The 72,089-nt window shown below is 33.9% G+C and overlaps 2 protein-coding genes and 1 pseudogene across 2 annotated transcripts; all 3 read right to left on the bottom strand.

Moving 5' to 3' along the window:
- Positions 1-41,494: 41,494 nt before the first annotated feature.
- Positions 41,495-42,602, bottom strand: LOC121222066 (adenosylhomocysteinase-like; annotated as a pseudogene).
- A 5,418-nt stretch (positions 42,603-48,020) lies between these two features.
- LOC107915435 (receptor-like protein 7) lies at positions 48,021-51,148 on the bottom strand. The gene is made up of 4 exons (XM_016844595.1): positions 49,644-51,148; positions 48,937-49,311; positions 48,656-48,813; positions 48,021-48,442 (listed from the first exon to the last, which is right to left on the bottom strand). Exons 1-4 carry the CDS (start codon positions 51,146-51,148, stop codon positions 48,021-48,023), a joined length of 2,460 nt encoding a protein of 819 aa, XP_016700084.1.
- Positions 51,149-60,739: 9,591 nt separating this feature from the next.
- LOC107914787 (adenosylhomocysteinase-like) lies at positions 60,740-62,891 on the bottom strand. Its single transcript, NM_001327114.3, has 2 exons — positions 62,093-62,891; positions 60,740-61,808 (listed from the first exon to the last, which is right to left on the bottom strand). The coding sequence occupies exons 1-2, from the start codon at positions 62,801-62,803 to the stop codon at positions 61,062-61,064; spliced, it is 1,458 nt and encodes a 485-aa protein (NP_001314043.2). The 5' UTR covers positions 62,804-62,891; the 3' UTR covers positions 60,740-61,061.
- Positions 62,892-72,089: the final 9,198 nt, after the last annotated feature.

The raw sequence follows: 72,089 nt of genomic DNA, 5'->3' as shown, positions 1-72,089 counted from the left end.
CATAATTCATCACCGTATCGTCCGAAAATGAATGGTGCAGTAGAGGCGGCCAACAAAAATATCAAGAAAATTGTGGCGAAAATGGTTGAAACTTACAAGGATTGGCATGAGAAGTTACCATTCGCTCTTCTTGCTTACCGAACATCTATCAGGACTTCTACTGGAGCAACACCTTTTTCTTTGGTTTATAGGATGGAAGCGGTCCTACCCATCGAAGTCGAAATTCCTTCTCTCCTAGTTTTGGCTGAATTAAAATTGGATGAGGCCGAATGGATCCAATCTCGGTATGATCAGTTAAACTTGATAGGAAAGAAAAGACTAAAAGCTATTCGTCATGGTCAAATGTATCAGAGGCGAATTGTGACAGCCCAAAGTTGACCCTAGTCGGGAAGTGGTTTCGGGACCGCTAAACCGAGTCACCAAAATGTTTGAATGTGATACTTATTGTCTAGAATATGTAATTATGAATGTGTGAAAATTTCAAGCTTCAATTTGGTTGATTTCATGTGAATTTAGTTAATAGGACTTATGTGAGAAAATTCTAAAATGTGATAGGTCAATGTGTGAGGACCTATTAGTGCATGTGGACAAAGGGGGGGACTTGCATGTCAAATTTCCCCCCCTACTAGTAGTGGCCGGCCATGATGGGCATGATGCACAAGTGTGCAATTTATTTTATGGAAATTATGGCATGAGTATGGCACAAATAAGATATGTTAATTTGTGTCATAAAATGTTGGGATAAAACAAATAAAATAATAAAAAGGAGTATGGAGAATACAAAAAAAAAATGTGTGTGTAGTTGTTTGTCCCCCCCATTGCCGTGAGCTAAAGAAGAGAAAGGAGAGAATTTTGTTCATCCTTTTCTCATCTTCATGCTTGCCGAAACTAGAAAGAAAAAAACAAAGAAAAATTTTCTCATCCTTTGGTTCATCCTTGGCCAAAAATTTTAAGGAGGAAAGAAGAAGAAAGGTGAAGAGATTCGGCCATGCATGTAGCTAGGCTAAGGTATGTTTGATGATGTTCCATGAGATGCATGCATGTTTTAGTTGTTAGCTTGAGTTCTACTTGGCCCATGGTCTAAATCTTGCTATGTGATGGAATTGGCACTTGACCATGGATGCATCATTCTTGGTTGGTGTTTGATGTTATGGTGATGAGGCATGAGGATGAGTTAAGATTCGGCCTAGGTGGAGGTTGTGTTAATGCCATTGCATGCAAAATATGAGGCTTGTTAATGATGCATGTGATGATGGCTTGATGATTCTTGAACCTCCTTTTTAGCATTTTTGTGTGAGCACATATGTGCATTGGTTGCTAAATGGAGAAGAATCGGCTAGCAAGATGTGTGCTAAGGCCGAATGTAACTTTGCATGTTGATGAGCAATGCATGTGTTAAATCGATGAAAAGGGGGAGGATGCTTTACTAGTGTGTGTATATGTGTGTATTAAGTGTTGAGATCGACCCCAAAAATAGACATGCATATTCGGCCAAGGGGAAAGAAATTAGCTAATATGTTGTGTTGATGCATGATTTTTGCATGTATGAGACTTTAATGTCTAATGTATAAATATGGGCTAAGTGCCTTGTGTTCATCTTTTTGATGCCTAAATGATGAAATCAATTTATTTGTTTGATTAAGCTCAAGAGCAAAGGGGAAATAAATCCGATAAAGGGAAGGAAAAAGTGGTTGAATAGCTAGCGGAATCGTTCGACAACACCCGAGGTAAGTTCTTGAGTAAGAGAGCTTAAATTACAATGTGATTAAATCATGCTCTATGTGTGGCTATTGAGCCGAATGTGCAAGGACGATATGTGCCTTGTGTTTGAGTTTCGCAAATGAAAATGAAATATGAATGTGCATGATTAATTGAATGCTGTCCGGGCTAAGTCCCGAAGGCTTTGTGCTAAGTGAATATATCCGGACTAAGATCCGAAGGCCTTTGTGCGAGATACTAAATCCGGGTTAAGTCCCGAAGGCATTCGTGCGAGTTATTAAATCCGGGTTAAGTCCCAAAGGCATTCGTGCGAGTTGTTAAATCCGGGTTATGTCCCGAAGGCATTGTGTGAGTTACTAAAACCGGGCTATGTCCCGAAGGCATTTGAACGAGGAGCTATATCCGGTTAAATCCCGAAGGTACGTGATTTGGTAATGAATGAGCTTGCTGTAAAATTCCAGCGAATACTCGAAAAACATCCCAATATGGGGATATGTTACGTATGTGTTGAATTTAATCGAGCCCTTACAAATAAATGTTCGCTCAGTTGATAAACGAGCTACCGGCCTTCGGCTAAGTTAGTCTATTGTGTATGTACATAAGGGTTGTGAATGTTGTGAAGCAAGTTTGATATCGGTAAATTGCGTATTATGAAATATTCCATTTAGCTAAATGTGTGTTATTCTTTGTTTATGCTGGAATTTCTTGCTCAAAACTTACTAAGCATAAATTGCTTACTTCGTTCCATTGCTCCTCTGTTTTATAGATTTTTTTGGTTCTCCAGCTATCGGACTCGGGATCTTGACGTCGAAGTCGCCCACACTATCAAAGGCTCTTATGGGTACTCTTTTGGTTGAATTTTGATATGGCATGTATAGGACGACCCATTGTTGTTTTTCGAGTACTTTATGTGATGTATAAGTTTTGGATAGCCATGTGAAAATGGCTTATATGTGTTTAAGTATAATGTTATAATCATTTAGTGTGGATATGCTTGACAAGGATTGGCCACGGGGATGGTTAATCACTTTCATAAATTGTGCTATGTATGCAAAAAGGGCTAGTTGAACCATGAAATAGGTAAAGCCTACCTTAAAGGTAGATGCTGACAGCAGCAGTGACGTAGATTTGGAAAATCACTAAAAATAGTAGGAATGGAATTAAATAGTGAATAAATTATGTAAACAAACCTTGAAGAATCTACTTTCATAGGAAAGTAACGAAACAATCATATGGACAGTACAGTAAGAGATATTCGGGTTCTTGTGGAACAGGGCCAGAACAGTTTCTGGATTCCCTGTTCCGCCTTTGGAAATTCACTATAAATTGACCAGAGATAATTAGGGGTCATACCATATATGTATGGATTCCTCTCTGAGTCTAGTTTCCATAGAAACAAACGGCATCAGTATTGAAGCTCTGTGCAGAGAGATATCCAAGTCGTAATGGGAAAAGGTCAGTGTAGTCGACCCCTGTAACATGGGAGACTTTGACTAATAAAATGTACTAATTGGCCCGACCAAAAATTCTAGAAAAAAATACATAGGTGGGGAAATGAGTCTAGTTTCAGGGAAAAATCACGAAACTGATTTTTGAGTTGTGAAACTCAAGATATGATTTTTGAAGCGACTAGTACTCAGACTGGGCAGTGTCTGGAAGGAAATTTTTCAAAGTTTGTTAACATCTCGTGTCCGACTCCGGTGTCGGTCTCGGGTTCGGGGTGTTACACGAATGATGCGAGCCTATAATAAGAAGGTTCGTCCCAGAGAATTTCATGAGGGGGATTTGGTGTTGAAAAAGATCCTCCGTTTACAAAAGGATTTTAGAGGGAAATGGATGCCAAATTGGGAGAGACCTTATGTTGTAAAAAAGGCTTTCTCTAGAGGTGCTTTGATTTTGAGTGAAATGGATGGCAAAAATTTATCGAATCCTATAAATTCAGATTTAGTCAAGAAATATTTCACTTGAAGGAAAAGGAGGAATCAAAGTGAAAACCCGCAAAGGGCGCTTCAAAAAAAAATGAGAGGCCAAGGTGAAAACCCGCAAAGGGCGCCTTGAGACCAAAGGGGATTTGAGTTGAAAACCCGAAAAGGGCAGCTTAAACATTAGGGCACGTGGTGATTCGACTACACCTAAATCAACAGGAAAATGATATACGACGTCTTGAGGCATTGACAAAGTACTGTAGATCCCCTAAACACATGTTAAATTCAAAATGGTTCTTAGTTTTCACGGAGAAGTTCAAGCTGCGATATCCAACGCACCTAGTCTTCATACTACTTGTATTGAATTTGTTTGTTCTTGTAATACTTCATTCTTTGCTATTCTTGAATACTTTTTCTTTTCAAGACACTTGCTATCAATAAATTCCTTTTCTATTTTTTGAGTTATGCCCTAGTCATTATTTTTGAAAACATGTCGCATTAGAATAATGATTGATGGACTAATAAACTTTCACAAAAGAAGTTTTGCATATTATTTCGGGAATTTCTAAATAATTAGTAACCTGAAACAGGACTATTGTTTAGAATGACCGGGCTTAAAATTGAAATATCTAAGAAGAGAAAGTCTGAATTAGGACTGTTCTTTCGAATTTTGTTGAGATGACAAGAAGTCTGGCTTGGCTACAAAACTTAATCACCAAGGAATAAGAAGAAGTTCCCTCGGAGAAAAGAGCCTTCATTTGTGCGTGAGCCTTTTGGTACGACACCCTGGGAATAGTATAAAGGACCAGAAAGATTTAGATCCTTGAAATTTTATAGGAGAGGATTGAGGAAAAGCCATATATTCCTACCCTTGCGTTACAATAGTAAAAAACAAATCCTACACTCATGCAAACACCATTCATACATGTCTGGTTAGGATCATTTGATGCATTTTTTATCATGCCATCTTCATCTTAGGCATAATTGGGTTCATCATACAGGTCATGTTTCACAAAAAACAGATCAGTGAAATCATAAAGCCTTATCTCCCTGGGAAACAGTGGAGCAGGCTAAAAAATAGCAGATCTTGTCTTCATGTATTGGCGTGAAGTAGATCGAAGATAGCAGATCCTGTCTTCCTATATTGGTAGGAAGTGGATCGAAGACTAGATCTTGTCTTCCCATATTGGTGGCGAAGTAGATCAAAGAAAGCAGATCTTTTCTTCATGTATTGGCGTGAAGTAGATCGAAGATAGCAGATCCTGTCTTCCTATATTGGTAGGAAATGGATCGAAGATGCAGATCTTGTCTTCCCATACTGGTGGCAAAGTAGATCGAAGAAAGTAGATCTTGTCTTCATGTATTGGTGTGAAGTAGATCGAAGATAGCAGATCTTGTCTTCCTATATTGGTAGGAAGTGGATCGAAGAAGCAGATCTTGCCTTCCTGCATTGATAGCGAAGCAGATCGAAGACACCAGCCTTGCCTCCCTAGGTTGCAGCGGAGCAGGTTAAAAATAGCAGATCTTGCCTTCCTGCACCGACAGCGAAGCAGATTGAAGACATCAGTCTTATCGCCTTGACGTTGCAATGAAAAAGAATGAAGTCGCAACAATGAATCTTATTTCCTTGGCATTGTAGCGGAGCAGATTAAAGCCACGACGGTGAATCTTATCTCCCGGGCGTTAAGACTTGGATTAGCTGAAGTGGAGCGGATTGAAACTGTGGGCAGTGAATCCTATCTCTTTGGCATTACAGTGGAGTGGATTGAAACCACGACGATGAATCTTACTCCTCTGGCGGTGTAATGGAGCAGATTAAAGCCAATAATCCTATCTCCCTGAAGTTGCAGTGGAGCAGACTCAAGAAAGCAAGTCTTATCCCCCTGAAATTGCAGTGGGGTAGACCCAAGAAATCAAATCCTACCTCCCTGACATTACAGTGGAGTAGATTGAAGCACTAGTTCCTATACCTATAAAGATGCAGTAGGAAGGAATGAGGCTACTTAAAGAAGAAGAGTACCAAAATCCAGCACAGCCGGGCAAAATCGGGCATTTTTAAAGTCTTTACTCCGTTCCCATTACACGGTAACGAGCAACGAGGGGCAGTTGTACTACCTAAATTTTACCCGGCCCTTTAAAAATTAAAAGTAAAATAAAAAGTCCAAGTTGTTTTTATAAAGTGAATCTAAAACAAATGTTTGGCCCAGAATCCATGGCCCAAATTGAAGTAAAGCAGAGGCCCAAAACTCGGTGGCCCAAAACAAGATGAAGAAACCCTAGGGTTTCTAAGGATCAACAGCGCCGCAAGCCAAGCCTCGCACGAGCCGCATCCCCGATCTTCACCTGCAAGGAATAAACGCAAGAAAGGAAACAAAATCAAAGATTCGAAAAATCAAATCAACATGAATAGATTTACTTCTTTATAGTTTTCTTATTATGGCTATAAAATAGCCATTGATATACTGTAACAAGGATGGGAAATCAATAAAAAACAACTATTTCCACAACCGAAAACAGAAAACTCCATCCTAAAAGCAATACAACCGATCCAAAGGTTAAGATTTACAGTTTTTTAATTTTATTTTATTTACTTTTATTTTTTTTACATACTTATAAAACAAATAAACAGGAAAGAAGTAACCTTTAGAGGTGCCCAGATCGCCGTGGATGGTTGAGGGTGTCCTCTCCGATGACAGACGACCAGAAGCCGAAGGGTTTCTCGGGCTTTCGAGGCATTTTTGTCGATATTTTGAGGGATTTGAACCCAGATTTGGGCTTAGGCGAGTCTAAAAGGCAAAACAGGGGATTTTCCCTTTTTCCGGCCACCACATACAGCGGTGCCGGCGTCGAAGATCGGTGGCCGGTGTGGTGGCCGACGACTGGCCAATGACCAGACCCCTGGCCGGACGAGCTGGGAAGGGAGAGTTTTTTTGAAAGTTTTTTTTTTTCAAAAAGAATGAAAATTTAAAATTTTTTGAAGTATTTTTGGCTTAAATAGCCTATCGAAACGGCGTCGTTTCACTAAGACTCCCCAGGCGCTAAAACGACGTCGTTTTGGGGAGGGCAACCCGAATCCGACCCGACCCAGCCTAGGATCTGCGTGTTTTTGAGCGGGGGGTAAATTGCGTTTTTAGCCCCTCCGCCTTTTATTGTCTTTACAATTAAGTTTTTTTTTTATTTTTTAATTCTCCCTTTTAATTTATTTTAAATTACTATTTGGTCCAATTTGAACGACGTCGTTTTAGAGGAGAAGGGATAATTTCCTCTCTAGCCCCTCTGCATTATTGGCGCGTTCAATATGGTCCTTTGGAATTTATTTATTTGCGAATTTGCCCTAGATTTTTCATCTTCAGTTCAATTTAGTCATTTTTTATATATATATTTTTAAATTAGTTAATTTCCATGGTGAATTTTTTTTTATAATTTATATATGTATAATTTTTTTTTCATATATATGTACATGTAAATATATTTATATTTTTTTGGTTATTTTATATATACGAGTATATCTATGTTTTTTATTTATTTTCAAAAACGCTTAAATCCGTATATATATGTTTTTAAACACATATTTTAATTTATATGCATATATTTTTCTTTATTTTCATAAATGCATTATGTATTTTATGTATATGGATTTTATAACCCAAAAGCTTTATGTATAAATTACCTTTATGTCTTTTATTTCTTCATAATTTCAAATGTATGTATATTTTGTACCTTTTATTCTATATTTTTGTTTATTTTCTTTATTGATTTATGTTTACATTTATATTTTGTGCATTTGACACTTTACATATCGTTGTTGTTTTTATGTACATTAATTTCGTTTATTTCCATGTCATTGTTGTATTTATTATTGTATTTTACACTTAATGTAGATTACATCATTTTTTTACTCGATTTTAAAATTTTCAAAATTGAGATAATACTCGTATTTAGTATTTTCAAGGAAATTGAGCCCTAACGTATTGGGTTCTAGTTTTCTTCGATAAATCTAACAATCGAGAATTGCTCATTAATCAAAAAAAATGAAAAGCTTGTTGTCGGGAATTTAGTATGTTGTATCCTAACGTATTGGATGTGACGTATTGATTTCTCGAGACAAAGAATTTTTTTTTAAATATAGTAACAAAGGAAATGTTCCAAGTTTAGGATTTTGAGAGATTGTGCCCTAACGTATTGGGCCGCGATTTCTTAAATCTTAAACAAATGAATATTCTTTTGAATTTTTATTACACGAGTATTTTGGACTAATTCATTTTTGAGGAATTAGAATGTTGTGCCCTAACGCATTGGGTGTGACATTTGCTTTCTCTGAAATGATAAGAGTCTTAATAAGTAATGTTTTTTTAAAGTTTTTATTAAGGATCATATTTTTAAATTTTGAAATTAAGACACTAATTAATTAACTAGGTACCAATTTTAGGCGTTACGAGGGTGCTAACCCTTCCTCGTACGTAACTGACTCCCGAATCCATTTTTCTAAAACTCATAGACCAAAGCTATTCTTTTAGGTGATCCAATCACACCTCAATAAAAGATTGGTGGCGACTCCAATTTTCATTGACAACTAATTTTTGTTTTTTCAAAATAAAAGTTGGTTTCGACAGAAGTGTGGGAAATTGATTATTTGATTGTGATTATATTGTGAAACCTAAATTTTTACAGGGGATTTTACGTAAATTAGACAGAAATTTTGCCGAAATTTTTATAAAATAATTTTACCACTACGTTTCTTTTTCAAAAAAAATTATGGAAAAGTGAGTTGTTTCAGTAACGAAATGTGACATTTTATATTCGGATCCAACAACTGAGTTGGGTATAGGTGTCACAAATAATATTATTTTCATAATTTGAATTTGAGTTATTTTGTTTAGAGTGTAATATTCTTTTATTATTGCATTTAAAATTTATTAGTTTAAGAAAGACATTTTTAACAAAATAAATTTATTAAAACATTATAATTGTTTATATAATGTATAAAAAAGAGAGGAGATAGAGTAAGAATAAGGAGTATATAATAGTGTTAAGGATATAGGTTCACCGTAAGAGTCAGAGAGTCGAAAATGGACAAAATGATAAGCTAGTTATTAGAATGAGATATTGCTCAAGGCAAGTTTAGGGTTTAAGAAGGTGATATTTTTTCAATCATTGAGAGATTATTTATAGGAAGGTCCTTTTCCCTGTAGTGAAAAGTAACAGGCATTATGGACCGTGGACATATTAGCATGATATATATAAGTAGTGGATGTATTAGTCTCAAATGCTTGAAATTACATGCAACACGTGTGCATTAGAAACTAATTAAGAGAATAAGAGTGAATTTTCATGCATTCGAAAAAATGGGTAAAAGCCCAAAGCCTAAATGTAGATTTTTTTGGGTAAAGTGTCTGTTTTAATCACTCTAGTATTAGGTCATTCTTAATTTAGTCACCCAAAAAAATATTTATTAATTTGGTCACTTTAGTTAAAGAAATTTACTAAAATAGTCATTCTATCGTTAAATTTAACATAATATTATCATTTTCTTTTTTCTTTTTTACTTCTCTATTTCTCTAATATTTTTTCATCCTCTTCCTTTAAACCCAAAAACCTTATCCCCCACTTCCCTTAAAGATGTTACTGCTTCCTTTGTCGAACCACTGCGGGTGAGCATCATCTTGTTAATGAACGATGCTAAAGAACACTTTTTCTTTGTCCCTAATTTCCCTGCTTTTCTTTCCCTTACCCATGGCCACTGCTTCTCATTGTCATTGTTGTGATTATCCGACCTCTTCTTTGATAACAGACTGTCAATCCAAAAACCATCAATGTAAAGTCAAAAGCTTCCTCTTCATATTTATAGAGTTAGATTTCTCTAAAGCCCCCTAAAAAATTGTGTGGTCACTTCTAAAGCTTTAGAATTTTTTTGGTTTGATCTATTAATCTTGTTATCGCTATGGTTTGATTTTAAGATGCCTTTCTATTTTTGAGCTTATTGGTAGTGGTTCGACAAAAGCAGTGACAATATCTTTAAAGGAGGCGGCAACTAGAGTTCTTAGGTTAGAAGGGAAAAGATAAAGAAAATGAAAGGAGAGAAAAAAAATAAAAGAAATGGAAAAGGAAAAAGAAATAAAAAATAAAAAATGAATTTAACAGTGGAAGAGTTGGATTTAACGATTGAGGGCATCAACATGTTCATCTACATCATTACGTGATTAAGCTGCTTAATCGAAAGTTATCAAAATAACAGAAAAGGTGTTAATTGAGGTAAGCATGTTTGATTGGCTTCCTTCATCCCATCCTTTATAGATATCAAAACACAAATAATTGATTTAATGGAGTTTATGTACGCAATTTCTGATTTCTAAGTTTTGTTCTTAATATTTTAAATTTAATAGGGATAGATCTTAATGCACCATATCAATGAGAATGATGACCTAAAGTCTTTCAACACTCGTAGTTAATTTTTTGTTTCATCACTATCAGGTGAGCTTGATAGATAACTTTACCAACAAGATAGGAATGACAAGCCATTGTTATCGGATTGCAAATCACGGATGAGGAGATTAACAACCTGCAGGTGCCGCTATGCCTTACTTGTGTCGTTATTATTACTGATGTTACTATAGTTTTAATGCTGAAGTGTTGTTTCATGGTAAACTATGTTGGTTTTAATCTTGAGATTGATTTTAAATAATTTAGATTTGAGAAAAGAAAAGGGATTGTATGAATCTGTGATTCCATATCATCCTTATCATTTTTCAATAGGAGAATAACTATAGAAGCAGAGAATTTGTGGAATTATGTCTTTCTTAATTGATTGAGATTACAGTGAGCTAAATACATACTGTACACAACTAATTCCTAAACTCTAGGAGATAAAAACAATAATTTAAATCTACCTATTTACATGCTTAATAATACAAGTGGAGTTTATCTATATTAACAGAAGAATCAGTCAACAGCAGCATGTGTATAGCACGGGGTTACACTGATACGCCCCCTCAAGCGAAGAGTGCGAAGCAACTCCATGCTTGGAAAGATGAAGGTGAAACAGAGCTTTGGCCAACGGCTTTGTAAGGGTGTCTGCAAGCTGGTCTTTAGCATGAACATGAACAATGCGTAGCTAATTGCATTGCACCTTGTCTCGAACATAATGAAAATCGACGGCAACGTGCTTCATTCGGGTTTGAATGGCATAATTTTTACTGAGATAAATCACACCAAAATTATCACAATAAACCGTAGGTGGAACCGGTTGAGGAACAAGTAACTCATGTAGTAGATTAGTAACCCAGCAAATATCAAAAATGGAATTAGCAACCGCCTTAAACTCCGCCTCAGTGGATGATCGAGCAATTGTTTGCTGCTTCTTGGAGACCCAACTGATCGGATTAGTTTCAAGAAACAAAATATGACCCGATGTCAAATTGCGGCTGTCAAGATCGCCGGCCCAGTCAGCATCTGCATACATGGATAGAGCAAATTGTTACATACACCGAAGATGTAACCCAAGTGTCGAAGTACCACGCAAGTATCGTAGAACACGCTTCAAAGCTTTCCAATGTTGTTCGGATGGATTGTGCATGAACTGAGAAAGTTTATTGACAGAGTAGTTTATATCCGGCCTTGTAAAAGATAAGTATTGCAATTTTCCCAATACCGTACGATAACGAGTGGCATCGAAGGAGGGAGAGCCATCATGCAATGATAATGATTCGGTGCTGCTCATCGGGGTGGGTGTCGAATTACAATCCTGCATGTTCTCGGCACTCAGTAGATTGGCAATGTAGTTTGTTTGAGTGAGATACAAGCCAGCAGTCGTGCGAGTGACTTCAACACCTAGAAAATAGTGTAGATGTCCAAGGTCTTTGATGGAAAAACGATTAGCAAGTGAATCAATAATACGATCAACTATTGCAACATGAGTCCCAGTGACAATAATATCATCGACGTAGACCAAAACAATAACTTGGACCACACCATTGCACAAAGTAAAGAGAGAGCTATCAGACTTGGACTTGTGAAAACCAAGATCATGCAGATAGGAGGTGAGAACATTGTACCATGCTAGTGGAGCCTGTTTAAGACCATAAATTGCTTTGCGAAGGCGACAAACATGATTCGGATAGGCAGAGGACTCAAAACCGGGAGGCTGCAGCATGTAGACTTCTTCATCTAATTCTCCTTGCAAGAAGGCATTGTTTACATCAAGTTGTCGAAGCACCCAATTGTTCGAAACTGCCAGAGACAAAACCACTCGAACAGTCGTTTGTTTGACTACCGGACTGAAAGTTGAGTGATAATCAATACCGGGGCGTTGAGTGAAACCTTTGGCAACCAGCCGAGCTTTATAGCTATCAATCGTACCATCTGACTTACGCTTTATCCTGAAAATCCACTTACAGGAAACAATATTTTTAGTATTATCTTTGGGAACCAATTCCCATGTCACGGTTTTATCTAAATCATCGAGTTCAAGTTTCATAGCATCCCGCCACTCTTTTTTTTTGCTTGGGTAACGGTGTTGGGTATGGTTTTAGGATACACGGTGGCAAGACAGTTAAATTTTTTCTTTGGTTTGAAGACGTTATTTTGTGATCTAGTGGTGACTCGAGGCTGAGTGGAAACTACCGTGGGCTTAGCTAAAGATGTCGAGGTGGTTTGGGGAGTAGATGTTGTCGTGGACTGAGTAGTGGCAGGGTCAGGTATGGGGGGGTATCGGATCAGAATGATGGCTGGGATGACCGGGATGACTAGGTTGATCGGGTCGGGAGGTATCGGCTGGAAGTGGTGCTTGGGTTGGTGCATTGTTTGGTGACCGAGAGGATGGAGAGGAAGGAGAGGTTAACGTACCTTGAATGCTCGAAGTCGCCAATGATGTCGGGCATGAATTGATGGTCCTGGCATTAAGTGTTGGGGCTGGGCAAGTAGCTGGTGGGATTGGGCTCGGCACAACGGGCATTGGAGTGGGCTCGGCAGTATGATGTTCTCGGCTGGTGATAGGAGACATGTCCCATTCAAGAGATTTGGTTTACAGCAACATATTACGGAACCGTTTTTCATATGGAAATTCGGTTTCAATAAAGGTAACATCCCTGGATAGGTATACTTTAGAGGTCAACGGATCATAGCAAATGTGAAAGTGATGGGTAATAGACACACCAAGGTACACACACGGGTTGGATTTGGGATCAAGTTTATGGGTGGCATAGGGTTTAAGCCATGGGTAGCATTGGCAACCAAAACTTTTAAGAGCATCATAAGACGGTGTTTTGTGGTGAAGTTGCTCATACGGGGACTTATACTGCAACAATGGGGTGGGTAATCGATTTATTAAGTACACGGCATGATGACAAGCAAAGGACCAAAACATGGGAGGAAGTGAGGCTTGGTGAAGTAAGGATTTAGCCGTCTCAACAATGTGTCGATGACAATGTTCAATTATGGCTACTCTTTGTGGGGTATATGGAGGGCTTACTAAGTGTTCAATGCCATTGGTTTGAAGGTAGGAATCGAGACTCTTGTATTCTGTTCCGCCATCGGTGTAAAGGGTTAGAATGGTTGCGGAAAAATGCTTTTCAAGTAATGGTTTCAAAGCTTGGAAAATTGTTTGGACTTCGCTTTTGTTTTTCAAAGTATATAGCCAAGTGTACTTGGTATATTGATCAACAAAGATACAGTAGTATAGTTTTTTATCAATAGAAAGTACTGGCGAAGGTCCCCATAAATCACTAAAAAGAGTTTGAAGAGGTTTTGTACTTGTGATTGAAAATTCTTTAAAGGGTAAACGATGGGATTTATTGCATTAACATGAGTTACAAGTCGTAAAACTGTCTTTATTGGATAACGGTAAATGAAACTTATTACAGAGATAACGAAAAATCTATAAATGAGGATGACTTAGCCTATGATGCCATATATCAGAGGGAACGGTGTGTTGGGCGGTGAAAACAGTAGGACTGGGATTTGGTTGACAAGGCCACTCGTACAGACCATCTCTACTCCGTCCTTGCACCAGTGGTTTCTTTGAGATGAGATCCTTCACACAAAAATAAGACGAAAAAAATTCAATAGATGTTTGATTATCTTGAAAAAACTGGGAAACAGAAATTAAATTGCGTGTAATGTCAGGTGCACAAAGAGTATTAGGAAGCTTAAAAACAGAATTCGATGCTTGTAGATTTTTTATGCCTGTATGAGAGATTAGAATTTTCATACCATTACCAGCAGTAATACCATCATTGCCAAATTATTCAGATAGATCACCGGAGTCAGAAGTCATGTGATGAGATGCACCGGAGTCAACTAGCCACGTGTTTTGACTTTGTGTGCATCCTGAAGAAAAATTTTCTTTGGCCTCGTAATGATTGTGTGACGCGGAGCGGCAAACATCGGCCTCATGACCGGTCTTATGACATAATTGACATTTGACATCTAGACTGAAGCCATTTTTCCGCACATTCAAGGAACGATTTGGATCTCGCAATTGATTATTCGAGCGATCTGTTGCACGCCATGACTGGGAATACCGACGAGTGTTCCGAGAATTTTTGTTTGTTGGAGGCTTGGATCGTTGAGCAACTGCGGCAGTGATCAGAGTGATCGATTTCTTTGATTCCTCATGCACCAAGAACACCTCATGATCCATTAATTTATCACAGAGATCTTCATAAGAGATTATCGTATCGCGAGCTCGAATAGCAGCCGAGATTTCACGATAATTTGATCCAAGGCCTCGGAGGATGTGAACAACCAAGTCACCATCGGTAAGAGGGGCACCAACCTCAGCAAGTTCATCGGCAATGGCTCGTGCTCGATTGAGATGCTCGGTCATGGACTGAGTGTCTTTGGTGATGCAAGCGAGTTGATCGCGGAGACTAAAGAGTCGAGATTGAGATTTATTTGCATAGGTCGAGTGAAGGGCTTCCCAGGCACGTTGGGCAGAGACGGCGTTGGCCACTGTGGGCGCAATAGTTGGTTCGACTGATGCCATCATCGCACTCTGAATGAGCTTATCTTGTCGAATCTAGAGACTGTATACTGGATTTGGGGGGTTGGTGTCATCGATGATACGAGTAGGAGTGGTTTTGGAGCCATCGAGGTGGCCAAAAAGATCGTGGCCGATCATAAGCATGGAGAATTGAGCCTTCCATATGGAGAAATTGATGCTCCCAGTCAGTTTAATCGGAAGCTGAGATGTTGCATTGAACTGGATTACCGAAGTTGTGGTGGTGCCGGCGTTATCACCGTTAGCTGTAAGGGCCATGAGGGACGAGTGGGAGATGAGGGAAAAAACTGATTGGTTAGGATTTGTTGGCTCTGATTACCATATAGTAGCAGAGAATTTGTGGAATTATATCTTTCTTAATTGATTGAGATTACAGTGAGCTAAATACATACGGTACACAACTAATTCCTAAACTCTAGGAAATAAAAACAATAATTTAAATCTACCTATTTACATGCTTAATAATACAAGTGGAGTTTATCTATATTAACAGAAGAATCAGTCAACAGCAGCATGTGCATAGCACGGGGTTCCACTGATAATAACAAATCAGATTTTTACTCCTGATTTTTAGCATTTTTAGTTGGATTTGAATTTTTTCAGGAGAAAAAAATTGAAAGAGTAAAAATCTGATTTGTCATCCTCCTATTGAAAAGGGATAAGGACAATTTCGTACAATCCTTTCTCGAAAAGAAAAATAGTAATTAAAGATTAATTTTTAAATAAAATTTGATTTTGTTTTCAAATTATTTTTAATTATTATTATTTTAAACCCAATTTTAAGGTTTAATTTATTTTTGGTTCAAAGTCATTTTTTTGTCTAAATTAGGGTCCAAACTGAGTTTAAAGTTGAAGTATAAGGCCTAGTTTGGATGGGCGGTGTGTTTACCTCTGTTGAGGTTAAAAACAACGGTGGCGGTGAGATTAGTTATTGTAGCGATGAGATTGGATGATGTAACACTAAGGTTAGAAACCACGGTAGGGTGTGTGTTTGGATTCAAACGCGGTTGTAGCGGTGATGTGAGAATAGAAAGTGACTATTAAGGACATTAGATTAGAAATAATATATAATAGAAGTTTTTTAATTATTTAACATTTAAAAAAATATTAAATTATTAAATATTATTTCAACTATATTTATTTTTAATAATTATTTTATTAATAAATAATTTAAAATGAATTAAAAACTTGATAAAAATTCAAATAGTTATTTTATTTAATATTTCAAAATTAATCATATATTTAATTATAGGGGCCGAAATCATTATTGAAAGATTATTAAAATTATTAAGCCCTTAGAATAACAAAACATTAATGAAATATAAAATAATGAAACAACTCTAAAATGAGAAAGAAAAGAAATAATATGTGTAAAAGAGGAAAAGAAAAAGCAACTGGAGTTGCTAAATTTTATTGGATCTAAAGACTTTAGTCTTTATTTAAGCCTCTAATGAGGTGAAATGCATTCTCAACGCATTAAAGAATGCTTTCTAAATAATCTTGTGTTTACCAACATTTCAGTTGCAATGTTTTTAACCTAAAAGAGCCAACTTACTAAAGTCCAATTGCATCCAAGGGAAGCCTAAATGAAAACTAACTTATTGAAGTCCAATTGCATTCAAAGGAAGCCTAAATGAAACTCAATGTATGGAGCACAAGTTACTTTAGGGTTTTTTTAGGGTTTTAAAATCTTAGCTTTTAACTTCTAAGGAAAAAATTATACGAAATCAGGTTATTAAAATAAATACTTTAGCTTCAAGAAAAAAAAAATTATGAAGATGACAAAAAGTCACTATCTCTTTTATGAAAATAAAATATAAAAAATGTTATATGTAATTTGAGGAGTATAATGTTAATATGTAACATTTGCATACTAACTTTAATTTCTATTTATCTTATCTTTAATTAAAAATTAGTGACTTGAGTATTTATACATATTTGACTTATATTTCGTTTATAACTAAAGCTCAATAAGCTTTAATTGCATTAGATTGATTTTAATTTGGACTCACCTTTTATTATAATAAATAATTAGATGTAATTATTATTATATATATGCGAGGTTGATATTATCTAACAATCTACCTCTTGAATTATATATATTTTACTCAGACAATGCATCAGTTTGGATGTATGTATTAACTAAGCTATATTATGTCTTTTGTTCAAACTCTGTATTAATTAAATTAAGATTTCTCTATTTATTTCAGTATAAATTTGATAAAAAAACCTATTTTTATATTAAATAAGTAAAAAAAATATAAACCATATATTTAAATTAAACAATAGCCAAAAATAGTACTAATTGGTGGTATAATTCTTTGGCAAAAAAATATTTATATAAAAAATTTAAGAACGTTAGTAGAATCTTTTGGACAAAAAAATTTAGATAAAAAAATTGAAGAATGTTAATAGAAAGATAAAATGATTTAATTGTTTTGGGTTATTAAATTGGATTAAAAAATCAGTAATACATGTTAAAGTTTATTCTAAAATACTTATTTTTTAATTAATTTATTAAAATTTTATTTTAAAAATGGGTCCACTTTCTATAATGGTTAGAAAATGTTCAGCTTGCATGTAGTTAACACTAACGCTGAACTCATCATTAAATAATGTTAAAAGTTAAATTTTGCTATTAATCCCTGTAATTAGCAAAAGTTATAGATTTAATTCTTATATTTTATTTAGTTACTTTTAGTCTCTGTACTTTTCAAAATCTAGAATTTTAGTTATCACCAAAGAAAGACTGTTAAATTCATTAAGTAAAGTTCTACTATTTCCAAAACTTGATGCCCCAAACATATTAACATATGTGTAATGTCATGTCAACGTATTATTTTCACGTATTACTCACTAAAAATCCAGTTAATGGATTACCAACAATCATTTGCGTTAAGACTAAAATTTTAAATTTTGAAAAGTATAGAGACTTAAAATAATCCAATTGGAGAAATGAACTAAATTTATAACTGTGCACATAGTACTGGACTAGAAATTGAATTTGACCAAATGAATTTAAATGCTACTGCTTGGGCTAGGAATAAAATTTCAAAATTTGAAAAGTACAGAAATTAAAAATTACCAATTTAAAAAGTACAGGGGCTAAAATTGATCAAATAAAAGTATATAGATTAAATTCACCCAGCCCAGTAAGATAATGTCCACTTTGGGTGCGCGCCCATACACCCCCAAAAGGCCTATTACCACATAAGTATTGCTACTCCTTTATATAGCTTAGGTCTCTCCCATGCTTTGCAATGTGGGATTCGCCTAGGGTGTTACACTAAAAATGCAAGCGAGGAGAGTCGAACTCGGGTCTTATAGATAATTGCATTATCTTTTTACTTTTCCTTAACCATTAAGCCAATAATAAATGTAGCGCCCCAAACTCAGTCAGGACGGTCCGGCCCAAATTTTGAACATCACATTAGCCACCGAAGTGACTCTCCGTTTAAACCACACAAAACACACCAATGAACCAATCACACCACACAATTAATCATGAAATATTTAATAAAAACATAATATCATGCTTTCGTTTCGCTACTCTGATCAACAATCAACAATCAACAACAAGGCTAATTAACAATTTAATATTTAACAGACAATTACCTTGAAAACTTTAGTTAAACATACATGCATGCAATAGGGTATTTTTTTAAAAAGGCTATATTTGTAGGGACTTGAAAAACCGTTTAGTTTAAAAACATATAATTAGATTTAAAACGTAATATCTAGTAATATGTTGGGAAAAACTTCATTTCACAAAGTTTAACAATAGTATGTATGATTTAACGTATAAGTCTTTTTTTGGAAAATTTATTAAAGCATCTTACACAACCTAACAACATTATTAATTAGTTAGTTAGTAGACATTTAACAATTTACATGACTTGACCAAATTTTGTGTTACATCTCATGCATACCAACCACTTGTATCCAAATCACACATAAAACATCTAAGGCTTACCTTGATGACCAGTGACTCTTCAACCTACAGTTACAAGTTAGTCGAACTATTGGAAATCATCCATATTTATAGAAAGTCAAATATATAGGTATCAGAAAGATATGGGTATCAAAATCTGAGATTTAAGGCACCAAAAGTGGGATTGAGATTTGGCATAAGATAATTGCAATTTTGATCCCTGAACCTCAACTATAAATAGGCCTAACCATTTCTCTTCTTCATCATACCAAATTTGTCATTCTCCATCTTTGTAAATTCTCACTTGTATTTTGGAGTAAAAAATATTTGGTAGTGCCCGAGGACGTAGGCAAAATTTGCTGAACCTCGTTAAATTCTTGTGTTATTTATTGTATTATTCTACATGAATTGTGAATGTGATTGTTGTGATTTATTGTGCTATTAAATTACGATTGAAGGATATTCTGGCTAGGAAAGACTTGGTACTTAAGCGATCCTTGTGATCCACCTCTCTTTCCTGGGAATTGAACTTAGTGTGATTTTTTAGTACAATAATTTTACTCTTTTACAAGCTTCCGCACAACAATTGGTATCAGAGCCAGATTCGTACTTGGGGAATACGATCGTTCACGGCACTGTTCACGTACAATAGTTGGGATTGAGGAGAAAAATGGAAAAGGCATCATCATCAGCAAAGACCACTGTGACCAATGCAAAATTTGAAGTAGAGAAATTTGATGGTACCAATAATTTTGGTATGTGGCAATGTGAGATCCTGGATGTCTTATGTCAGCAAGAGCTGGATATAGCTCTTGAAGAAAAACCTGACAAGATGGATGACAAGGAGTGGGCCAAGATCAATAGACAGGCATGTGGAACAATTCGCCTATGTTTGGCTAAAGAGCAGAAGTACTCTGTCATCAGAGAGACATCAGCGAAGAAGTTGTGGGATACACTGGGAGAAAAATTTCTAACAAAAAGTCTTGAAAATAGGCTTTATATGAAAAAGAAACTTTATCGATTCACATATGCACCCAGTATGTCGATGAACGACCATGTGAACTCATTCAATAAAATTTTAGCAGACTTGCTAAATTTGGATAAGAAATTTGAAGATGAAGACAAGGCATTACTATTGTTGAATTCTCTTCCTGATGAATATGATCATCTTACCATCACATTGCTTCATGGGAAGGATACAATCACATTTGATGCAGTCTGTAGTGCGTTGTATAGATCTGAGACTCGAAAGAAAGATAAAAAAGATCACAGAGATACAACTACAGAAGTCTTAACAGTAAGAGGTCGTTCACACAGCAACAAATCTGGTAGAAGGAGTAAGTCCAAAGGGAGATCTGCGAAAGATGAATGTGCTTTTTGTCGTGAGAAAGGGCATTGGAAAAAGAATTGTCCTAAGTTACAAAAGGGCAAGGCTATTTCTGATGCATATGTAGCGGAGCATGATGAGGAGTCAGACTTTAGCTTGGTTGGTATGGCAATGGCATGTCATACAGATGAGTGGATTTTGAATTCGGGATGTACTTACCATATGTGTCTTAATAAGGATTGGTTTTCTAGTCTTAAAGAACTGGAAGGTGGAGTTGTTTTTATGGGCAATGACAGCGCTTGTAAGACAATGGGAGTAGGTACAATCCAATTGAAGAATCACGACGACTCAATTCAAGTCTTGACAGATGTTCGCTACATACCTAGCTTGAAGAAAAATCTCATCTCATTAGGGGTCCTAGAATCTAAAGGGCTCACAATCACTTTGAGAGATGGATTACTAAAGGTAGTAGTTGGGGTATTGACGGTGATGAAAGGCACAAGAAGGAATAACCTGTACTATTTAAATGGAAGTACAGTTATTGGATCAACATCAACAGCATCTGCGAAAGATGCAGATTCAAAGGCTACCAGGTTATGGCATATGCGATTGGGACATGCTGGTGAAAAAGCTTTGTAGAGTTTGGCGAAGCAAGGCTTGTTGAAAAGTGAAAATTCTTTCAAATTGGAATTTTGTGAACATTGTGCTCTGGGAAATCAGACGAGGATAAAATTTGGTTCAGCAATTCACAATACAAAAGGAATTCTGGACTACATTCACAGTGATGTGTGGGGACTTACTAAAGTGGCTTCTTTGGGAGGTATCCACTATTTTGTTACTTTTGTTGATGATTATTCAAGAAAGTATAGGTGTATCTAATGAAAAGGAAAATTGAATTTTTGGATGTATTTCTGAAATGAAAGAAGATGGTGGAGATCCAGACTAGTCGAAAGGTCAAACGACTTCGATCAGACAATGGTACTGAGTACAAGAATGATCCATTTCTACAAGTATGTCAAGATAAGCGCATTGTGTGACACTTCACTGTTCGAGATACACCACAACAGAATGGGGTGGCAGAACGTATGAATCAGACTATACTGGAGAAAGTTCAATGTATGTTGTCCAATGCTGGATTGGACAAAGAATTTTGGGCTGAAACAGTTACATATGCGTGCCATCTAATTAACCGGTTGCCATCAGTTGCAATAAATAGAAAAACTCCTATGCAGAGGTGGGCTGGTAAACCTACTACTGATTATGATTCTTTACATGTTTTTGGTTCCACTGCATATTATCATGTAAAAGAATCTAAGTTAGATCCAAGAGCAAAGAAAACATTATTCATGGGTATAACTAGTGGAGTAAAAGGATATCGTCTCTAGTGTCCTGATGCAAGGAAGATTGTTTTCAGTAGAGATGTGACTTTTGATGAATCAACCATGATGAAGAACAAGGATTCACAAAAGGATAACAAAACCAGTGGCACTTTGCAACCGGTGGAGCTTGAAAAGGTTAATGATGATCCAGCTAATATTGAAGGAACAAATGATGAAGAAGTTTCGACCCAAGAACTTCTACAGCAACATGATTTGATTGCATATAGGAGGCCAAGAAAAGAGATTCGTATGCCTGCTCTTGCTTTGATGATATGGTGGCCTATGCACTTCCAATTATAGATGATGATATTCCTTCTACTTACACAGAAGCAAGAAGTAACCCTGATGGTGTAAAGTGGAAACAAGCTATGAATGAATAAATGTAGTCTCTTCATAAAAATAGGACTTGGGAGTTGGTGACTCTACCCAAAAGAAAGAAGGAAATTGGATGCAAATGGGTATATGCAAAGAAGGAATTTCCTGGTAAAAATGAAGTTCGATACAAGGCTAGATTGGTAGCAAATAGTTACGCTCAGAAAGAAGGAATAGATTATAATGAAGGGTTTTCTCTAGTTGTGAAGTATTCGTCTATTCGAATTTTGCTAGCCTTGGTTGCACAATATGATCTTGAACTAGTTCAGCTCGATGTAAAGACCGCATTTTTACACGGTGATTTGGAAGAGGAAATCTATATGACTCAGCCAGATGCATTCAAGGTTGCTGATAAAGAAAATTGGGTTTGCATACTGACAAAGTCGCTTTATGGATTGAAACAATCTCCGAGGCAGTGGTACAAGCGATTTGATTAGTTCATGAAAGGGCAAAGGTACACAAGAAGTAAATTTGATCATTGCGTGTATTTTCAGAAGATACAAGAAGGTTTTTTCATATACTTGCTCTTACATGTTGATGATATGTTGATAGCATCTAAGAGTAAAGTTGAAATTGAGAGATTGAAGACTCAACTCAACCTTGAGTTAGAGATGAAAGACCTAGGTGAAGCTAAGAAGATTCTTGGCATGGAAATATGTAGGGATAGAGCTCATGGCAGAGTTAGTTTGTCTCCGAAGCAATATTTGAAGAAGGTACTACAAAAGTTTGGCATGAACGAGCAGACAAAAGCTATAAGTACACCGTTGGCTTCTCATTTCAAGCTTTCTGCACAACTATCTCCTTCGACGAATACGAAACAAGAATACATGTTACAAGTTTCGTATTTTAATTCAGTAGGTAGCTTGATGAATGCAATAGTGTGTACAAGACCCGACATTTCACAGGCAGTTAGTATAGTGAGCAGATATATGCATAATCCTGGAAAAGGACATTGGCAAGCTGTGAAATGGATTCTACGGTATATTCAGAATACCATGGATATTGGATTACTGTTCAAGCAGGATACTACACTTGGTAAAGATGTTATTGGGTACGTTGATTCTGATTATGCCAATGATTTGGACAAACGAAGATCAACCACTAGTTATGTGTTTACACTTACTGGAGGACCAATAAGTTGGAAGTCCACACTGCAGTCTACATTGCGTTATCAACCATTGAAGCTGAATACATGGTTGTAACAGAGGCTGTAAAGGAAGCTATTTGGTTACAAGGTATGGTTAAAACCTTGGGATTGGTTCAGAAGCATATTAACGTGTATTGTGATAGTCAAAGTGCTATTCATTTAGCAAAGAATCAAGTCTATCATGCACATACAAAGCATATCGACGTACGTTTCCATTTTGTGCGGGAAATTATTAATGAGGGGAAAATTCACCTTCAGAAGATTAAGACTGCAGATAATCCCGCAGATATGATGACCAAGGTGGTAACAACAATCAAGTTCAAACATTGTTCGAACTTGATCAATATTCTGCATGTTTAACAGTTGAAGAAGGCACGACCAAGTGTTGTTGACAAAGGCAGAGAGAATTGTGTTAAGATAAGATTATTCGAATCAAATCTTCAAGGTGGAGATTATTGGAAATCATCCATATTTATAGAAAGTCAAAGATATGGGTATCAGAAATATATGGGTATCAAAATCTGAGATTTAAGGCACCAAAAGTGGGATTGAGATTTGGCATAAGATAATTGCAATTTTGATCCCTGAACCTCAACTATAAATAGGCCTAACCATTTCTCTTCTTCATCATCCCAAATTTGCCATTCTCTACTTAAGGCATTATTTTCTCTCTCTCTCTCTCTCTCTCTCTCTCTCTCTCTCTCTCTTTGTAAATTCTCACTTGTATTTTGGAGTGAAATATATTTGGTAGTGCCCGAGGACGTTAACAAAATTTGCTGAACCTCGTTAAATTCTTGTGTTATTTATTGTATTATTCTGCATGAATTGTGAGTGTGATTGTAGTGATTTATTGTGCTATTAAATTACGATTGAGGGATATTCTGGCTAGAAAAGACCTGGTACTTAAGCGATCCTTGTGATCCACCTCTCTTTCCTGAGAATTGAACTTAGTGTGGTTTTTTAGTACAATAATTTTACTCTTTTACACGCTTCCGCACAACACGAACAATTATTCAAACCATTTATCAAACAATCATAATCCATCATTCAATCATCTATCTAACTCAATGATAAAAGTTTTAAACAAAAAAATTAAATAGTCCATAGTGTCCAATTACAACCTAAAAATTATAAGTCTAATACTAAATCCTATAACTTGGTCCTACATTGCTTTCCTCATTGGGTTTGGGAACACAAAAACATACCTATATATAGCCTCGATTTGGATCACTTGGATGGCTCACTCCCACACCTCCTCACAAGCTAAGTCACTGCAATATTATAAAAGAGTGGGTGAGCTTATAAAAAAATTAGTGAGTGCTCAAACATACTACAAATAAACACATCAGTTAGGTTAAAAGGGTGACAAACAATACCAATTCACATAGTATTGCAATCTACACAAAATAGTAACTCACACAACACAATAGTTTTCATACAATAAGCAGTGCACATATAATAAGTAATTTGCATAAAATGGGAGATCACATAAATTATCAATTTGAACAAAACATTTGTTCATATGAAGTAACAGTTCTTACCAAATGAAAGCTCATGCAAAATAATAGTTCATTTGAAATATTAGTTCATACTGAATAACAATTCATGCAAAATAACAGTTCATGCTCCATCATAACTCACATATCTCAAATAATGATAAATTGACATTTTTGTGATTATGAAACATATGCAAAATAAAAATTCATGCCAGATATTAAAATTTGTGATTCGTCGAAATTCTCGATATCAAAAATCATTGTTGTGTCACAAAACAAGTCGATCTATGGATGTTGAACTAGGCTCTGATACTAGTTTGCTGGGGATCGACTCGTATAAATAACGAGATAGTAAAAGTAAAGAAAAACAAACACAAATTTTTTACGTGAAAGACTCTCAAAGAGGGAAAAACCAAAGGCAAAAGAGGCTTTAGCTTTTCACTAAATGAGTAAACAAATAAGAGTACAATATGGAGAAAATAAACCTAAATGTACTAAACGTACATTACCCAAACCCTGAAAATAAAGCTTAAAATCTCAAAAAGTAAACCGATAAAACAAATTTCTAAATCTCATAGGGCACTCACAAAAGGGGTATAAAATACTCTCCATAATTACCACGAACTCTCACGAAAACTCAAATACAACTACATCTTGTCTCCCCCTAAAAAAACCTTTTATGATTGACTTTTCAAAACAATGATACAATGGCCCCTTTAAATAGGCTAAGATTATAGTTCTAATCATACTAAAATATCCCTAGAATAATCAAAGTCTAACTGGAAGAATAAGTCATGTTTCAAGTCTAAAATGCGACTGTGAAATAGGAGAACATGTCATGACATCCCAAGTTGCGTTATCACGACGTGGTGATCCTCTTCGTCGCGACATCGCCATCTGCTTCTCCAAAAATATGAGGCACACCCCCACACTAAGCACCCAAAACACTTTATAGAGGTTGCTAATGTGTTGCTTCACAAATACGCTTTAGACTAGCATGTCATCTTGTAATAGCCCTCACTCATCCCGACGTCCTATACGAATGAGAGATGCCACTAGAGCGCATACGTAGCAAATATCTTAAAATTATTTAATAAAACAAATTTTGAAACAATTAAAGAAATATATATTTTTTATATAAATAATTTTGAAGACTTTAAGTCCATTTTAAAATCATTTAAAAGCTTTTTTTAAAACCATTAAAAACATCTTTGTGTTTGAATTTTTATGACCTTAGTATAGCAATTTATCAAATTTGATTGAAATGACCAAACTAATTATTTCTAAAAATAAATAGATGTTATTTATTATTTCTATGGCATACTATCCCTAATGTTTTTTATAAGTAAAACAAAATGTGTAAGCAAATATTGGTTCATTGATTACCTAAGGTTTAATTAATATTAAGTTGTATTATATGGATGGATTGTAATTCAAGAAGATAAATTATTTTAGTAGGTAATCTAAATTGACCATAGTTTGTAGAATCAAATTGAGCAAATGGTTCAAATAATAGGAACTATTATGTCATCTATAAGTCCAGTTGGGGAGATAGCTTGCCTTCGCTATCGGAGTAGGATGGACTCTCATAAATAGAGACATAGATATGATTGTCTCAATTGATAATACATTAGACATGACCCTAGTTGAATTTATTCTAAATTCATTCATGAATTTATTCACTAATTTGTTTTGCCTTAATTTTTGCATTTTTCTAATCTAAGTCCTCTCTAAGTTTTCATTGTGTATACATAAGGTTGTCTAAGGTGTTGTTCTCAAGGCCAAAACCTCTCCTGGTAAGGCTTTCATCATGCTGTCAATAAATTAAAATGTGCATTTTGTTTTAAGCATTGATTATCTGTTATATTTTTTGTGATACATCCAAGTAATTAGTGGAATTAATTAGGATCAAGCTATGGTCATCATATGAAGATCCATGGAAGACCAAATGATCGCCTTTCTTCTCTTTTTGAATATTTGAAAAATATGGGTTCATTAGTATTAGAGTATGCCCAAAGACCAATCATGAGATGATTGTAATAGCATACATGTTTTACCTTGTTTATTAATATAAGGCATTGCAATTATTATTTCAGCTTCTTTTCTGTGTATATAAATAAACTTTTTTATAATAATGTCTTGAGAATAATATGATTATTCTTAAAAGGTCCTTAGTCGAGTATTATTGTGGGCTTGGACAACAATAATGCATTAATACTAACATGTAGTTGATTGATGACAAAGTGTTGTCATTAACATAGGATGTCAAAATCAATACATGAGTATATGTTAGAGAATGACATATTGGACTGACCCGTTATGAGTATATTTCTTGGATTATTATGTAACAGCCGCAACATTACTCATAGAGATAACTATGTATACGATCCTTACACTTGAGATCATCATTATCTCAACATAGTGAGTCATATATTTTGATACAGTCAAACGTCTACTGTAACAGGTTGTACCATAAAGACTGGTGTTGGGTATGCCACAATCTATGTAGTGGGATATGATTGATCAACATAGTGAGTCATATATCTTAGGTCACTTGGTGAAGTGAGACTAGAACTGCATGGCCATACTCAAATAAGCTAATATGAGATATTACACTTTTTTGTTTATTGTAGTTTACTTCGGGTATCAAGAAACATGAGATTGGACTTTGCAAGTGTGACTATTCCATGACTTGTGTCCAATCAAGATATAAAGGATAAAAGGATATAATACATGAAAATTTATCATAGAAATGTTATGTTAAACCACAACTTCTTGTAACCTGGGTAGCGATGATGCATTGCTAGATGCCACTCATTGCTTGTAACGTTAGAAGTGTTCCAGTATTACTACCAATGTTACAAGAGCCTATAGGGTCACACCCTATGGTTGAAATGAACAAAATCTAAGCACAGTTGGTATTAAATTTAACTGTCATGAGAATTATATTAATTATTTAATTAATTTAATTTGACAGTTAAATAATAAATACAATATATGTACAAATTCGTTGTACAAGAATATAGAGCATAATTAAAATAAATGTATGAATTTAATTCATATAAATTATTAATTATGATTTGTTTACCGAAATTATCAATATAAAGTATTATAATAATTAATTTCGGTCAAACATAAAAAAATATGGAAATTAATATCCTTTTGGAAAGGATATTAAAGTATAATATTTTCATATATATTCTTGCACCAAAAAGGGGATTCCATTTTTGTTATTTTAAGGAATATTAAATAAAAGGAAATGAATCATAAAATAAAATCCTAGGGTGCAGAAAAGTATTAACCAACATTAACCACAAAAGAAAAAGAACTTAGGTCTAGCAGTCGCATTTCTTTTCGGAAAAACTCTCTAAAATGTTCAGTAAGAGTTTTTGTTCATTCATTAGCAACAAGGTGAACTACGTAAAGGCCGGAATGACTCTGTTGTGGCTTTGGATCGGCAACACGCGAATGGGATTAAAATAGCAATGGTTCCTTCCTCGTGCATGGATTCTTAGTTTGGATCATCGGAATAATTTTTACCACTGCGCCACAGAGGGTCCCATTGACCCAACAATTAGAGCTTTAGTCAATTGGGAACTCTGTAATTTGGAAAGGGCGGTAGATTATGTCCTTCACTCCTTTCCATCAAATGAAAGCTAAATCATCTTATTCCTAGATCTGGAAAGGCATTATAAAAGAAAAATATGTTTACAATAGAGGTAAAGATGTTCAAATGTAGAGTTGGAAGAACCACAGGATTGACACTTTTCATCCAAGTAACATGTTGCATATGGCGAGTTTCAATCTTCTCAAATTCAATATTAAGCAAATTAATCACTCCCAAAAAAAATCTGAGCAATTTAATTCTTGTCATTTTTTAAAATGGGCATCTAAGGACAATTAATCACAACACTAATGTTTTTCATCCATTTTAAATAATTTGATTGCTACAATAACAAATTTATCCCTTCAAGTTTACACATTCTATCTATTTATATGCATATGGAGCTAAATTTTTTTTACATATATTTTTTTGAATTTTTAGACTTTTTAAAATTTTATACATTTTTTTCAAGTAACTATTTTTAGAATCAAAACCAAATTGAAAGAATACGTAAACATTGAGGCCTTAATTTGTTATTATATTAATAAAAATTATGTACAATTTATAGGAAACATTAATTATTGTGATTAATTATCCTTGGTTGCTCACTTTTGAATTTGATAGGGATTAAATCGCTCTGATTTTTTTAGAGAGACTAATTTAATCAATATCGAAATTAAGAAGGACTGAAATGTGTTTTAAAAAAAAACTAATATACATATTTCGTGGTTTACACTAAAGGTGTCCATGGTCGAGCCGAGGCCAAGTTCAAAAATTTTTTCAAGCCCTGGCCCGTTTTCAAATCAGCTCGACCCACCCAAAAAGCCCATTTCACTATTCATAAAATAATAAAAAATTAAAAATTTTAATTTTAATTAATATTATATATACTTTTTCATTTAAATTAAAATTACAAATAATTTTATTATTTAAATTTAATTAAGGCCAAGCTGACTCGATGTGCGAAAATTCTTGCCCAAACTCGACCCTAATCAAGTTGAGCCTATTAGGCCAAACGGTGGGGCTCTTAGACAGGTTTAGCTTCTAGTCGGCTAAAGGACAAACAAAGAGAGTGGTATGCCATTTTAGCCCTTTGATGGCAATTTGCCAACTCATCATTTGCTTCAAAGTTATAAGGAAGTGTTGGGAATAAACCCGGTTAAGCAACGAACAAGTAAAATAAAGAAGAAATTGAAACCATTGAACACAAATATTTTATGTGGAAAAACCCCTTCGAAAAGGATAAAAAAACCACAGGCAAAGATAGTTTCACTATAATGGAAAAAAAAGAAAAGTACAAAGATGGAGATAAAATTAAACCTCAAAATCTGAAATAAGAACCCTCAAAACATAAATACAAAATTCTCTAAAAGCTTGCAAAAGCTAATACCTAAATGTGTAATGGGTTATCTTTCTAGAGTGGAAAAAAAGCCTATTTATAGACTAAATATGTAGGTCAAATAATATTAAAATAGCATACACTAATCAGAGTTTAAGTGAGAAACTAAAAATAGAATTTAACTAGGAGAAGAAAAGTCAAAATATATAAGGTATAACTCCACGAATCTCCACATTGACTTGTATTTCCACAATGTCTTGTTTTCCAAAGCTCACCACTTACTTATCTCAAACTATGCAAGATATTAACTAAGTTGAAGCTATGCTTAAAAGCTGGAAGTCTTTTAGTCTTTGACTTATGAACTACCAAATCTAAATTGACCTGGGCCTAGTTTCCACGAACGCAGTGCCCTATTATTTCAAAACATGAATACAAAAGAGAACCTCTCTTGTACGAAATGGCCATACCTTTTTCTTTCCTATGACTAAGTCGTCTCCACTTCAGAATAGTCACCTTCGACTCCTTAATAGATGGGGGATGTCATGTTTCACCGATCATCGTTGATCTTTCCAAAACATAAAGACTGTCAACATGTTTACCTTTCATCAAAACGAGAGCCCCACAGGATACGTTAATGTTGCTTGACTCGATGTTAATTCTAAAACCCTTTGAGTCCGAAATTCCCAAGGAGATGAGATTTTTCTTTAATTCAGACACATGTCTAACATCTAACAGTGTCTTAATTGTCCCATCATACATCCTGATTTGAACAGTACCAATATTGATAACCTTACTAGGTGAACCATTCCTCATGTACACAACTCCACCTTCAACTGAACTATATGTGGAGAACCAATCCCTGTTGGGACACATGTAGAAAAAACACCCCAAATCCAAGATTCACTCGGACGCAAGCTTAGAGGTTTCACTTGTTGATACTAACAAAAAATCATCACCCTTGTTATTGGCCAAATTAGCACCAGCTAAATCTTTCTTGTTGCTCTCAGCAGCCCTTTTATTTCACAGTTTGCAACAATCTGCCTTGCCGTGACCTAACTTCTTACAATAGCGACATCTCTTGTCTTGTTTCCTTGATACTACCAAAATCAAGGCTTGCTTATCTAACTTTCTATCCGAACCAAACTTATTACCGAGTTTGTTTTACTCAATAGATGACCTTTCACATCCTCGAATGAGGGATTATATCTATCATAAATAAGGGTCTCCCTGAAAGACTTATATGAAGAGGATAAAGAGGACAATAATAGTAGAGCCTAATATGCATCGTTAATCTGAACCTCAATATTTTTTAAATCATTCAAAAGAGTAATAAATTGACTAATGTGACCTCTAAGGTGCTCACTTTCTTCCATGCGAAATATGTATAGACGTTGTTTCAACATTAATCAGTTAGCTAGAGACTTTGTAGCGTAGAGGGGTTCTAACTTTTTCCATAAAGTGAATGTTATTTTATCCTTCAAAACCTCTTACAACACATTATTTGTTAAACATAATTAAATCATGGATAGATCTTTTTTATCTAACCTATCCCATTCTGGTTTATCCATGTCTGCAGGCTTCTTCTTTGTAAGGACATTCTTAAGATTGCTCTAAATTAGAATTGTCGTCATCCAAACTTGCCACAAATTAAAATTTGTGATGTTATCAAACTTATCTGTAACGCCCCACTTAATTTATTTCTATTTCTGTAAATATCTGACACAAGTGTGTATCTGCTTCAGTGGTTAAGTGTTCTGAGTATGTGTATGAGGTCTTGGGTTCAAGTTTCACCTTTTCCAAATTCTGTTATTTTTCTAATTCTAGTCTTACCCTTGTTGAGTGGGCTTATATAGGGTTGTATGGTATTTTATATCAGAATGACCTTACTGGTTTGAGTGGTAAGGGAGTTGGTGTGTTGGGGGTCCTGTGTTCGACTCCTGGCACAAGCGTGATTGATATTTTTACTCTGTTGTCTAATAGATTTTCGGTTGAGTTAAAATTCTATGGGAGTTATGAGTAGTGGGTTAATGAGAGATAATTAAAAGATTATATTGGCATATCTTCTTATTTTCTTTTCTTTTTTTTTTGAATTTTAATTAGTTTTCTCTCTTCTTCCAAAATTAACATCAGTTTCTGTTCCCTCTCTGTTAATTTTATTTTTGTTCTTCCTCTTTCTGGCGTAATCCATGTTCCTCCATTCCTTTCAATTTTCATGTTCACTATTATTTTTCTTCACGCGATTTCGTTAAGCTTCTCAATTCCCTTCGTTGTAGTAGCGTACGGTTGTTGTAGGAAATCTGAACTCTACGATCGGTTGTGTAGGTGAAGGCGGTGAATTTGTAGTTTGCGCTCTAACAGTTTAACTTTCGTGTGTAGTCATTTTACGGCGGTAAGTATGGAACATTGCTCGATTTAGTTTTGGTTGCTTTTGTAAATCAGATATTAATAGGACTTTGGGATTCTGTTTTTAGGTGCTGGTGGTCTCGGAGCTACTTTCACAGAAAAACTGTAATAGATGTGTTCTCAAATTATAAAAAACGAGGCTTTAATGAAAGACAAAATTGCCTACTGTCGATGCCACATTAGCGTGTGGCCGACCGTGTGGGTGGTCGTGTGCGAGACATGGCCGTGTGTTTGACAAGGGCATGGCTGTACGCAAGACACAATCGTGTGGTGATGTGGGTGTGGTCGTATGGGCTACACAGGCTAGAACAAATTGGGTGTGTGGGCCACACGAGCGTGTAGATTTTGGGCCAGACCGTGTGGGCCACACAGGCAAGGCTAATATGGGCGTGTGGGCCTACATGGGCATATGGGCCCATATTTTTGAAATTTTCCCTAGGGTTGTATGGATCGTTCCAATCAACTGTGGGTCTACCATAGGGTCAGTAATGGCTAACCAAACCCTAGATTATGTTATCTAATATTCTAATAGTATGCTCTGAGTAGGACACTTTTATGCATGACTGACTATTCTGCTATATGTATATCTGGTATCTATACACAAGCATGATAAGCATGTTATATATGTATCTATATATGTATTCTGTATCTGTTTTTGGGGTGGGATTGTATATATGGAGGAAATGTTCTAAAAGGCAACCTTCGCCTATATTCTGGCAGCTTTGCTGCACTTTATCTGATATGTTTCGTAATGACACGATAGCGTGTGTAGGGATGGGTGGGTGTTTTTAACCCCACATGGTGTGATGGGATGGTCGGAGCTGGTGTGTAGAGGATGGGGGTAGGATTTTATATATCTTATTTGTATATCTGTAGCTTTTATATGTATCTGAAATGGACATGAGTCCGAATCTAAATCTGAATCTAAATCTAAATCTGAATCTGACTGTGCATGTGATTTCTGTATGTATAGCATGTCTATGTTTGTTGGGTTACACACTGAGTTTACAAAAACACATATCTGTTTGTCTATTTTGTTCAGGTAATCCTCAGACTCAGGCGGATTGGTGCGACAGAGACTCAGCGGTGACCACTCATCCGGGAACTGATTATACTTAGTAATTATGGTTTTTATTTAAATTTCAGACTTAATTGAGAGTTTGTAATTTCTTGGACTCTCTGGACTGGACGATTTTTTAAACTTTTGGTTTTGGTTTTGTTTGCTTGTTTATTCACATGGTTTAACAAAACATTTATGGAAACGACAATTTTACTCAAAGAAAAGGTTTTTTTCTAAAAATTACGAATTGGATTTCCAAAATATAACGGTTTTATTAGACTTTCGCTGTAATTTGTGTTTTGGCAAAAGAAATAACTCAGAACGTTTTTGACAACATACATAAGCAAACATGAGTTATAAGCTGGTATGATTTATCGTAACAACTCTGTTCTCAAAACCCTTTATCGTAACATTACCGGATTCGGCCATAACGTCTAGGCTGTGTTTGGGGTGTTACATTATCAATATCAAAACTTGTTGTTGCCATCTTTGAAGGGGTTGAATTAGAAAATCGAACTAGCTCTGGTACCAATTTGTTAGGGGATAAACCCGATTAAGCAACAAACAAGTAAAATAAAGAAGAAATTGAAAAGATTAAACACAAATATTTTACGTGGAAAAACCCCTCCGAAGAAAATTAAAAAATCACGAGTGAAGATGATTTTATTATAACGACAAAAACAAATAGTACAAAAATGGAGATAAAACTAAACCTCGAAACTCAACATAAAAATTCTCAAAAAGTAAATTCAAGATTCTCTGAAAGTTAGTAAAAACTAATACCTAAATGTGTAATCAGTTGTCTTTCTAGGGTGGAAAAATGACCTATTTATAGGCTAAATTTGTAGGTGAAATAATATTAAAATTACCTACAATAATCTGAGTTTAAATATGAAGCTAAAAACAGAATTTAACTGGAAAAATAAAAACTAAAAAATACGAGACATAACTCCAGAGGAAATATGGTTTATCATGCATATTGTGACATTGAGAAAACATCATTTCTACATGTTTTCTAATTAGTGCAATTTTTATACAATTAAAATAAAGCTGATGGATAAAAAAACCATTAGTAAAAAAAGGAAAAATTAGTTAAGCTTAAATTTACAATCAATTCAACCCTTAATAATGAAAAAAAATTATTGGGTCCTTTCGTTTCTAGAAATTATTATTGACTGACTTAACCATTAACGGACGCTAACATCACTAATAGAAGTAATGAGAAATTAACACGTAATATGTCATTTGAATTTTTTTTCTAAAAATTAGCAATATTAAAAAATTAATAAAAAGTTCTAAAAAAAATGTATGCCAAGAATGAATGTGGACAAATGAACATTTAAGTTCATCTAAAAATAGGCTTTTATTTGTCCAGAGTCAATACTAATATGATTATTTGAAAATCATAAAATATTATCTAGAAATCATAAAATATATTTAAAATTTTTAAAAAAATTATTAAAAATAAATATATAGATATAGATATTATTAAAAATTAAATTATAAAATCATTAAAAATTTTATACAAAAAAAAGTTCTAAAAATCCATAAAATGCAAAGTAGAAATAATACATAAAATTAGTGAAATTTTTCATCTAAATTAGTTTTTTTTATATACATTTTATATATGAGAAAAATATTTGGTACACTATTAATGGAGTTTTTAGACTCCACAAGTAAGATTGAGGGGTTGACAGGTACATCATAGGGGTGTAGTAAAATATTAATAAAATAAATATTAAAAAAACGCATTGTTGTAAATACATTAAATGAAGGTCTATAACCTTTAAACATTTATGAAAGTAATAAGTTAAAACCCCTCATTCATTATTAAAGATGCTTAATGTAAGTGTTAATGAAGCAGTTAAATAAGCTTCATTCATTTATGTTGCATTGAATGTCAATGGCTTATATATAGCTCTTTTATAAATGAAAACAAGAGACAAAAAAATTCTCTCGTATTTTTCATCAACTTTTTACTTATTATTTTTTTATTAATTTTTCTATAACACGTTATTAGCACGAGCTTCTACGAGTTCATAGTGAAGTTCAGGCTATTTCACTTTATATAATTTACCCGTATAACTCTCGTTAAATTATATATGATATACGTATTTTCATAGTTCTTTTATTTTATTTTCTAGATAAATATTTGTTTTTGGTAACATTTGCACATTTATTTTATGACCCAAATCTAATAATGATAACTGTATATACATTTTGTTATTAAAATAAATTTCAATTAATGTAATTTTTGTTAAGTTATTATTACGACTATTCCTCTTTATGCCAATATTTGACATACATATTTTTATTTAGCAAATTTGATATATATAATTGAATTATTTTATGATTGAGAATGCTTATTATTTTACTAATATTTTTTTTATTTTGATTCAAGTGATTATAATGTCAAATCTTACCAAACTTGAATTTGCAGTTAGACATCTCAGGCAAGAATTATTTGTCATGGGTGTTAGATGCTGAAATTCACCTGGATGCTAAAGGTCTAGGAAATATTATATTAGTAGATAAAGGAAAAAGTAATGATTTTCATCCATCATCATCTATATGAAGGATTAAAAGTGGAATACCTCACTGTGAAAGACCCTCTTAAGTTATGGAAAAATTTGAAAGAACGATTTGACCATCAGAAAATGGTGATACTCCCTAAAGCTCGTTATGATTGGATGCACTTACGATTGCAAGATTTTAAGATTGTAAGTGAATACAATTCAGAACTTTTCAAAATTAGTTCTCAATTAAAATTATGTGGAGAAAACATAACTGATGAGAACTTGTTAGAGAAAACATTTTCAACCTTTCATACTACTAATGTGCTCCTACAGCAACAATACCGTAAAAAAGGTTTTAAAAGGAATTCTGAATTGATTTCATATTTTTTGGTGGCTGAACAGAATAATAAGTGGTTTATGAAAAATCATGGAATTCGTTCCACTAGTTCTGCACCACTCCCTAAAGTGAATGTAGTAGTACATAACAATTATGAAAATAGAAAATATAAAGGTCGTGGCCGTGGTCGTGGACGTAGTGGGGGACATGGCTGAGGATGTACTAGTAATCATTATCATGGTGGTCATAACAATGATACTTCTAACCACTAGAAAAAGAATAATAATGAAAGACAAGAAAGAACTGATCAAAATAATCCTTCAAAGATTGTTAAGAATATATGCTACTGATGTGGTATGAAGGGGCATTGGTCACGTACTTGTCGTACATCTGAGCATTTAGTGAAACTTTATCAAGCATCCATTAAAAGGAAGGGAAAGCATGTGGAAACAAATTTTATATCCCAAAATGATAAAATTGAGCCAAAAGATGAAGATATTCACTATAATACTAAAACTGATCATGCCTACGAAGGTGATAAATATAATGACCTTAATAATATAACTCATCTAGATGTGGCAGATTTCTTTGAGAATCATTAGAAAATTTGATGTTATTTTGACATTTTTATGTTGTTTTTAAGTATGTTTTTTTTCTTGCATAAAGAATAATTTATATAATTAATAAATATTTGCAATGTTTCTTATATTATATTTTGTTTTTATGAAGAATATGAATATTCAACAAAATTTTGATGGACCCAAAATTAATGGAGACATGTGTCTTGTAGATAGTGCTACAACACATACGATACTCAAAGATCAAAAATATTTTTCTCATTTGACAATGAGTAATGCCCATGTTAATACAATATCAGGGAATTTCAAACTTATTGAAGGCTCTGGAAGAGCTATTATATTATTACCTAAAGGTACAAAATTTGTCATAGATGATGTTTTATATTCCACTAAGCCTCAAAGAAATTTATTGAGTTTTAAATATATTCGTCTTAATGGATATCATATTGAGACTATGAATGAGAAAAATATTGAAGATCTATATATTACAAATGTTGAATGTGGAAAGAAATATGTTTCGAAAAGGCTACCTGCTTTTTCATTAGGCTTATATTATACACATATTAGTGCAATTGAGTCACATATTACTACAAACCAAAAGTTCGTAGAACCACATACTTTTACTATTTGGCATGGTCGGTTAGGCCATCCATGATCTATTATGATACGAAGAATCATCGAGAATTTAATTGGACACCCATTAAAGAACCAAAAGATTCTTGAATTCAAGGATTTATCCTGTGTTGCTTGTTCTCAAGGAAAATTTATTATTAGACCATCACCAGCTAAAGTTGGGATTGAATCTCCCGCATTTCTATAACGTATTCAAGGTGATATATGTAGACTCATTCGTCCACCATGTGGACCATTCAGATATTTTATGGTATTAATAGATGCATCTAATAGGTGGTCACATGTGTGTTTATTATCAACTCGCAACCTAACATTTGCGATACTACTTGCTCAAATAATTCGATTAAGAGCACAATTTCCAGATTATGCAATCAAAACTATTCGTCTTGCTAATGTTGGTGAGTTTACATCCCAAGCTTTTAATGATTATTGTATGTCAATTAGGATAAAATTTAACATCCTGTAGTTCATGTTCATAGACAAAACGGTTTAGCTGAATCATTTATCAAACGCCTCCAACTAATATCTCGGCCATTGCTTATAAGAACAAAACTCCCTGTTATAGCTTGGGGATATGCTATTTTACATGCAGCAGCACTTGTGCACTCAAGGCCAACAAGTTATAATAAGTACTCCCCATTAAAATTGGCCTTTGGTCCAAATATTTCCCATCTTAGAATTTTTGGATGTGCAGTATATGTTCCAATTGCTCCACCACAACGTACAAAGATGGGTCCTCAAAGAAGGTTGGGAATATATATTGGTTATGAATCTCCTTCTATAATTAAATATGTTGAACCATTAACTGGAGATCTATTTACTGCACGATTTATTGATTGTTATTTTGATGAAACAACATTCCCATTATTAAGGGGAGAGAAAATACAACTAGTAAAAGAAATTACATGGAATGAATCATCATTACCTCAATTAGATCCTCACACAAGTCAATGTGAACAAAAAGTTCAAAGGATCATACATTTGCAAAACATCACCAATCAACTAGCAAATTCATTTACTGACCTAAAGAGAATTACAAAATCTCACATACCAACTGAAAATGCTCCAATACGAATTTATATCCCAATAAGGCAAATTGCTAGTGTAAAAGAAAGTAATCCACACCTAAAGCATGGAAGGTCAATCGGTTCCAAAGATAAAAATCCTCGTAAAAAGAAATGAGCAATTATTCAAGATGGTAATATTGTGGAGGCAAGTGCCCAAGAAGAGACCAAAGATATAACTAATCAAAAAACCTCAAAAAAGGTTCAGGTACTTGAAAATGGTGATAACGAATAAATCTCAATAAGTTATGTTATTTTAGGAAAAAGATGGAACCGAAAAAACATAGTTGTCAACAACAATTTTGCTTATAATGTTGATATTGAAATAACAAAAGAAAATGAGGATCCTGAGCCTAAATCTATTGAGAAATGTAGAAATAGAAAAGATTGGCCAAAATGGAAAGACACAATTCAAGCAAAATTAAATTCACTTTCTAAACATGAGTTTTTGGATCTATAGTCCAAACACCTAAATATGTGAAGCCGGTAGGATATAAATGGATATTTGTGCGAAAAAAAAATAAGAAAAATGAAGTTGTAACATATAAAGCACAACTTGTAGCACAAGGATTTTCGCAAAGGCCCGGCATTAATTATGAAGAGACATATTCTCCTATGGTGGATGCAATCACATTTAGATACATTATTAGTATGGCAGTATGTGAAAAACTTGAAATGAATCTAATGGATGTTGTTACAGCCTATTTGTATGGTACACTTGATAGTGAAATTTATATGAAAATCCCAGAAGGATTTAAATTCCCTGAAGGATATAGAGTTTCCCGGGAAAATTACTCAATCAGAGTAAAGAAAATTTTATATGGATTAAAACAATCTTGACGAATGTGGTACAATCGTCTTAGTGAATATTTGTTAAAATAATGCTATAAAAATGATCCAATTTGTCCATGTGTTTTTATAAAAAGGTATGGATTAAACTTTGTGATAATTGCTATTTATTTTGATGATCTAAATATTATTGGAACTCCTGGAGAGCTTCAAAATGCAGTAAATTATTTAAAGAAAGAATTTGAGATGAAAGATCTTGGAAAAACAAAGTTTTGTCTTGGCCTGCAGGTTGAGCATTTAAAAGATGGAATCCATGTCCATCAGTCAACTTATACGAAAAATATCTTAAAGAAATTTTATATGGATAAAGCACATCCATTAAGTACCCCGATTGTTGTACAATCGTTAGATGTGAATAAAGATCAATTTCATCCTTGTGAGAATGATGAAGAGTTTCTTGGTCCTGAAGTGTCATATCTAAGTGTCATAAAAGCATTGATGTATCTTGCAAACAACACAAGACCTAATATAGCTTTTGTTGTAAACTTGTTAGAAAGATTTAGTTATTCTCCAACACGTAGACATTGGAATAGAATTAAACATGTATTTAGATATCTCAAAAGGACCATTGATATGGGGTTATTTTATTCAAATGATTCAAAATCCCAATTAATTGGTTATGCTAATGCTGGATAGTTATCGGATCCACATAAAGATCGATCTCAAACGGGATATTTATTTACATGTAGAGGTATTACCATATCATGGCATTCAACAAAGCAGACATTAGCTGCTGCCTCTTCAAATCATGCTGAAATAATTGCAATGCATGAGGCAAGCCGAGAGTGTGTTTGGCTAAGGTTATTAACCCAACATATCCATAAGATACGTAATTTGCCTTTACAAGAAAATATGCCAACTATCTTATACGAAGATAATGCAGCATGTATAGCTCAATTAAAGGGTGGTTATATCAAAGGTGACAGAACAGAATATATTTCACCAAAATTATTCTTCACCCATGATCTTGAGAAGAAAGGTGATATAGAAGTTCAACAAATTCGTTCTAGTGATAATTTAGTAGATCTTTTTACCCAGGCATTGCCAACTTTAACATTTGAAAGACTACGAAACAAGATTGGAATGCATCGACTCAAAGATATAATGTGATGTTGCCATTAAGGGGAGTCTAAAACACGTTGTACTATTTTCCTTTAACCAAGGTTTTGCCCCACTGGGTTTTCCTTCATTAGATTTTTATCCCACAGGGTTTTTTCTAATAAAGGTTTTAATGAGACACATTTTTATTTAAAAGACATCTAAGGGGGAGTGTTGTAAATGCATTAAATGGATATCTACAACCTTTAAATATTTATGAAAGTAATGAGATAAAAACCCCCATTCATTATTAAAGATGCTTAATGTACGTGTTAATGAAGCAGTTAAATAAGCTTCATTCATTTATGTTGCATTGAATGTTAATGGCTTATATATAGCTCTTTTATAAATGGAAAAAAAAAAAAAAGACGAAAAAATTCTCTCGTATTTTTCATCAACTTTTTACTTATTATTTTATTAATTTTTCTACAACACACATGAAAATTTTTTAATGTTACTTGTGGAATAAAAAAAGATACATTGATACCAATGTACCAAATACTAACCCTTTATATATATATATTATATATATATCATAACATATATTTATTATTCTACCATTTTTATTTGTAAAATTTCTCTTAAACTAGATAGAGTCCCAAGACAAATAGAGTCTCGGGACAAATCTAATATTGAAGAAGTCATAAGAGAGCAAAGCGATGGCATGAGTTGCATTGATCACTGCAAATATGCCTTTGGAGTCATTGTTGTATTCTTCTCGCTGTACCCATAATTTATTTGAAAAATTAATATGAATATCTCTTCAAATGTTTTGTCTTGAAACATTTTGATGAATAACCAATTACTTGAATTTTTATAGTTTTATAATATATTTTTAAAAATTTTATGACTTTCATATTTTTTAATAGATCGTAAATAATTTTTAAAATTTCATTTTTATTATTTTTAATAATTTATATTTTTTGAAATTTTTTAATAACTTATATAATTATTGAAAAATATTTTGTGATCTTTAGATAATATTTTAATAATTTTTAATAACCACATCCGGAATGAATTTGGATAAATGAAAGTCCAGATGTAGATGAACTTGAACACCTATTTGTCAAGATTCATTATTGATGTGCATTTTTTTTAAAAAAAATTATGATTTTTTTTATTTTTTAAATTCATGTTGATGTGGCATATAATGTTAGCTTACTTTCACGTGGCCATGTGTTAGCTTCTCATTACTTTCATTAATCACTTTCATTAATTACATTAGTATCTTTTAAATGGTCAAATTGATGAATGATTGTTTATATTAATAGAAGGTTCTAATTGATTTTTGTTTTTATCATTAAAGGTTCAATCGAGTGCACTTTTTCAATAAAAGCTTAAAAGGATATTTTGATTTTTTTAATATAATAAATAGAAAATTTTTAATTAAAAATATGAGGTATTATAATACATTCTATTGTAGTTGGTTGGTTTTAATTTTAATTGAGTGCAGATGTTGTTATAGGGTAAATTTTTTGAAGCAACAATATGTTGGTTTGTAAAGGAAGTAAAAGTAAGCGTAAGAATAGTTCCAACTTGTGTTGTCCAACTCCCATAGCATAGAATGCTTTCCTTTAAATGGATTCATTTCATCAACTCCTTTTAGAAAGAACAACAAATGCAGTCTTAAATAGACTGAATAAGAATATGAACATACAAACAATATCATTCTTATGTTTGGAATCATATCTTCATCACTCTTCTTATACTAGTCACTCCTTTCACAGCTTGAGTTGGGCCATCACCTGGTTCCTGAACCACCACGACATAACAAAGCTAAGAAATTCATCAGATGTCCCTCTGCCAAAACAGTGATGTCTGTGTTTGTTTCAGGGAAGATCAACCTATCGGTTTGAGACTTGACGGTAATACACTTGACACCAGGATAGTTCTCGAGACCATGCATAGCGATTTCCTTATAAAAGTGATTGATGTTGCAAAAAATAGCATTCTCCTTCATCTACCTTATGTGAATAATCGTGATGATGTCCTTCATCTTCATGACTCCTTCCATTAGAGCTGTAAGGGCACAAATAGAACCGATCTCATTGACGATGATGCGAGCATGAGCTTGCTGCAACGCATTAGCGCAGCCCTTGCGAACATCACCATAACCACAGAAGAACAGCATCCTTGCTAGCAATCGTGACATCAGTAACCATCAAGAAAAGATTGATGGCATCCATACAGGTTATTGAACTGTTCAAAAAGATCAAATCTGTTGAACCTGTGGCCTGCAGTGCAACAAAAGACCAGCAGCAGCAAATTGTACAAGTTGAGTTGTTATACTATTTTGAATTGAAGCAATGGAGCTGGTTCAAGTGAAGGATTGCATTTTTGAATGTTTTGTTCCTATGGAACTTAGTCCAAATCTTTTGTAATGAGTTAGCTAAGTTAGTAGGAAAGATTGACTGATGTAATAGCTGGTATGCCAGCTTTCTTTTGTAAACAACTTGTATTATTTTAGTATGTATTAAGTATGTATTAAGTAATAGCTGAGTTTTTCATTCTTAGTTTTCTTCTTGCTTCATTTTTTGATTTTTCCTTTTTCATGCTGAAAGATCCAACAAATGGTATCGAGAGCTTTCAGTCTTTGAGGGCCTTTTTTGTACACTGTCATTAAGCAAGTTGTGCTTAGAACAAAAGAAGCAGAGGTTGTTTTTTTTACTGCTGAAAAATGAGTTTTACACCACCTCCTCCACCTGTCTTTGCTGGAGGAAATTACAACATCTAGGCAGTGAAAATAAGGACATACCTGCAAGCACATGACCTATGGAATGTTGTTTCCAATGACACTAAGCCACCACCACTGAGGGCCAACCCGACCATAGCTCAGATTAGGCAGCATAGTGAAGACTGTGCCAAGAAGTACAAGGCTATGTCGTGCCACCAAATTAGAGTTTCTGATGTTATTTTCACAAGGATAATGGCCTGCGACACTCCAAAGCAGGCCTGGGATAAACTCAAGGAGGAGTTTCAGGGGTTTGACAAGACCAGGCAACAACAGCTGATCAACTTGAGAAGAGACTTTGAGAACCTGAAGATGAAGGACTCAGAAACCATTAAGCAGTATGCTAACAGAATTATGGCTACTGTGAACAACATAAGGCTGCTTGGGGAAGAATTTAGTGACCAAAGAGTGGTTGAGAAAGTCATAACAACCTTGCCAGAGAAGTATGAAGCAAAAATTTCTTCTCTGGAAGATTCAAGGGACTTGTCAACAATCCCTTTGACAGAACTTATAAATGCTCTTTATGCTCAAGAACAAAGAATGGCAAATAGGCAGGAAGATCACTATGAAGGAGCTTTTCAGGCTAGAAGCAAAGAAAGCTCAAGTTCAAACTTGAATGCCAAAGGCAAGAAGCCTTGGACTAAGAAGAAGAAGAGAGAGCCTGCTAGAAAGAAGTTCCCACCTTGTGTCTATTATAAGAAGACTACTCACCTTGAGAAATACTACTGGTACAGACCAGTTATTCAATGTAGAGCCTGTAAGCAATTTGACCACATTGAAAAGGTCTGTAAAAACAAATCGAAAACACAACAACAGTACCAAAACCAAGCTCAAGCTGCAGAAGAAGTTGAAACACAAGAAGAGCATGTTTTTTCAGCATCATGCTTTACAAGCTCTAGCAAAGATAGTAAAATATGGCTGATTGACAGTGGATGTACCCACCATATGGCTTCTGAGAAGAGTATATTCAAGGAGCTTGACACCACCTTCAAGTCCAAAGTCAGAATTGGCAATGGTGAGCTGATGGAGGCAAAAGGCAAAGGCAAGGCTTTGATAAGCACTAAGTCAGGCAATAAAACCATCTCAGAGGTTCTCTATGTACCTGACATTGACCAAAACTTGCTGAGTGTTGGCCAGCTATTAGAGAAGGGCTACTCTCTAATTTTTTAAGGCAGGAACTGCTTGATCAAAAATGTTGTTGGTGAAGTGTTAACTACAGTGGCTATGGAAGACAGAACCTTCATTGTGGATGTGAATCAACTGCAGGCAAGGGCATATGCATCTCAGTCTAATGAAACAGACTTGTGGCACAGGAGGCTGGGACATGTGAACTACATTTCTTTGAGCTTGTTGCAAAAGATGAATTTGGTCAGTGATATGTCCAAAATTGAATCAAGGGAAGCTGTGTGTGAGGTTTGTCAGCTAGGCAAACAGACCAAATTACCCTTTCCAGTCAACAAGGCATGGAGAGCACAAGGAAAGCTTCAGCTTGTTCATACAGACACCTGTGGACCTATGAAGACTATCTCCTTAAATGGCAGCAGGTACTTTGTACTCTTCATTGATGATTATTCAAGGTTCTGTTGGGTAAATTTTTTGAAGCATAAATCAGATGTTTATGATTCTTTCTATAAATTTAAAGCTTTGGTTGAAAATTAAGCTAATTGCAAACTGAAATGTTTGAGGTCTGATAATGGATCTGAGTATGTATCTTAGAAGTTTCAAAAATTATGTGATGAGGCTGGAATTCAACATCAGTTAACCACTGTGTATACACCACAGCAATATGGTGTCTATGAAAGAAAAAACAGAATAGTCCTTGACATGGCTAGGTGTCTGTTGTTTGAGGCTAAAATGCCTAACATTTTTTGGGCTGAAGTTGTGAATACAGCTGTTTACCTGTTGAATAGGCTGCCAACTAATGCAGTCAAAGGTAAAACACCCTTTGAAGCCTAGTTTGGGCAGAAACCATCTGTCTCACATTTGAAGGTATTTGGCTGCCTATGTTATGTGTTGGTACCTGAGGAGAAAAGAACCAAGTTGGACAGGAGGTCCATGCCAGGGGTGTTTGTTGGCTACAGCAATGTGAATAAAGGATATAGAGTTTTTGATCCACTGACCAAGAAGGTTGTAGTGAGCAGGGATGTAAAATTCAGTGAAACAAATAGCTGGAAATGGGATGGAATTGAAGCAAATTTGCCTGAGGCAGATCAAAATGATATTGATTTGCAGCAAGCTGAAAAATGAGGCAGTAATTCAAGATGACTATGATGATGAACCTGTTCGAGGCACTAAGACATTAGCAAACATCTATGAAAGATGTGCTGTAACTCTGGTAGAGCCTTCATGTTATGATGAAGCTACAAGAAAAAGATGCTGGCAAAAGGCTATGGAAGCTTAGTTCAGAATGATTCAAAAGAATGACACTTGGGAGCTTATCAATAGACCTGAAAATAGAAAAATCATAGGTGTGAAATGGTTCTATAGAATAAAGAACAATGCAGATGGATCTTTGAATAGACATAAAGCCAGACTGGTTGTTAAAGGCTATAGTCAGCAGCAAGGGGTCGATTTTTCTGAAACCTTTGCACCTGTTGCAAGGCCGGACACTATCAGATTGCTGCTTGCTTTGGCAGCTCAAAAGCACTGGAAGGTGCATCATTTAGATGTTAAGTCAGCCTTTCTAACTGGCTTTCTTAATGAAGAAATTTTCATAGAGTAACCTGAGGGTTTTAAAGTCCCCTGGTGAAGAACAGAAGGTTTACAAGTTGAAAAGGCCTTATATGGCCTAAAATAGGCTCCAAGAGCCTGGTATGAGAGGATTGATGGCTACTTAGCAAGGCTCGGGTTCACAAAAAGTGTCAGTGAACCTACACTCTATGTTAAGAAGGATCAGAAGGAAACTTTGTTAATTGTTTCCTTGTATGTTGATGATCTGCTGGTCATTGGCTGCAAAGATGAACTTATAGAAGACTTCAAGAAACAAATGCAAGAAGTCTTTGAAATAACTGATCTTGGTCTCATGACCTACTTTCTTGGCATGGAAATAAAACAAGGAAGTGATGGTATTTTCATAAGTCAGCAGACATTTGCTTCCAATGTGCTGGAGAAATTTTGCATGCTGAAATGCAAACCAGTTACTACACCTATTGCATTGGGGGAGAAGTTGTCAAGTACTAGTGAGCATGATCGAGTAGATGAAAAAGCTTATAGAAGTTTAATTGGCTGCCTACTCTATTTGACAGCAACTAGACCAGACATAGTCTATGCTATCAGTCTTTTTTCAAGGTTTATGCATTGCAGTAATATGGCTCATTTAAATGCAGCAAAAAGGGTGTTAAGGTATGTCAAAGAACCATCGATTCTGGTTTGAAGTTTTGGAAGACAAAGGAGCTGAAACTTGTTGGCTACTCTGATAGTGATTGGGCAGGGTCAGTTGATGACATGAGGAGCACTTCAGGTTACTTCTTTACTCTAGGCTCGAGTGTTTTTAGCTGGAGTTCAAAGAAGCAACAAACTGTTGCACAATCCACAGCAAAAGCAGAGTATATCTCAGCTACAGCAGCAGTTAATCAAGCCATTTGGCTTAGAAAAAATTTAGCTGATTTGAATGAAAGTCAAGCTCAGCCTACTGAAATCAGGGTGGATAATCAATCAGCTGTTGCCATAGCCAAAAATCCAGTCTTCCATGGTAAGACTAAACACTTCCAAATTAAATTCCATTTTGTTAGAGAAGCTGAGCAATCGAGGGAGGTTAGCTTAGTCCATTACAATTCAGAAACTCAGTTGGCTGACATTTTAACCAAGCCATTGGGAGCCAACAGATTTAATGTTTTGAAAGAAAAGATTGATGTTTGTTGCATACAGTCCAAGGAGGAGTGTTGAACCTGTGGCCTGCAGTGCAACAAAAGACCAGCAGCAGCAAATTGTACAAGTTGAGCTGCTATACTATTTTGAATTGAAGCAATGAAGCTGGTTCGAGTGAAGGATTGCATTTTTGAATGTTTCGTTCCTATGGAACTTAGTCCAAATCTTTTGTAATGAGTTAGCTAAGTTAGTAGGAAAGATTGACTGATGTAATAGCTGGTATGCCAGCTTTCTTTTGTAAACAACTTGTATTATTTTAGTATGTATTAAGTAAGGGCAGTTAAATTAGTAGGTAACTGTCAAATTGTTTGTAACTCCCATATATTCAAAATTTGAATGAAAATTACATGACTTTCAGTTACAATTCTTTGCTGAGTTTTTCATTCTTAGTTTTCTTCTTGCTTCATTTTTCGATTTTGCCTTTTTCATGCTGAAAGATCCAACAAAATCACTGCAGCAATTAGATTGGAATACAAAAATTACAGTAAAAACCACAATTAGATCAGCAACCCATATGAATACAATCCTTCAAATACAAGAAAAAAAACGTATCAAAATATTGAAGGTGATAGTCACACACTCGACATGCCAGTCATAATGCAAACTAATAAAAGCCGACTACTTTGCTTTTCAATAAAAAAACAAATTCCTGCATTATTTCTTAAAATTGAGATCTAAGAATAAGTTCAACCAAACTTACAACACAATAAAAGTGATACCAGAGCAAGCAAACACCCTATTTGCATCAATTTACCTAAAAAATTGTCATTTCTAAATCATTTTCATCTAATCTGTAAGAAAAATACACCAGATCCATCAAGTAAAATGTTGTAAAGTAGAAATAAAGTTGGGAAAATTGTACGTAGCTCTCGATGACAAAGTCATAGACATTATAGCTTCCTTTATGAGCAAGGACTTCTGTTGTCTACGACTACACCATACTGTACTGATGAAATTAGCTTCCTTATCCCTAAAAATTTATGTAAAAAAGTTCATTTAATGGGATAGTCATTTAAAACATCCAAACTCATAACTCATGTTTACCTCAAATACAACTCATTCATCGAATCACCAAGATGCCATCTAGTTTGGTCCCCGCACTATATTGTAATTAAATGATTGTGGAAATAAGAGATTTTACATAGATATCTACAATTTATAATTTCTATTATCAACATATCAAACCAATAACTAAAATATTATAATTATTAAGGCCACGTTTGGTTCACTGTAATGGAATAGAGCTGTAATTGAAGGCCTTGTTGAGGGTTGTTAGGATTTGTCAAAGGGTTGGTCAGGATAGAAGCATGAAAAAGAAGGAGAAGGTTGGAAGGAAATGTGAAGAAGAATGAAAAAAAGAAGAAGATGCTTCAGACGTGAGAAAGAAATGAGAAGGGTAAAGTTGAAACTCATACCTAATTTTTCATATTGAATCACTCCGTGGGGAGAGTGCCGAATGGTAAACGACAGTTTTGTGTTGAATAACCCTGTATAGAATAAGGCTGTAATAGCCCATTACAGCCAACCAAACAAAGGAATAGGCATGGGCCACCGAATTGGGGGAATGCATTCCTATTCCCCCAACCAAACATGTTGTAAGTACTCTAGAATGCTTACCAAATAACATTGGAACTTCAGTTTTGATGGAGTCACCTAGATCTTTTCCATTTCCGAATAAAACTAGCAATCCATTTGTTTCCAAACTCATTCAGCACTGTATATCCAATAGAAAATCCAATCACCAATCCACATTCATACCCCATCAACATGACTTTCCAAACAGATAAACCATCTATCCACGAATCTTCACCCTCCTTTTGCGGCAGCATTTGCGAACCAACTTCATTGCATTTCTTTGTCAAAGGAACCCCACACAATCTTGTGTTTCCTATGTAGGAATTATTTAAAAATGTACCGAATTGGTAGCGCTGTGGAATGCTTCCATCAAGTTGGTTGTAAGAGAGATTCAACACTTCAAGAAAAGTTAGGCTTGTAAGCTGTAGAGGAATCTTTCCCGAGAGACTATTTTGGGAGAGATCCAATGACTCGAGCTCGGTTAAGCTTCCTAATGCTGAAGGAATGGAGCCAAATCACCTGTTGTAGGACAAGTTTAGCACATTGAGTGACTTGAGGTCTTGTACTTCTTCTAATATCCTCCCATGAAAGTTATTATCGGAGAGGTTGAGACAAGTAAGGAGGGTTAAGATTTTATAGTACAAAATTTCAAACCCTTTATTCACAAGTGTCACTGAATCTTGATAATAAAAATTATCTCCAACATAACTTGGCTTAGCTTTGTTGCCATCAATCACCATCATTCCCCTCAAAGATTGGAAAAATTCAATAGATACCTCACTTGAAAAGTTATTGGAAGCAAGATCCAGTATATGTAACATTGGGAAAGCATTTCCATCTCCGGAAAATTTAATGGAACCATAAAATCTGTTGGATCTTAGTATAAGAACCTTCAAGAGAGGCAATTTCACTAACTAGTAAGGAAATGTGTCATGTATCATATTTTTCCCAAGATCCAAAACTTCAAGGTTTCTGCAATTGGCTAAAGACCTTGGCAACTTCCCTTCCAAGTTGTTCCCGTTGATTTTGAGTGACCTTAGCTTATGTGTGGCTTGGAAGAATTCAATAGATAGTTTACCAGAAAATTTATTGGAAGCAATGTCTAGTACATCCAGTGCTGGAAAATTATTTTCCAAATGTTTAATTGGACCATAAAACCTGTTTGCTCGTAGTATAAGAACCATCAAACGAGGCAACTTTCCCAACCACAAAGGAAATGTGTCGTGCAGAGTATTGTTTCCAAGGTTTAAAATTTTGAGAGATGTGCAATTGGCTAATGACCTCAGTAACTTCCCTTCCAATTTATTGTCATTGAGTTGAAGAGTGGACAGTAGGGTTGCTCCTCCAAAATCTGGTATGCTGGTACTGAAATTATTTTGCTGTAGATCTAAAATACAGAGAGTACTGATATTGCCTAAGCAACTTGGGATTGAGCCACTCAATTTGTTGAAGGATGCATTAAACACCCATAGTTGACTCAAATTACAAATAGGTATTTGTAAAGAGTCTTGGTTGGATGAAAATTGGTCCAAAGATGTTAGAGAATTGTTGGAAAGATACAAAAACCACAAACATTTCTTCCACACCCAATTTGGTACTGCCCCGCTTATTTGGTTATTTGAAAGGTCAAGCGCTATTAAGCTCTCTTGACTCTTTAGAAATGCTGGAAACGTGCTTATGAGTATCTCAAATCCAACCATCTCAGCATTGGAAAGGAGGAATTTGCATCATCAAAAGGAAACTGATTTGGAATGTCAATCGCATTGGAAGAAAGGTGTAATACTTCAAGTGTGCTCTTCCACAACCAATTTGGAACAAGACCGTGGATTCGGTTGTTAGAAAGATCTAGGTAAGTCAACTTGTTTTGGCTTTTGATGAATTCTGGAAATTCAGTAAGGTTGCATGAGCTTAGTTGTAGAGTCTCTAATTGGGGAAAAGTAGGACTTTTGTTGTGGCTTCCAATTAACAAGCTCATGTTGGATAGGTCGGGAAGCCTGAAGTTGCTGAGTTGGAAAAACATGTCAAGCTTTAATAGGTAATCACTAAAGCTGTTGTATCCAAGGGAGAGGGTTTGCAATGTTGAAAGAGTAAATAAGGAAGAAGGTATTGATCCAGAAAGGTGGTTCCATGACAAATCAAGAGATGCAAGATTTGGAACTCCAGATCTATGAAATGGATGGATTGAACCATTGAAATTGTTATGACTTAGATCCAATTCCACAAGGTTACTGAGATTTGCAACTGATGCTGGAATGGATCCAGAACTTGAGTTAAATTTGAGGCCAAGTTTAGAAAGAATTAAAACTCTCAACAATTTAAGATTGCTGATTGATTCTGGCAATTTACCACTGAAATTAGTATATCGCAATGACAACACCTCCAAAGAGTTGTTAATTGGAAATTCTGGCAGTTGGCCCATGAGACGAGAGTTTCCTGAAATATCAAGTCTTTGCATTTTGGGCAATAAGAAAAATTCTGCTGGAAAATGCCCACTCAAATCGCAGTTGGACATGCTTAAAACACTCAGCTTGGGAAGTGACAGCGATGTGGTTTCACACCATTCACTACTTGGACTTGAAATATTCACTCCATCCAAATACAACTCTCTAAGAGACCTCATTTTCTTTATCAATATTTTGAAGTTTGGTTTCTCTAGTTTCAATGTAGGGTAGTCAAATGAAACATCATTTTGATCATTTCTCCAATAGCAATCTTCTTGATAAGATAGGTTAAGAGAGACTAACCTTGTTAAGTGTGAGAACCCCACCGGAATTTGGCCATGGAAACATGAGGCCGAAAGGTTGAGATGAGTAAATTTTGGGAGTTTTCCAAACCCATACGAAAACAGAGTGGTATTAAAATTGTTTCCAGCAAGATTTAAGGCGTTGGAGATGATGGAGATTGAAAATGGAGTGAAAGTTGCCTGAAAGGTTTGGTAACTGAGATCAATCCCAATGACATGACCAAGAGCATCACATGTAACTCCTTTCCAAGAGCAACAATGGGTGTTGGGATCCCAGAGCTCAAGTTTGGAAGAGAAAGTGAAGTTTGGGGCATAATAGAGATGATGTTGCAATTGTAGGAGAGCAGACCTCTGGTCATCAAGGCAATGGTTTTGGAGATTAGTATGAGAAGATGGGTGAAGGGAAGTGGAGGAGGAGAAGAGGAAAAACAGTGCAATTAGGAAACCAAGGTTCTCCATGTTTGGTGTTTAGACAACTTCAGATTACATACAATGTTTTCATACTCTAGTTCAGTCCTTGTATCATGCAAATGTTGAGTTGATTTGCCCCAGAGCTCAGTCGTGATGGTGGCTTAGTATGTGAAAAGTCATTAATTCAAACACAATGACTAATTCTTTTGTATATTCACATTGACAAAATAAATTATTAATGTGAATTGCAATGGTCTTGGTCTTTGCTTTGTACTCAATAGCTCCAATGAGTTATTTGGAAGAAATGAACGAACAAACTAATTCTGTTAGCCAAAAACAAAACAACAAACTTATGATTAAGTTCACCAGTAATACATGAAAATCAAAAGCACTGCTATTATATTATATATCAACAAGACACCTATCCAATATGTGAAATAATATAAATATTATACCATTAATTTTACAAATTTTGCCCCATTTTCATTTTATTTTGGTTATCTTTATACTCTTTTAAATTTTACAATTTAGTTTTTATATTTTAATTTTGAGATATTAAATTTCTATATTTTTTTATTTAAAATTTTAGTCCCTCCATCTAATTTTACCATTAAAGTTTTTGACGTAAAAAAGATAAAATAACTTTTTTTACTATGACCTACCAATCTTGTGGCAACCTCTTGTTCGAAGAGTCGAAGATTCAAGCGGGTAAACTTTGAAATTTCTATTTTACTTTTTTTTTTAAGTTTTCACACAGAATTTGTTCATCTCTTTTAAATTTATTTATTGTTTTTTTAATAATATCACAAATTATTTGCAAAAGTATAAAAAAATTAAGAATTGAAGATTTTCTTTTATCGACTTTTAAAATTTTTAGTTAAAAAAATTATATTATTATCTTTTTAAATTGTTTTTTTTTATTTCCATGTATTCTAAGAGAGTAGGAAACAAATTAATAAAAATTGGACGAAGAGAGTACGATTTTTAAGCAAAAAAATTAATATTTTAAAATTAAAGTATAAAGACTAAATTTTAAATTTTAAAATAGTACAAGAACCTCTGACATATTTAAGCTTCTATTTCCTCAAAATTAAATTTGAAATTTTGCTTTTCTAATATTGAACTAATTAAGAAAAATAATGATAGTGGCATAGTATGTGTGGTGTAATTGATGTAAAAATTGCTTTTTGAAAAATGTTTTTTTTTAATTTAAAAAATTTATCAAATAACATTATTAATTTTTATTTATATTCTAATGTAATTTATGTAATCTTTATATTGGATATACAATTATTTTTCTATTTAAATTCATTTTAAATATATAACTTTATATATTTAAATTTGTAATAGTTATATTTTTATAATATCTAAACTGTGGATTATATATTTAAATTAAGTTTTACAAATAATTAATATTAATTGTTTACAAATGTTTAAATTTTTATATTTCATATATAAAAAATATTAATAATGAGATACAATAAATTATTTTGTAATATTCTTAGTAAAGTATCATAATATTAACTAATTTGAATATTAGTTAAATGCATACTTTTACTATACAATATAATGTCTAAAATGGACATTTTATTTCTCAAAAATATTTTTGACAGAAATACTAGATACAGTCAGTCATCTCTATAACAGCTACTAGTTATAGCAGCATTTTGCTATAATAGTCAAGTTTCTACAAGAACCATTTTGTTATATTTTATTTAAACCCTCTATAACAACTTTTCACTTATAATAGCAACATTGATAATTATGAACTACATTCTTTATTAAATTAGTTTTCTGCATATTGTCTAGATTTTCAAGTAAGTAAGCCTATTAATTGTCATTTATTAAATGAAAGTGATCTTAATTAAAATATTATTTCAATAAAAATGATTAGATTTTACGTGAAAAATCTATTAATCATATTTTATTAAATTAAAATAATCTTCAATTAGTGGAATTAAAGATATCAATTCACTGAACTATTAAGTCCCCCAATTAAACATTCTACATGAATTTGAAATACCATAAACTTATAAATTGATCACTTGAATTTTGTAACCCGTGATAAATTAAATAATTTAATTTGATAAATCATATTGATTAATTGAACTTGTTAAATTTATGAACTTTATAATTAATCATGTGAAAAAATGTAAAATAATATATATATATAAAAGCAATAATGTATGCACCTGTCATACGTCTTTTAAATTTGTTGATTTAATTCCCCCTTTCTCTCTTTTTTAAACATAATTCTCACTTTATTTATTTAATAAAAATTCACGATATAAATTCTATGGTAAGTTTACAATAATTATCTCTCTATAAGAACATGTGGTTATAGGTTTATAACAGTCATCTCCCTATAACAAGCAAAATATGGATAAACAAATAAGGTTGTTATAAAGAGGATTGATTATCTTATCAAACTAAACTTTTCATAAAAAAAATTTCACAACACTTTTCAAAACCAATGAAAAACTAACCCTTTATATATTTTCCATTACTTATAACTCTAAAAACATTTTTGAAAAGCAACGAGAAATCATTTTTCTTAGTTTATTTCTTATTGAGAAAAAAAACAAAAATCTTTTAAAGGGAATTTAAATTAGAATGTTATAAATAATATTGTAACAGGAGGATAGGGAAAAAATGGTAGCGGTTAAATTTTAAAATCTAAAATAGTGGGATATTAAATAAAACAATTTATTGAAACTTAATTTACATATTTGATCATTTAGAGATTTGATAATAGAAAAAGAAAGCTAGTTTTCAATAAGGCTTCTTAGCTTCATGATTTAATCTTAATTATAAGAATTGGTAAAAGTACTATGGAGGTCTCATGTTAGAAGGCAGATTCCATTTTATCCTAATTAGCAATTGTACGTTAGGAAAAAAGTGTAAATGACCCTTTCATTAAACATTCTATTTATATATGTTGTTAAGTGTTGATTTAACTTTTTTTCATTTTTTATATAAGTGATCTGGAGTTAAACGATGAGTAGGATCAGGTAAAAGTACATGTAACAACTCGATTTTTAGTGGTGTGGGAAAATACGATTCTGGAACCTCATTTCCTTAAATCAAGTTTGTAAATATTAAATAGGAATATTTACAGAGTTAATATTAACTAAATTTTAATACATTTTTATATTAAGGCTCAGGGATTAAATCGTAAAATTTTAATCTTTATAGAGTTTTAATTAAGAAAAGGCTTAGGGACACTTCAAATTACAGCAGATCACATAGAAGAAAATACTTCACTGAGAACACTAGATCCAACATGATGGATTCGTATACTTTAATGGAAGTAAAAGCTTGAGTTCGAATAGATAAGAAACCAAAAGCTGGTGCATAAGGTATACAACTTCTACAGTATGTAACATCATTCACAATACTGGAATTCATAGCCCAAGACATGGGTAAATGATATACTCTCATTGACATTATGTGATAGATGAAAAGTAAATGTAGTCAAGGGTCATTCGCATCTATGATAAATGACTTATTTACTATTTGATAGTAGTTGACTTTTTATGAAAGAAGATGTAATAGTTACCATGAGATAAAATAGAATCATATTGGGAGAACGGATATTATCCCAAAGAGATTATGGATATTTTATGAGGGTAACACACTTATGACAAGGTCATTAAACGAGCACTAATCAAGTAACTTTTCTAATGGTATGTCATTAGGGAGAGCTCAGTCACAATATAATAGTGGAATGACTTTATGGTTAAATGAGTTTATAATTAATAGGCGAAAAGCTCGAGCTTAATTATAAATCATTTAAGCCCTAATTACATATGTCCAATCAGTTCCTCCGTTAGCTCAATGAAACCAAAAATGGATTGCATGATTAAATCAAATGAATAGAAATGGATAGAAATGATAAATTTAGAGAAATAGGTAACGTTCAGAAATGAATGTGGTTTTTCACTAAGTATGGAAATACCTAAGAATTAATTTAAGTTTTTCAAATTATTAATTAATTAATTAATTAATTGATTAATTCAAATTCAAAATTAGAATTAAATTAATTGGTCATCATGAAATCTGTTGAAAAGTAGAAAATTTAAATATATTTTCTCGTAAATTCTTTTACGGTAAAGTTCTCATAATTTTAACGAAATTAGAATTTGGTTGAGAAAATTATTTAATTGGAAAATTAATTTATTTAATTTAATTTAACAAATAATATTTAGTTTGGGAAATAGAAAGAAAAATATGTATTGGGTTAAATTAAATTATAAAGTGCTGGGTTAAAAGTTCAAGAAACACATATAATTGTACCTAGAATAGAAAAGGCTCAATCCCCTCTTGGTGAAAACAAGGGGATGGCAAACCCTATTATTTTTACCTAGGGTTGTCGTCCCTCTCCCTAAATAATAAGAAGCTAAGGTTTTTCTATTAAATTAATATTATTTGACTTCTACTAGTTCAACTAGGATTCTCCTAACTCTCACTATAAATAGATGGCTATGGTAAAGGTTTACACATACCAAAAACTTCAGAAAAGAGAGAAACAAAAAGTCTCTCAAGTTTTCAATATTACTAAGCTGGTAGAAAATAGTGGAAATTTATTTTAAAAATAAATTCTATTTTCTAAAAATAACAATTCTATTGGTTTATGTTTTGAGAGAGAGATTTACTTTCCCACTGAAAGTAAAGAAAATATTTATTGTTCTATGTTTGATTCGAATTTGTTCAAGTCCACACTTAAAGCAATTTGTGGGACAAGGATAGCGGAGAAGGTCACTTAGTTCAAAGTCCAGAACGTCAAGGATCCGTCTAACTCAAAACACAAGTGCGATTTCGAAAAAAGTTTATTACTATAAATATCACAAACCGATTCGGTTTTCAAAATTTTATTTTCCGTTGTGTAAGAAAACAGTTTTTGAACCAGATTTTTTCCAACACTTACATATTGTCCAGATCTTACTCATTTAGCTTTCATTCGAGTTAGATTTAATTACATAAGCTAGATATGCTTCACAACCTTGATTCAAAAGCTTTTTTGCTGAACTAATGAGATGATATGATTAGAATCACTTGATCTTATGCCCTTGACTTCAATAATATTACTTCCAAGACTTTGGATAAGGAACTTCCTTTACGGTAATCTAAAATCACACTGTGCTCAGTCTAGTAGTTCATTCTTAGAATTCCGTCAAAATCATCAAACAACTTGATTAACAGATCAATTGGGAATGTTTTATTTTGGATTTCTCATAGGCATCGTTTGCATACTTGATCAACTAAGACAGTTTGTCCCAAAGGACTAGAAACAACTATTGCAACTTTCGACATCTCAGATATCCAATTTCCCGATTTCATGAAGATAGAGTTAATATAGGAATGCGTAAAGCCAATGTCAATTAAAGCAAGAATGAGCGCAGAATATAAAAGAAATATATCTGCTACAACATTGGTAGCATCACCCTCTTCTCGGGTTCAAACCACATAGGCTTGCACTAGGGCTCGAGCTTCGAATTTATGGACCACAGAACCAACTCTTATCTAACTACTCCTCGCTACAGAACCACCACAACTATTTCCCCGTCCTTTAACTGCAGGAACAAATCTCTGAATGGTAGCAAAAGGATTATTATCATTCCTCGGACAATCTTGGGGAAAGTGTTCTTGAGACCCATGTCGGAAGCAAGCTCTGCCAATTTCTGACACTCGCTTTTGTGTTTCTTCCGGCAATGTTCAAAATTTGGAATTTCTGAGTCTCTTGTGGGTCCTCTAACACTGCCACTAATACCGATGGTTGTCAATCCTGGGCTTTCTCTGATGTAATAGACCTTGAGGTCGATCTCCAGAGTTCTCAAGACTCTCTAGCTTGCTTAGGCAAGTGTTGTGAACTAGTTCCGACTCTCTTTCCAAAAGCTCGAAAGGGTTCGATTTTCTTATCTAGGCCCATGGCCTGCTCCACCATCTTGGCTAATTTAGTATATTGAACAACTTATGCTTGTAGACAATTTTGATATAGCTCTAATTATACACGTGGACATTGTTGTTGGATTATATTATTATGAATCATATGATTATGGAATATTTGTTAAATTTATGCATTTGATTATTTTTCTATTTATTCTACAAATTTTATAAATATTACTTAAATTTTAGTTTTTATATTATTAATAAAATATAATTTCAAATCAATGTTGTTTATTAATTTAATTAAAACTTTGTTCTCTAAATCAGTTATGAAAAAATTCTCGTTAATATAGTATTTGTTTCACTGACAACAATTTTTGTAAAATGATTTCAGGAAAGTTTATCAAACAGCGAAAAATATTTTACACAGATTTATCCAAACATTTGAAAATATCTTTTTTTCCCCAAAAAATAATACATTTTCTAGAAAACATTTTTTGTAAATTTTTTACACTAAACAAACAGACCCTAACTTCAAATCTTTATTTTCTTAATTTCTCTTGTACATATTCTTTAGAAGCTTATTGTATTATCTTTCATTAATTTCATTTCTTTTTATTTAGAGCTCAAACTTCCAAACACACACCTATTGGAGGTTTATTAATTGTTTGCTCTTTCTCTTTGTATTTACAATGTATACTTAAACCCAAACCTTAAGGTGATTTAAAGCAATTTCTAGTTTAGCATTGTAAAAGCTACATGGTTTTAGTTAAGTCATAAAAATTAAGGGGAATGTTTTATCTTAACCATGTGAAAAAGAGACAAATTGTAAAGGTTATACATTTTCCTTGAAAATTCCCTTGAAAAGTATCAATTGAAGTATGATGAATTGAGAAATCACAGGTTGAGGTATACCAAAGTAGTAGAGGTAGGCAATTGGGGCTGAACCACTATAACTAAAAGTGTCTTAGTTATTATCCCTTCTTCTTCTATTTTAGAATGGTTTGTAAGAAATTTTCAAAATCCCAATTCACCCTCTCTTAGTATTCCCGGGCCTAACATATTTTATTTTTATATATTATGTAATTTATGTCGAAACCATTTTTTTGATATAAAAGGAGTCGACTTTTGTTTTGAAAATAAAAACGAAAAAACGGGAGTCGCCATCGATATTTTTTTTGAGGTGTAATCGGATCACCTTGCAATTTAATCGTTTTAATAAAACGTTTCGATTTTACTAAAACAATGATTTTGGTCTATGAAATTCTAGAAAAATGGGTTCGGGAGACGGTTACATGCGAGGAAGGATTAGCACCCTCGTCATGTCCAAAATTGATACCTAATTGATTAATTAATGTCTTAATGTCGAAAAACTAAAAATTTGAAAAAGAAAAAATACGATCACTTTTTGTGAAAATTACTTAAAAATTAAAACGTATTTTACGTCAATCGAGAAAAAGTATTATACCTCGTCAGTTAGGATATAATCTTAAATCCCGAAACGAGAATATTCACCAAAAATTTTATTTTTAAAAATTTTGATTATCTCGGTTTTGAAGAAGAAATCATATCCCGTAAGTTGGAACACGATCATTTTTTAATTCCCGAGATAATTTTAAAAATGTGTTTTTTGAAAATGGTTCGTATATTCGGATTATCGGAAAATTGAAACCCCGTAAATTAGGGAACGATCTTTCGAATTCCAAAATACAAAATATTTCTTATTTTTTAAAATCTTCTTTTTTTTTTGAATTTGGATGAAAATTAATGTAATATTTAAAATGATATACGAATAAAATATTAAGCTAACGAACGACTTCAATGCGATTGTACTAATAAACAAATCGTTGCAAATACAACAACAATGATAATATAACATACATCATTTTAATGCTAATATTAACAATAAAAAAATAAAATAAATAATATCAATGAATAACAACAATAAAACAATCAAGAAATAACAAGGCAATACTAAATTTAAAAGGACAAAGGAAATTAATAAATAAATATACAAATAAATACTTAATGAAAACAATTTATAAAATATTTTAAGGCTATAAAAAATGGGCGAAATTAGGGTTATGGTAATAATAATAATAATATCATTATTATCATAAAAATAAGATAATAAATAAAACAAACGTACGTGAAGATAAATATAAGAATTATTAAAATGAGGAAATAAAACAAGTAAATTTGTAAAAGCAATTTTAAAGCTTAGGTATATATGAAAAATAGTGGATATAAAAATAAAAATAACTTAAAGAATAATAAAGAATAATAAACAGATTAATAGACAAACAATAAAAATAAATTAATTAAAGGACTATATTGAAATCCAAATAAAATTTGAGGCAAAATTTGTAATAAATTAAATGGTAAAATCGAAATAGGACTAAAATGAAACGCGCGTAAGGGACAGAAGGCCATATGGAAAATTTTCTCGCACTCTTAAAACCCGCCGTTTTGCAAGGACTACATTGAAAATGAAATAAAATTTGAAATATAAATTAGAAAATATAAAAAGGGCTGGATTAAAACAATTGAAAAATGTGGAAGGGCTAAATGCGCAAATAATCTGTCGAAGCAAAACACGCGAATCCTTCCCCTGGGTCGGGTCGACGCGCGGGTTGAATGGGGATTAAGGCCTAAACGACGCCATTTTAAGGCTATGGCAATCAGCCCTAAACGGTGCCGTATTACTAAGCCTATAAATGCCAAAAAAAAAGATTTAAACATTCTAACCCCATTTAAAAAAATTTTGAAATTCTCTCATCCTCTCTCTCACAGGTTCTAGAATCTAGCCAGCTTAGATCGCCGAACCACCGCAGTGGGTTTAGGGTTTTTAATATATAATACAATATTATGTAAACATAAAAAAATATATATGTTAACTTGTCTAAATTTAAATTTTCAATAAAAGAAAATTTATAAAAAATTAAATTATAATTAATATATATTTGAAACAAGCCTAAATGGAGATGGGCTAATCATTTAAAATATGGATAGGTTTTGGCAAAATTTTAAATTTATATTTCGGACCGGATCGAGTTTAGACAAAAATAAAATGCATTAATGTGATACATAAATTCAACCTATGAACATTTATAATAAACGCGTATACTAAACATTTCAAAACCTCTATTTTGGACTCACAATACACACGTAATATTATTATTAGATCCATAGTCCCCAAACATTTTTCTTTTATCCTCAGTTTGATTATTTATGTAATCACCTGAACATGGAATTCGAGGTGACGTGATTTCTTAGTGTTGGAAAAATAAGATTCTAACCAAACATCGCATTTAGAGTGGTATGGAATAAAATGTGAAACGTGCAGCTCTCAAATCAAAGGACGGCCTAGGGGAGAGAGGCCTTGCTACTTATCCAAAGTTGGACACCCCAAATCAGTAGTCAATTGCCTCCTTCACGCTTGCCAACCACCCTCTGCTCTATGCTCTATGCTCTATGCCGCCTGAATTAAGTGACCAAAATGTAAAATTACTGTATAATTTACCCTTTATTATTCCATTTTCTAAGGCCACCATCAACGCCAAGTATGAAAATTAGAAAAGAATACAACCTACTCCAACCAGCAACAGCCTTTTTGCCAACAAATATCCTACTCTTTAGTTCAACGTTCTTTTTTCCACTACGAAATTTCCTCTGCCATAATAAAGCCAATTAAATATAATATAACCAAGATTAGTGGCAAAGTTGGGTGTCAATATTTGATGAAATAGAAAGTGAAAATCATCTTTTTTTTGATTAATTAATTGAAAACCAGATGCAGCAAAACTGGACTGCACCAATGGCGAAATATCATCTCCCACACAATCCCCATCACCTTATTCAGACCCCATTTGGTCTTCTTCAAGCAGAGACCTCATTTCTTTTCCACCAAAACTTACCATCCATCCCACACGCAAACTCCTATCAAAATCAAAATCTAACCATCTAACCACAAATCATCAATAAATTTTAGTAAAAACAAACAATCAAACCATCCCGTTGTATGGTTCCTTTTTCTAGTCCAACTCTCTCCCTCTCTCTCTCTCGTATTCTCTCCTCAGTACCTGTAGTGAGGAGGCTTGTAAGGACCCTCAATGGGGACGCTAATGTAGTCAGCCTGATCCTTGGTGAGCTTGGTGAGGTTAGCCCCAAGCTTTCCAAGGTGAAGAGCAGCCACCTTCTCATCAAGGTGCTTAGGCAAAACGTACACCTTCTTCTCGTACTTGCCGGTTGCCTTCTCCTTCCACAGCTCGAGCTGGGCGATCACCTGGTTGGTGAAAGAGCATGACATGACAAAGCTAGGGTGGCCAGTAGCACAACCCAAGTTCATGAGACGTCCTTCAGCCAACACAATGATGCCGGTGTTGGTTTCAGGGAAGACCCACCTATCGGTTTGAGGCTTGATGGTAATGCGCTTGACACCAGGATAATTCTCGAGACCGAGCATGTCAATTTCATTGTCGAAGTGACCGATGTTGCAAACAATGGCATTGTTCTTCATCTTCCTCATGTGGTTAACCATGATGATGTCCTTGTTACCAGTGGTGGTGACAAAGATATCAGCCTCGGAGACAACATCCTCAAGGGTCAAAACTTGAAGTCCTTCCATGAGAGCCTGAAGGGCACAGATGGGATCGATCTCGGTGACAATGACGCGAGCACCGGCTTGCTTCAAGGCAGCAGCACAACCCTTGCCGACATCACCATAACCACAGACAACAGCGACCTTACCAGCAATCATGACATCGGTAGCTCTCATCAACCCATCGGGAAGAGAGTGACGGCATCCATACAAGTTATCGAACTGTTCAAAAAGATCAAATCATAGCAACAATTAGACCAGAATACAGTAAAAACCACAATTCAATTAATGAACAAAAAGACCATCAGCATTGCAATTAAAATCTAAACGCCACTAACAGTAAAAACAGAGCAAGCAAATATCAGATCTGAAGGAATTGCAAAAAATATGTATATTGTTTTGTTATTTCTAAATCATTTTTTTATCACATCTGCTTGGACAAAGACAATATCCTTCATATAAGAAGTTCAAAAGGTAAAGCAGCAAAAAAGTAGGGAAAAATGGACCTTGCTCTTGGTGACAGAGTCATTGACATTAATAGCAGGGAACAACAAGGTTCCATTGGCCTGCATCTGATAAAGCCTCTTAACACCGGTTGTAGTTTCCTCAGAAACACCAACTAATCTCTCCTTCATCCTTGTATACTTCTTGGGATCTGCCTTCAACCCATCTCTAATTATGGTCAAAACAATCTGAAACTCGGCATTGTCGGTAGAAGACGGATCTGGGAGCTGCCCGGTTTTCTCATAAACCTGCTCGGCTTTAACTCCTTCATGGATCAACAGAGTAGCATCACCACCATCATCCACGATCAGATCAGGTCCACCGGTGGGACCCCAGTCAAGGGCTCTCTCGGTACACCACCAGTATTCCTGGAGGGTCTCACCTTTCCAGGCGAACACGGCTGCCGAGTCACGGGCAATGGCGGCGGCGGCATGGTCTTGGGTAGAGAAGATATTGCAAGAGCACCAACGGACTTCAGCTCCGAGGGCGGTGAGGGTTTCGATGAGGACGGCGGTCTGGATGGTCATGTGAAGAGAACCGGTGATTTTGGCTCCCTTGAAAGGTTGGGCAGGGCCGAACTCGGCTCGGCAAGCCATGAGACCGGGCATTTCGACCTCGGCCAACTCGATCTCGAGACGACCGAAGTCAGCCTGAGACATGTCCTTGACCTTGTACTCACGGCCGGCGGCGGTTTTCTCGACGGAAAGAGCCATGGGTTAAAGAAATGGAGTGAATAAGAACAGATCACACTCACCCTTGGAAAAGGAACAAAAAGATAGCAATGAGCGAGTGGGAAGTGGCGAGGAATATGCGGCGATGTAAGGATGTTATAAATAGGTTAGAGTGGTGAAATCCGACGGTGCAGATTGGGTGGGGGCGGAGTTGGTAGATCTCCATTTTCCGATTATTACAATTTAATCTAAATTACAATAAAATTAATATTTTTATTTAAATTTAATTATATAAATATAATATTATTAATATTTAAATAAAAAAGTTTATTTTATTTTTCCTAATAAATTATTATTCATTGAATTAAGTTATATAATTCCAGGTAAATTGTTATCAATCATTTTATTTTATTTTTCCTAATAAACAATTAACGTTTTTGAAAATTTTCATTTTAATCCATTATAGTTTGTAACCCTCAGCATTCAAAATGAACTTTTGGGATAATTCCTTAATTTAATTGCTAATTGAAAAAAAGGTGTTATTGCATGTTGCAAGTTAGGTGAAATGGAACCATTATTGAGCATTATGTTTAATTAAATTGCCTGCCTCTCTCTTTTCATACAAATCTTATATTTTTAACTTAATCCTCTTTGGTCTCGGCTTGAATTGAATGATGATTATTTAGCACGTATTCAAACACTCTTACCTATCTTCTATAAAATATTAGAAAGCGTGAGAATGCAACTCACAATGTTTAGTTGTAATCAAGATTCTATTATTTATTTATATATATAAAAAAGGGTTTCTTTGATTTATTTCCATAAATATTTTCTTTGGCTTATTAAACAATAATAATAAGTGAAAATATTAAAATGATTCTCATAAAATTATGAAAGTTTAATTTGCAAAATAGTCATCAAACTTGTATCAATTCATCTATATATATTTAATTTTGTATATAGCCTTTTACAAAATTTTATTTGTAATTTACTATGTTTGTACAGCTAACTTAATTTTATGTTACAAATTATAAATTAAGCTAAATATACTTTTTTCTGATATCTTTAATATTATATTTAAAGTTTATGATCTTAATTTTATGTTATAAAAAATTAAATTTATTTTTATCCTTTTCTAAAAACTAAAAGTTTATTTAAATATTATTTCTATGAATATTTTTTATGAACGAAACATTTGTTTTCTCAATATATTTATCATTTTTTATATCTATTTTATAATTCTTGTTTGCAGTTCGTAGTTGTCTTGTCTAATAATGTAGTTTCCAAAATTCTAACATGTATTCTCCCTTAAAGTTGTAATGTGTTTTATGTCGCCTTCGAATTTGCACCTTCTTGGGAGTTAGTTTGTCGTTTGGCATGTAGTGGTTTGCCTTTTTTTTTTTTGCACGATTTTTGTGTGTTGTCATAGCAAGGTTTCTTTGTTTTGGTGGGATTTAATAGAGGAGGAACTAAGCGATTTAAGTATGTTAGACAAAGAAGAGGATGCTTTCTAGGTTCAAGAAGATGGATTGGTGTTGGTGGAGGATTGCAATCTGTGTTTGGTCGGTAGTTATTTAACTGCAAGTGTAGTGCATTTTCCCCTAGTGAGAAATATTATGGTTGATCTATGGCATCCTATAGGGGGTATCTCTATCACGGATATTGGCGACAAAATATGTTTATTTCGATTTTTCTATGAGGTGGACATAAATAGGGTTTTGGATGGATCACTATGGTTCTTTAATAACCATCTTTTGCTCCTTCGTAAGATCCAAGGGGATGAGGATGGCGAGGCAGTTGTGTATGCACAATTTCAGTATGAGAAGCTTAGTTTGTTCTTCTTTATTTACGGGAAGCTTGGGATGAGGAGAGTTTTTGTACGTTAAGGGTAACGATGGATTTGTCAAAAATCATTTTTTAGTTGGGACATCTCGTTAAGGGCCCAGCCAAAAAAAGGATCGCACGTGGTGAGTCGATGGTTGATAGAGATAGATATAAATGTGGACCAAAGTTTCAAAAAAAGGGGAAGAATGGGGTCACTAGTGGTCGGGATGAGATCTTTATAGTCAGTTATTCTTTTCAAAAGGCGAAGGGTTTAAGTCCATCCAATTTACAAATCCTCGTAATTAATAACAGTGCCTAAGGGAATAGTGATACAAGGGCTGTGGAGTTGGAATCTAACGCTGAAGATAATCTAGTTATGGTTATTAATGGTAAGAAAAGGTAACGTATAATAAGAGGGACATCTAATGTTTCTATTAATGTTGATCCAGAGCTGTCGAAGGAAGGTCAAGGGAGATCAGATGACTCTGTGATGCAGGGCAGCCAGGAACAATGAAAATACTAAGTTGGAACGTCTGTAGTTTGGGGAGGACACAAACGGTAAATCATCTAAGGAACAAGCTGAGAGATATTCATCCCCAAATTTTATTTCTTGTAGAGACAAAAGTTAGTGCACGAAGAATGGAGAAAATTTGGAATAAATTGTGTTTTTTGAATGGGATTGATATTAATGTTGTTGGGTCTAAATGAGAGTTATCTCTGGGTTGGAGGCAAGAATGTGTGGTGAGTTTAAAGAGTTACTCACAATTCCATATTGATGCAGATATACTGATGGTACTACTGAGACAATTTGGCAATTCACAAGGTTTTATGGTCACCCTGAGAAAATGATGCATAGTGATTCTTAGAATCTGTTGAAATAGATGGGGCATGATCAGTCTCTTCCATGGTTGGTTATCGTTGATTTCAACGAGATTGCCTATTCTTTTGAGAAAAAGAGGGTCGTCTTAAATCAAAATGTAATATGGAAGCTTTCATATTTACTCTACACGATTGTGATTTGAGCAATTTGGGGTTTTCTGGTCGTTGGTACACTTAGGAAAGAGGTTGACTATCGAGTAATAATATTAGGGAGAGGCTCGATAGGGGTGTAGCTACCATGACTTGGTGGGACATGTTTCCATATTATGCTGTAATGCATTGGACGCACTCTTTTTTCGATCATTACCTAGTGTTAGTGGATACAGTAGGGAGATAGAGGCCATCGAGTAATATGAGTTGCACTCAGTTCAAGTTTGATGCTATTTGGTTCTTGGAAGAAACTTGTGAAGAGGAAATTAGACAATTTGGGGCTTCTTTAGTAGATATAGTGCCAGTTAAACTGAGGAAGTTGGGAGAGAATCTACGTAAGTGGTACAAATCAATCAAGAGGGTCAGAAATGGGAGAAAGGATAAGTTAGAGGCGAGACTTATGAAGTTGTATAAGAATAAGCTGGATGATGATGCTTTTGTTGAAATGTTACAAGTCCAGTTAGATCTCAATCTAGAATTAGATAAGGAAGAAATTTACTGGGAGAAAAGGGCGAGGGTAAATTGGCTTACACATAGGGACAAAAACACCACATTCTTTCATAATTATGTGTCAAATCAAAAAAGGAAGAATACAGTGTTGGGTATTAAGAATAAACAGGGATGTTGGGGAATTTTAAGGAGGAAATTTAGAAAATGGCAACTACATTCTTTAGGGAATTGTTTACTACATCTAATCAGGGAGATGCTTCCCATATTTATGCTAACGTCAAAAGATGTGTTTCGATAAACATGAATGAGGAGTTATTGTTACCTTTTAGGGAATGAGGTTTGGGTTAGTTTTAAAGATATGGCGCCTTTAAAAGCTTTAGGTATTGATGGTTAACCAACTTTATTTTTCAAAAATTTTGGCCTATTGTTGGTAAAGATATCACTACTTTCTGTTTAGCAATGTTAAATGGTGAGATAGGCATTGAGAGCATCAACAAAACACATATTGTTCTCATGCCTAAAGTCAGCAAGCCAAAAAATATGACCCAGTTCTGGCCAATTAGTTAATGCAATTGTGTATAAAATTATTCTAAAAATCATTGTTTGCAAAATTAGGGGAATTTTGGAAAGTTGCATAGATAGAGCCCAAAGGGCATTCATCTCTAGAAGACAAATTTCTAACAATGTACTGATTGCATATGAGGTCTTACATATAATCAAGGTGAAACGAAATGGATCATTAGGTACGTTTGCTCTCAAACTTGACATGAGCAAGGCTTATAATAAGGTTGATTGGGAATTTCTATCTGGCATGATGGCAAGTATCGGATTTCATGTTAATTGGATTAATTTAATCATGAGATGTGTTAAATCAGTTTTGCATACTATGAGGGTCAATGGAGAGAGTAGCGAAATGTTTAGTCCTTCTAGAAGTTTGAGACAAGGATATCCTCTTAACCCATATTTGTTCCTAATATGTGTAGAAGGTTTTTCGACTATATTGAATAAGGTTAACAGAACTGAATTAATAAAAGGGGCAATGATAGGTAGAGAAAGATTGACAGTAAGTCACATATTTTTTGCGGATGATTGTATCTTCTTTGGTGATGCTTCACTGGGGGAGCAGGAAATCTTAAAGATGTTGTGACTGAATACGAAATTGCATCAGGCCAAAAGGTTAATTATGAGAAGTCTTTGATCTATTTCAGTACAAATGTTGATGGTTCAATTTGGGACCAAATAGGGAATATGATGGGAGTTCAGGTGGCGACTAATCTAGAGAAATACTTGGGCTTGCCAATTATGGTCGGTAGAAGAAAAAGGGAAGCTTTTCATCATTATGTGGATCGTTTTGGAAGGAAAGTGCAAAATTAGGGTATACATTTTCTCTCTATGGGTGGGAAGGAGGTATTTATTAAAGCAATTCTACAAGTATTACCGGTGTATGATATGTAGTGTTTTTTTTACCTAAGTTACTTTGTAATAGATTGGAAACGAGAATCAATAGATATTGGTGGAGGAATAACATATCGGGTAAGGGTTTTCATTAGAGCATATGGCAAACACTTTGCCTTCTGAAAAGCTATAGGGGGTTTGCGTTTCGTGATTTATCAATGTTTAATATTGCGTTGTTAGCAAAACAAGGTTGGCGTATCTTAACTAAACCTTCTAGTTTCTTGGCTCAGGTTATGAAAGCAAGGTATTTTTCGACTACAAACTTTATGAATGCAAAGTTAGGTGCTTACCTATCACTTACGTGGAGGAGTATTTGGAGTGGTAGGAGCTTAAAAGAAAAGGGTATGGGTTGGAGAATCGATACTAGTGAATATGTGAATATTTAGAATGATGCTTGGATTCCTGGACCAGAGCAATGGAAGAGTTTAGGGTCATGATATCGATGCTAAGAACATATTGATAGTAGAATTAATTGATCGCAATACTAATACCTGGGGTGAGGAGGGAGTGAGAGATTTATTTGATGATGAGTTGGCAGGGAACATTATTTGTATTCTTATTAGCCGATCACAATCTGCTGATGATTTGATTTGGAGATTTGATGGATCTAGCGAATATACATCGAAGAGTGGATACAGGCTTCTTCTAAAAGAAGAGTTACATAAAATGAGGTATGATGCTTGTAATTCTACTCTACTTACTAAGTTTTATTCTAGGATGTGGGCCTTGAAAATACCAGCAAAGATCAAAAGTAGTATAGAGGTTTGCAAATAACTTTTTACCTACTTTTGATAAATTACAAAGAAAGCAGCTACAGGTAATTAATATTTGCTCACTATGCAATATGGAGGAAGAATTTGTTGAGCATGTATTGTGATTCTATTATCTTTCAACACAAGTTTTGGATTTGTTAGACATAACACTGGTCCCTGTTATTGAGAGCTTAGACCATGAGTTATGGTTGGCAAATATGGCAAGAATGTTTAATAAAACTGTAATGAAGACTATAGTAATTGCGTGCTGGGCAATTTGGTATGCTATGAATAAAATAGTGCACGAGGGAATTAGACAAACTGCACTAGAACTGATAGTGTTCATTAAGGCCTACCTGTCTGAGTTGGAGGCCAACGACCAAATCAAAACGTAATATTTTTCATAGAAACAGCAGGTTTGGGTGTCACCTGACCTAGACGGTGTGAAAGTTAACTTTGATGTAGCCTTTAATGCTGTAATAAAGAAATTAGTTTCAGGGGTTATAATCAAGAATTCTGAGGGATTGATAATGGTTGCATGTACCTGTCCGTATTTTGGGATTGTTGATACTTTCATGGCCAAAGCACGACCTTGTGAACAAGCCATTGATTTTACGATGGAACTTGGGTTCAAGAAAACGCAAATAGAAGGGAATTTTCTAACAGTAATAAAAAAAAGTCAAGACAAATTTGCAAGATAAATCCATGTTGAGTCCAATCATTAAAGATATTAAAACAAAATTGGGGGTTTTGAAAGAATTAGCTTCCATTTTACTGGTAGAAAAGCTAATGTTGTTGTGCATGCTTTGGCTGCTGAAGGGCGTCAATTGGACGAGCCACGATACTGGGTGGAGGAAGCCCCACAGGTGGTGGAAAGGGTGGTTGAGATAGATCGTCAACACTGGTTTTCACGGAAGTGAGGGGTGTTGAACAACTTTGAGGGGGTGGAAGTCTCTCATATTTCTTTTTTAACTCTTGGTGGTTCTCAAAGCTTTACTCTCTTTTCAATTTTTCTAGAATACGTGGATGATGTCTTTTGGAGGTGGTGCCGAAAAGAGGCGTTTATGGGTTTTCATTGGATCTAAAGGAAGAAGAAGAGGTGTTATGTGTGGTTTCTATTTGCTTTAGTTTTTGTCTGTTGGTTTGCTTCTATTTATTAGTTTTGTTGGTTTTCCACTTTAATGTGTTGGTTTTTTTTTCTCTTTGTTTGTTTTCAATCTTTTGTTTTGATAGTATGTTGTGGAACTCAAGACTTGGGGGCATTGATTCATTTATGGCACATTGTATTCTATCTTCTATTAATGTTAAAAAAAAATTGCAATGTGTTTTACCTAAAATAAATATTTCTAAAATAGTTTAATTTTTCAAGTAAATAAAAATAATGGATAACTATTATATAGTATTTCTTCAAATATAAATATTATCTTTTACATAATAAAAATTAAAATTAGATGAAAATAAAAATTGGTTTAGTTCAATTAATCCTAGTTTTTTACTTGAATTACAAAAATTGTCCACACATCACAATTTGGATTGATTTTTCAATTTTAACTCTACTCAAAACTACAAAATTGTTTGAAATTCCAGAAATCCCACTATGAAATTTCTAAACATTTCTAACTCAACAATCAACTTTATTCAAAATTCTTAAGTTTTTTTCCAGTATCTTTAAACCCATTGCCACACACTTGAACGTTTTGTTTGGCTACTTGTGTAATAATATAAGAGAAAACTTCATTTAACATGAAGAAAAACCGGTGTACTAACATACTGAATAAATAGCCCATTATTTGACAGTTGATCATGTAGTAAACATATATTACTTTGTTTGGCTAAAGTGTTAAACTTGAGTTTTAATTTTGCCCTTAATGAAAGATTAGGGTGTTGAAATATTAATTTAAATTTTTTTTACCATTGAAAATGTTTTTTAAATAATCATTTTTACTATTTACCAAAAATAAATAAATAAATTGATTAAAAAAAAATTTTCTCTTTTTGTTCTTGTTATCGTTTTTTCTTCTTGTTTCACTAGATTTTTAGAATTTATGACAATAATTTTTTATGACTTGTACGTTTTATTTTATTTTATTCTTTTAAAAAGCACCAAACAATAAGTAAACATATAATTTAAATAAATGAATATACGAAATTTAGAAAAACACATCTATTAAATATATCCTAAAATCATTCATATCTATACTTGGATTCTAATATTTTAAGGCTAAACATATTAGAACCAATAAAAAATGTATTTATGCCACTAAGATGAATTTTAGTACTTGAATCCAAATAATAAGTGAAACATATCTAAACTTGAATACTAATAATAGAAACCAGTAGTAAATTCAATGTTTTTTTCTCATGTCTTTAATGATATAAACACCATAATATTAGAATTACTCACCAATAAGGTATCCCTTAATACACTTCGTCTTTTGATGAGTTGGAACAATGTAAAACAAAAGCATATCTCCAACATCTTTGACAGTCTTTCTTGAAGCTACCATTACTTCATGTTCTATTAACCTTTCAATTTTGGACAACTCTTCAAATAAAGTTTCATATTTTTGGGGCAACCAGTGCCTCGGTTCCAAAGTTCCTACCTAGATTGTTCAATGAAGACTCAAACCTATCACCAAGCTCTTTCACCATTTGAACAAGATCACAAGTTTCATTGATCTTCCTTTTCTTGTTAGACTTAGCAGAACCGATAGCTTTGTCCCATTTTATATATATTGATGTAGCAAAGTTCTTATCAATCGTTTTTGGAAAACCCAAGTTTTCATACAATCCTTCATCATTAGCTTCAACTTCATTAATCTCATCCAAGATATCAATAGTAGCTTGAGCATATTTCCTAGTAACTCTATCTTTCCAATAAATCATGGTGAGCTCATCAAAATAAGGGAAACTTTTCATCCTCCAAGTGCTAGCATTTTTATGGCTCTACCAAAATTAAAAATACAATGACACTAGTAAAAAACTTTAAATATCAAATTCAGACCAAACATGATAAAACATTTACCCGTGCTCATTATTAATTGATAAATATTGCATTTAAGACAAGATAACATAATCACCTTCATATATGCATCCCAAATAGGTTGTTCTATAGTAACCATCTTTCTGTTGCCATCTCCCTTCTTCGAAGCCCTAAGCCTTGAATCTATGTGAGGCTTAACTTTCAACCCACAACCAATATATTTCACCTCTAACATCTTCTCTAAAACTAGTAATAGCCTTGCCTAAAGCCACAATCAACATTGTATATTTCAATGTTGTATAGATCTATCATGCATGAAATAAGTTTAAAGTCCTCGGTTTCATTCAAATGTCTTCTTGAACCTTTGACTTATTGACTTGGGAATTCATCTGATTTGGAGTCTTGCCTTGCCATTAGTCTTTAAACAAAACAAAATAATAAAAAAGAAGTTTTATAAGGTTCAATTTAGTGTAAAATATACCACAAAAACCTAATATAACAAGTTGAAGAAATAATAAAAATTTTCTAAAGTTAAATGAAAATATAAACAAACATCATTCATTTGGGAGTTCAGTACTAGAAGGTTCAATATAGTGAAAAAAAATACCACAAACAACTTAACAAAAAAAAAGTCATACAATTATAAGAAAAAATTGCAGAATTACGATAAAAAAAACATGTAAGATAACATAATGAAGCTCAATTCCTTCTCTTGTGGCCCTCTATTGCTTCCACATTTGATTCGCAAGTTGGGTTCTGAAATTTTTTCATTCATTAGAGGGTTCAATATTGCTAATTAAATCTCCTTCTTCATTTTCAATAGAATTTGTTTCAT

Source organism: Gossypium hirsutum, chromosome D10, assembly GCF_007990345.1.
Source record: "Gossypium hirsutum isolate 1008001.06 chromosome D10, Gossypium_hirsutum_v2.1, whole genome shotgun sequence".
Classification (NCBI taxonomy): domain Eukaryota; kingdom Viridiplantae; phylum Streptophyta; class Magnoliopsida; order Malvales; family Malvaceae; genus Gossypium; species Gossypium hirsutum.
The sequence above is the reverse complement of the archived record's forward strand: the minus strand, read 5'-3'. Positions and strand labels throughout refer to the sequence as shown.

Coding starts and splice junctions, on each gene's coding strand:
- LOC107915435 (XM_016844595.1), bottom strand. CDS start 51,148: ATGGAGAACCTTGGTTTCCTAATTGCACTGTTTTTCCTCTTCTCCTCC. Junction 49,312..49,643: donor TCCTTTCCAATGCTGAGATG/GTTGGATTTGAG, acceptor AAATAATTTCAG/TACCAGCATACCAGATTTTG. Junction 48,814..48,936: donor TTGGAAGGGAAGTTGCCAAG/GTCTTTAGCCAA, acceptor AAGATCCAACAG/ATTTTATGGTTCCATTAAAT.
- LOC107914787 (NM_001327114.3), bottom strand. CDS start 62,803: ATGGCTCTTTCCGTCGAGAAAACCGCCGCCGGCCGTGAGTACAAGGTC. Junction 61,809..62,092: donor ACTCTGTCACCAAGAGCAAG/GTCCATTTTTCC, acceptor CTTTTTGAACAG/TTCGATAACTTGTATGGATG.